This window comes from Anoplopoma fimbria, chromosome 15, assembly GCF_027596085.1.
Source record: "Anoplopoma fimbria isolate UVic2021 breed Golden Eagle Sablefish chromosome 15, Afim_UVic_2022, whole genome shotgun sequence".
Lineage (NCBI taxonomy): Eukaryota > Metazoa > Chordata > Actinopteri > Perciformes > Anoplopomatidae > Anoplopoma > Anoplopoma fimbria.
This window is the reverse complement of record NC_072463.1, coordinates 11,114,491-11,186,579: the sequence shown is the minus strand read 5'-3', so window position 1 is coordinate 11,186,579 and position 72,089 is coordinate 11,114,491. Positions and strand designations below refer to the sequence as shown.

Below are 72,089 nucleotides of genomic sequence, written 5' to 3'. Positions count from 1 at the left end.
GCAAGCTGGCACCAAAATTGACATACGTCCACTAAAAGTGCTTTTTTTTTTTTAGCCGTGACAGACTCTGGTTGTTTTTATTAGGTCAGATATAATGGAGAGAGTCTTGTCCTAGGAGCAAAGAGTTTTGTTTTGAAATCTCCAAAGGTGACGAGTTTGCCCAAGACAGCGGTGGAAGCGTGAGTACAGTTAGTGTTGGAGTACAGAAAGCGTAGCAGACACTACTGTACACAGCTAAAACAACAAAAACAACCACCATTCTTCATATAGGCTACAGACACATCACCAGATACTGTTTCATGGTCACCTTTAGGCGATCAGGCTATATACGTCTGGTCCTCCTTTCTGGCTCCTTTTGAAGACACTAGGAACAACACGTAACCCTGCATTCTGGGAGCACAGTGTTGTCGTGGGGTAAAGGGTAATTATGAATACATGAGCTCTTTAAGATAAGATGGCTCTGATAGACGGACAAACACACTGTTGGTTTCTTCTTGGATTTGTTGACAATAAAGAGAATGTCTCCAAAGGGGTCATTTTGAATTGCTGTTTTCTTTTTTATTGTCTTGAATGATCATTAAAATGTACCTTTTTCCCCCACAGGGTATACATTTTACATCCAATCCACTATGAGTGAACTTTACCTCACTATCCTTTTAGTATGAACAACTCTTTCCTCACCCACATCAGAATTCATCTTGGCGTGCACAGAGAATTGAACCCTTGCTGTCACAGTTTTGCTCCCCACAACCACATCACAATCACACTGTTCCTGCTCTTGGAACATTATTCGCATTTAATAAGACGTAATTTCATGAAATTTCATGAGACTGATTGGTTTCAACTTCATGGTAATTTTGTTTGTTGGATTAAATTACTTTCCAGGACATCACAACTTTAAAGGTCTCTGTACTCACAGATACACACCTTTACACAATTATTATCAGACAACATCCACAGTGAAATTACATTATTATTCATCATCAGCTGGAGCATGCTGGAAAATGCAGACAATTGCTCCTCTGCTCTGTTGTTGATTTTTATGTATTGGGGCTCATTTGCACATGCAATATATTATGTTCATTGGAGCAGTCGGGGGCCTCCCCAGTGAGATTAATAGGATGCTTTATTTCAAATGAAAATGCTTATTAGTGCTGATACTTCCCAGGGTGCCCGGCATTAGTAATTTTTCATCAGGTGAGTCCCAGCTAAACACAGGGCTGCTGGAACATCACCATCTTTAAGCGGAAGCCAAAGGAGGTATTTGTAGAAGTTCACATGCAGACACACTTTTTTAATTAAATGCTTTACTGAGGCTCAATGGGTCATTAAGAAATAATAAAGCATACCTGTCCTGGAAGTTTTCTATTCATTTTCAGTTGATGTCGTGGAGAGCTTAGCAAAGCGCATCAACACGATATCAGACTGAACCTTTGTTGACCTATGTCTTGGTGACGTTTTGAATGTGGTTGAGCCTTTTAAACGTGCTTGGTTGACACTTTGCAGACTCGTGACGATGCTTCACATTTAACCACAAAAAAATAGACCCAGGGGAAGGTGACAGATGTTAATGCTTTCTAGCAGCCGCCGTTTCCAAGTCACGGCTGTCAAAACACTTTCGTCTCTAACAAGCCATACAGACTCACACTTTATGTTTCAAACTAAGCAATAAGTGAATGAATATTCAGATAAATAAAGAAGAAAATGATGGTAAGGTGTTGGACAGAACAAACAATACACCGTTTTTATTTTTATTTTACTGGCTTCTGTATAGTACATTCCAAATAAATATCATGCTTCTTCAAGTATGATTTGAAAATGTAAATGACAATGATTCCTACTGTACTTTGGTGATCCCCTGACTAATCCTCCAGCTCCACCATGAGGTTTGCATTTATGGGCTGACATTTACTATTGGGTGGATTGTCATGAAATGTGGTCAAGACAAGGTTTCCCCCTCTGGATTAAATTACAAATCTATGGTGATCCTCTGTCTTTTCATCTAGGGCCATCATTGGGTCAAATATGTATTTTATTCAATTCTTTGGTTTGTGATCACATTACTGCTAAACTAACGACATTATCCTCAGCCTCAACCGTACTTTGTGTTAAGTGCTTAATATTAGCATGCTTAAACTTAACCTTACATGGAGAATATAGTATTCCTGCTTAGCCATTGTGAGCATGTCAGCACTCTGACATGCTCACAATGGCTCTGTGTGCCTAAGTGCAGCCTCACAGAGCTGCTGGCATGGCTGTAGAGTCGAAGTGTTGTTCAATGAACATTTATTCACATTGTACAACACAGGTTTGCACAACGATATGCAGTTATAGTCCCTTTATATAAGAAAAACAAAAGTGGAGTCCATCTTGTAATGGGATCACACTGGTCTATACGGCAAATGTGGTTAGGGGCGTATAGTCCAGCTTCCTACCTCACTTCTTCTGGCGCCCTCGCTCTGGCCGAACCCATCTTTAAACTCAGCCTCAGTCACTCCTCCCAGTGTTCAGATCACCTTCTGCTATGGAAGATTACAGAGCAAGATTCACAAGGTTTGTTCAAGTCTTGATTTACTGTTATTTGCATTCACAATTCATATTTCATTGAAGGAAATTGAATAGACACCTCAAGTGAGCCACAGTACCCATCTGGTCATGTGATGACACCACTTTGAGCTCCCAATTAAAATATCCAACCTCAAGTGATCAGCCAAAGAAACTTGCTCTTCTAAATCCATATGAAGAAAATATTGATTTCCAATGTTTTTTAGATTTAATAATTTATATACACTGTACATTTAAATTATACCCACCCACATAAATACATACAATACAGAATGATAATATAGAAAACAAACACCAACAAAAACTATAAGTCTATATAAATATATGGGTGTGTATAAAGGGACTTATACACACCCAGCAGAAGGAAAGGTAAGTGCATTCTTTCCTGCTCATTGGGCAGGTAATCATGCAGATGCATGCTGGGAGCTGTGGCTTCATACACAACACATTCAGGTGTTGTGCTGCAGGGAGACGCTGCTATGAAGGCTAACCAGTGAAGCATGGCCGCTGCTTTCAGAGTGTGCATGTATGTTTGCATGCTTGGCTGCGTGTTTACTTCAGCATGTCCTGTATACACATGACTACAGAGGGATGATTACCTACAGGCCTGGTTGGAAAATGTCTTTGTACGTATATGATCTGTGCTGAGAAAGAAAAGTATGTTTTCATATCATCTAAATAGCCTAATATCACTTGAATATTATATTTTATTGTAGTCAATAAAACCATCAATCCATGAATGTCAGCGTGCTCTGCAGAGCTTCTTAAACTACGCGGAAAAAACACATGAATATCAATTAAATTAGTTGATACAATTATCAGTTCATATTGGGCTACAAGTACTGTGCTGAAAGTGTTCTGACACTGAAGTGCAATAGTAAATACAACTGTCTGGTTAAGAGTTTTTGGGAGAAGTTGGTTGATAGGAATTAGCTTTTTGGTCTTTGAGAAACACAAGAAACTCATGCACATGCAGTTTGAGAGATGTTGGCATTTACCAGACAGGGGAATCTAATGAAACCCTAATTTTGGTTGCATTATGGGAAATGTAGGATTCTTGATGATGTATTTTTGGAGCTTAAACCATACAAGGGGCTTAAAGAGCTCACTCAGCCTCTGTAGCACAGAGTTTGACCTTTTTTCACTTGTTTTTATCTGTCTCTGGTGAGTCCTCCAGTATAATTGGATCATGCAGTACTAAATCCCTGAAGAACCCTTTAAATTCACTGGTGTGAAAAATGTTTTAGTTACACTACAATAGACCTGTATTCACAAAAGATCCAAAGGTATATAAGTTTATGGATCCATCACATGTCCATCCGTTTACAGAGAGAATACATGGGGTTTTGATCCATCACAGATGCTTGTGATATTATCCAGATATGATTTTTGTAATTTACTGGGAATACCAGATTCTAATATCACACAGATCTAAGATCTGGGAAAATGGTATTGACATATTTTCAGACAACTGAATATATCTGTTGGAATACAAGGTTAGGTATATTCCCCTATTGGATATTACAGACATTTACCCCCAAATCTTACTGGACAAATGAGCCTGTGGCCTATCTGGAAATCCAGTGGTAGGTTATACAATTTATTGATCTGTGACATATACATGGTGTGTAGAGAGCAACACATATGCTACTGGGTCACATATGCCAGTATGCATCTATACTGTAGGGTATTGTCTAGATACAAATCCAATATCCAAAGTGGATTATTTTAAAGTAAAATATGACCCTGTATACCAGGCCCCTCAAAGTTCACAAATACTATGGCGTGCAAAATATATATTTGTTCCTGTTTCCTGAGTTCAGAGATATACCTTTAGACATTCTTGCAAGCAAGAAAATTATTGTGAATGGTGACACATCATTTATTCAGAAGTGGTATCAGACTATGTACTGAAAAGCCAAGGTGCCTCCCCATTACCGGGTCCACTAACTGAACTGTGTCTCTTGGAAACCGTGAATCTACCAAAGTCAATGAAGACATTGAAGACTTCAGTAGCTGCATCATTTAGGTATCAGCTCATGCTGGTTAACAAATAAAATCAAGCTTATCTAGCTAGCATTACTGTGGTGGGTTAGACACAGTGTTGACCCTATGCCGGCCTAGGCATCAGTAAGTTATTTTAATGAAATTGAAGATGTTTTTTTAAACTATAGGTAAGTTACAGTGGCGAGGCTCGTCCACAAACGCCACAAAACAATCATTTTCTGGAGTTGCTGGTCTTCCACTGCCTCAATCGGTTAGTTTGTTTGTGTTATTGTGTGACTTTGGTGTTTTAACACGTTAGTTCGGATCACAAAAGTTGCACATTGACAATTTAAGTCAATGGAGTCTTGTGGCTTTGAAGAGAGCATAGATAACAGCTCATTTCCTTGCAGAAAGGCATGTCTGACAGCGAGGCAAAGCAATGAAAACATTCCGAAGTGTCTTAAAACGAAATAACTGATCTCGAGGCTTTAAAAGACATCAGTCCACAAACCAATGGGTGAAGTAACCACGAGTTCGTTCATTTCTTACAGACAGTCTTTGCATAAACTAGCAGAATGAGTGAATGGACAGCAGAGGAGAGCAGGTGCTTCATAAGGAGGACTGCAGGATTTTGAATGAGTGATGAGGAGACTGATGATGAGGACAGGCAAACGTGGAGAGTCAGCCAGCCTGAGTGGAGGGTCACTAAACTAAATTAAATTAAGTTAATGTTTCGCTAGGTAGAACTTGCATATTTTCACAGTTGCTGCTCTGCAGTAAAGGACAGCGACAGGGAGAGAAGCGATGGAGAGAACCTCAAACATACACCAGGATAGAGAGTTGGGAGTCTGGTTCCACCATCACATTTCATTTTGGACATATAAACAACACGTTTTGTTTCTTGTTTATTTCTTTATTGTTATTTTACAGCATTTAAATGTTTAAACAACATTCTAACATTTTTGAAGTATCAACCTTTCTCATTCATCAACCCACACCCATATTCAAACTTACCCATACATAGACACTGGACTGGTAAAGACATACCTAATCACAAGCAAACTTGTACGCTGTTATCACTTTAATTATTAAACATTTGGTAAATTCACAATATCATTATCTAAATCTTTTTAGTATTATTTTGTGTGCATCTTTTTGGAAGTAAAAGGTTTTATTACATGATTTTTGTATTGCACAGATTTTTTTGGTCATAAAAAAGCAGAACATGAGCACCAGTCTAGACTTTTCTGCTCAATAAAAGTACAATTACACTGTAGGTTCCCTGGAAAAAGAGCTTGGTTTACTAACAGCTGCCACAAATTGATTCCTCTTTGCCCTCTGTGGCCCGCAGGCACAAACACAAAGAATCCTTGGGTTACCTGTTGGTTGTTCAGCCGTTTCCCTCTGAGCACGCAGGCCTGCACATACTCCACCAAAGCCAATAACAAGCAGAACCTCGACACCACAGACTGCCCTAAGCCTTTTAGCCAACTTCAGTGAGAAGATGGCTAATGTGATCCAGAATGTCACAGATTCTGTCTGAGCATATTCCCTCTTTACGGCAGTGACAAAAAAGAAAACTTTGAGACGTTTCCTCCGAGCGATCAATGCGGCGCGAGGCTGCTGCGAGCACCGATCGATCCACACGCCAGTTTATGGAAAAAAAAGCCGTTGCGCTTCGACGCTGTCAGCATCAGTTTTACTTCTGTTTGTTTGACAAGACAAATTAAGGACCCCTCTCTCTGCATGTGGAGGCTTTTTAGCTTTTGAGCACACCATCAGCTCTCTGCTCGATCAATATTATAACAGTCATGCCGGCTAGGCCCCCCAAAAAAGATGTATTTGTTGGTTATCTGTTGCTCTCCCAAGCTTCCCTCCATCCCGCCCTCCAACAGCAAGGGAAGATTCAAAGATCCCCTCATGTTTAGTGGCAAAACAGAAAGTGCAGTTACTCTTCAGCCTTGGAAGAAAAGAGCAATGTTCTGCAGAGTAGGAGGACTGTGGGCACTGAGTTTCCTCTCCCAAACGCTGAAGTGCACTTTTTTGCTCATGCTGCAGCAGAGCAGTAGGGTGACTGAAGTCGACAGCCTCAGGCGGCGGTTGTCCTAAGTTCTTCCCCTTACAGCTGATCAGAGGACTACGAAGCAACTCCAACATAGCCAGGCTTCCTTTGTGTACGCTTGTTCAACGAAACCTAAAACTAACCGGGGACAGGGTATCAAAAATGTGTTTAGGAATTCTATTTGTTAACTCGGGTGTTCCTCATATGATTCTGTGTGCTCTTATAAAAGTGGGCATTTGGCATCATTTGACTCTTCTACCGCAAACTGGTTGTAAAAATTTTTAAGTGTAAATATGGTTAATGAGAACTATTACTAATTATGTTGTTTAAAGTCCTTTTTGTCATCCCTGAGACGCATTGGCACAGTCATTAAACACTAACTGTAACTATATCAAGATGCATGACGGTTAACAAAAAAAGACTAAATGTAGTTCAAAGAAGTAAAAACCAAAATTTAACTTACTGAAGTTAACAATGAAAACAACACAGAAAGATCTGGATCCTCCCCTAGAGGACTCTAGGGGCGTGCAGAGAACTTTGGTTAGATCTAGAGCAGGTACGGGTTTTGGGAAGGCCTCGAACATTTAATAATTGCTTAATCCTAATTATTATTAATAATATCAGAACTACTGAATAGGCTATAGGTCAGAGCTAACAGGACAGCAGAGCTCACCTGGAACTCCAGCTGCGAGTGGAACATCCCTAGATCCGTAGTCTCCGATAAAAGTGGCCGCCTCTTTTTCTTGGTACAGACATGACACCAGGAAAGGCTGCTGTCACTTTCAAGTTCCGATAAATCCACTGCATCAGAATCATCAGCGTCCAAGTTCTGAAGCATCTCCAAAGCCATGGCAGCAATCAAATGCCCTTCATTCGTTCATTCACTCCAAACATTTTCTAGAGGCCCCTTATAAACTCCAACGTAGGTAATTACAACATTTCTTAAATGATTGTACTGATTGAATTTAATCAATGCATTTATTGATTAAGTAAATGTATTGGGCAATGTTTGCTGCATATCTGTCTTTATTTGTTGTTTTTCTGTGGTTATCACTAGTGGCATAAAACGGAATACATTCATCAACTTCAGAAAAGGAAGCGTAGGGATTAAGTGCAGTGGACTTTGAGACGATCATCGCCCACGGCCGACCAACCAGCCAGACCTGCAGGATCAAACGCCACCGAACTGCCCCAGGGAGGAGAGGGAGGATGAAGGAAGCTAAGTTAACCCAGCTGGGACCTGAGGCTACTCCACTACCCAGCATGCTCCTGGCTGTCTGATGCCCAGACACAGAATAATAAGATAGATGAAAGCAGCGGGAAGTCGTTGATTGTTGAGCCCACATTTTCACAGAGACCTGGATCCATCGTTCATCCCGGATCAAGCTGCAGTTGATCGCCGGACAGCAGAACAGAGAGCAGAACTCCGGTGGGACCAGATGAGGTGGAGGTGGTTTACATCATGATGCTTGGTGCTCAAACACAGTTAAGGTTGATGGACAATATTTTCCTTTTATGTGAAGTTGCCGGCCATATTATCTGCCCAGAGAATTGTTTTCAATCAGTAGGTTTGTATTTTTGGATTCAACAGTTCAACTTTCTTATAAATTTAAAATGAATCAAAATGACCATCATCACCGTTCTACTGTTAAAAAGACACAGATACAGAATAACGTCACTCCAGTTCTCAAAAGTTAGGGCAGGCCTTTTGTGTTAACGTGTTACATATTTTTACCCTCAAAGAACAGCCTGCGTCGTATAACATCAACAGACTATAATGTAAATTCAGACATATCCTGCTGTAGCTGTCCTTCTGCTCTGTAAACAGTTGGACGGAGGTGCCCTCTCTGCCTGCAGTAATCCTGCAGAGGCAGAGTGACTTCTCAGGCTGTTCATCACCCAGCTGTACGTGTGCACTCAGACCTCTGTCAATAAATTCAAGAACAGCTCTCACAGAGCCGTTGCGCCTCATTTACATCTATCACCTCAGCTGCCCGCGAAGACATCCAATCTTTTTTATTTTTCTTTGGCCCGTCTCCTTCAGCCCCGTTCTGTTTCGGCGGCCGGGATGTTGCGTCCACAGTTCAGCAGTCACATTGTCATATTTACACCCACAGCGGGCAGGCAAGCGAGACAGCGGTCATAATGAGAAAGATCATTGGGATGATGTATGCTGGCCTTTTCCCCCAGCACTGGAACTACTGGCCTTTGACCTCCAAAGCAACTGAGAGCTCTAGATGGATCTAGGTTGTGAGGATAGGTTTACTGAGTGTAAATCTGCACTGTCGACGTTATTTTCCCTGCAAGATCCCGTCATAGCAACTTAAGCATGTTGGACAATTTCAATGTTATGTGTAATGGAGCTTAAACCTCTTGGTTTGGTAGAGATCCTCTTTCGACCTGGAATTTAAATGTCTCATATCCAGAATGAGGGTAACAGTACGAGACGTCGTTTAAGCTGGGTTCTGGCTACGTCCACAGTCTTTACATAGAAGGATGTGGAGACAAGATGAGTGCAGACAATCCAGTGACCACAGGGCACTCCTCAGGAAAAACCCCCACATAGTTGTTTTAAATGCAATAGCAGTTAAACTTGTAATCAATGTTGTCACACAAGTCCCTGACCACCTCAGGAGGTGGCTTGGACAACTGGATCACAATCCGTCCTCAAGGCATTTAGGGTGCATTTTCACCTGTTCTATCAAGTGGTCAAGTACTATCTGTTTGCAATCCGATCCCCCAAAACATATCGTAATGGAATGTGGAGAAGGGAGGATAGTCTTGTAAATACTGATAAGCCAGCGGACTTAAAGCATGTGACAGGACCTGTTGAGTCTGAAAACTTGAGTCTGTAACTGAGACTAACAGTGTTGTTGAAATGAATTTTTTGAGTTTGTGACAGGGGTGTGTTCAAAATAAAACAGATTTTTAAGTAGCCCTTCAAGTAGCCAAAACCAATCCATTTTAAGACCGTCTCACACAGATTTTTGGAAAGGAATGATTAACCTAGATAAAAATGTTTGCAACAATGCATTGATTGCATCCTCATCCGGCAAGGGGCTGCAGGATTCCAATCAAATATATGAGCAGTTCTTGACTCATAATAATATAAACCACATCTGACAAGCCATTAATAGGAGCCAACCAGGCTGGACTCATGAGGACGTTGGCCAGACTCTCTGGTATTCTACTTACTGCCACTAGGTAGTTCTTTGAGCTAACTTTCCTACAGCTAAGATACGTATCTAGCTAACGTTATAGTGTTTAAACGGTTTTGCTAATCAGCAGTGTTTAAGTGTGAGAGTGGATTTGTGAATACAAGCTGTTATGTCAGTACACCTTGGTTTGGCTTTGACACCCAGTATTTTTCGGGCTGCTCTTAGCCACTGGTCTCATTTCATAGTACCTACTTTCAAACGTTATGAAAGACTTTGATGTCAACAGGTTTTTGGATATGCACACACATCGCAATGCTGGCCTTTTCAAGAAGGTAGTTGAAGGAATGAAAACCAATTTTCCCCCCTATGAGAATTTCCTTCATAAAGTCTATTATCAGGCACAGGACCTCCCATCCACACAGCATACGGCGTGTTGACCACAGTGTGCTAACTCTGCTAGTTAAATTGGAACATATGCACACAACCTGTCATAACTTTGCCCTCTTCAACATCCGGTCTATCGCCAACAAAAACCCTCTGCTCAACAACTTCATCACAGCTAACAAACTGGACTATTTATGTCTTACAGAAACCTGGCAGACACGTCACGATTTCCTACAGCTAAGTGCAGCTGCTCCTCCTGGATGTCTATATATGTGCAAACCATGTTCAGGCAGGGGAGGTGGCCTCGCGCTGATCTATCGCAAGATATATCAGATAGATTAAAAATAACGCCACTCTCCTTACCTGATCAGTCTTCCTTTGAACTGCTGGCTGTTAAGCTCTGTGGACCTACACCCATCATTGCTATTCTGTACAGACCTCCTAAGTCATGAAATATTTTTATCACTGAACTCTCGACAGTTTTAACCACCCTTAGTGCAATGTCTCCCAACATCATCCTCACTAGGGATTTTAACATTTTGACAACATCCACCATATTTTACCAAAGATTTTAAAGCAATGTTAGATTGCTTTGATCTTATCCAATATGTTGATTTTATAACCCACACAAAGGGCCATATCCTGGACTTAGTTTGTTGTTCCTGTGTTACACCATATAACATCACCTCTGCTGAACTACCCATCTCAGACCATTAATATGTATTATTCAACACAACCTACCACTCAGTAAATCAAGGGCAACATCAGACGTGTTAACCCAGAGGATCTCATTAGTTAAATAACCTTGAAACCAGTTCCTGCTCCCACCTCACTCCCGGATCTAATGGACCACTACAATGACAGCATATCTTCTGCACTTCATACTCTAGCCCTTCTGAAAACACGTGTTGTCTCATTTGCCCATACTGCTCCATGGTACACACCTGAACTACGTCAGCTCAAGGCTTTAGGTCGGCGCCTGGAGAGACTGTACAGAAAGACTGGACATGCTGTTCATAAGAGACTGTATTTTGATCATCTACTCCACTACAAAATGCTCTTTCAACTGCTAAAACCTGCTATTACACAAATGTCATCAGCACAGGTAATACCAGAACCCTCTTCTCCACAGTGAAAAGGTTACTCAATCCACCTGAAAACAACATGAACAGGAACCCTTCAAATAAACAACGCTCTGCTTTTCTGTTTGGAGTTTTTCAAATTTGGCATGTGTGAGGATTCTAATGGATATAGGATCTAAACAAGGAAATACATCTACCGTTGCTGTGCTAGCAACAACATAGCCTCTGTACAGTCTCTCTTATCCAGCGCCAGCCTCTTGAGTCTAAACCGAATACAGAAGGTTTCTAGCTAACCTTGACCTACCAGCTGCCATAGCCAACTCGGCCTTATCAGGCACATAGAGTGAGACTGGCTAAGAGAGACAGACAGTTGACCTGACCTACAGACAGTTACCTTTAACCTACATGAGGTAAGTTTGACATACAATAAGGAAAATGCCTTCACAATGCAGACCAATCTACTGTCTGCAACCACCATGAAACTGTCCCCATCCACTGTTTTCTATGACTTCTGCCTCCCAACAGAAAAACACATTTTTGAATACCTCCACTTGTCACCTAGATCCAATCCCCACAACCCTAGTTAAGGCATGCTTGCCCTCCATCATCCCCCTGATAACCTCCATTATCAACTCCTCTCTATCCACTGGTACCGTCCCCCCTTCACTGAAAGTTGCCATAATCAGACAGACCCTAAAAAAACCTGGACTGGAATCCAATGACCATACCGGCCTATCTCCAATCTACCATACATCTCCAAGATTCTGGAGAGGGTAGTTGCATCTCAACTTCAGAGCTACCTTGATAACAATAATCTCCTTGAACAATTCCACTCTGGCTTCTGCCCTGAATACAGCATAGAAACAGCCCTGGTAAAGATCACCAATGACCTCCTCCCTGCAGCTGATTCCGGTCTACTCTCTCCTCCTCCTCCTGGACCTCATTGCAGCCTTTAACACTATATTCCATCAACTCCTCATGGATCGTCTGGCTAGCATTGGAGTTGGGGGCATTGTGCATCGGTGGTCTTCCTCCTACCTTGCAGACAGGACACATTTTGTACAGGTTCAGAAATAATGTTCAGAAAGCTGCACAACATCTCCCGTACTGCCTTTTTTCATCTGCGAAATATCTCCAGACTACCACCCGCTCTAACACAACACTCAACAGAGATTCTAGTCAATGCATTGGTCACATCAAGCATTGACTACTGCAAAGTATCCTGGCAGGCATTCCAAACAAACTTATTCAGCGACTACAACTCTTCCAGAACTCTGCAGCACGGATTATCACAGGCGCTAAGTCTACTGGCCACATCACTCCCATGCTGATTCAGCTACACTGGCTCCCTGTGCCACAAAATATTAACTTCGAAATCTTATTAACATTCAAAGCTCTTCACAATTTAGCCCCAGACCTCCTCCAGACTTTCTCCAGACCTACATCCCTACCCACGCCCTGCAGTCTTTACTGCAGGTATACTGATTCTTCCAGCCGTCCAGCTCAGCACAGTGGGTGCCAGGCCCTTCTCCCATGCTGCACCCAAACTCTGGAACTCCCTTCCCCCTCACATTACATTACATTACAGTCATTTAGCAGACGCTTTTATCCAAAGCGACTTATAATCAGTAGCTCAAAGCTTATATTACATATCATTCACCCATTCACACACTGATGACAGGGCTACCATGCAAGGTGCCAGCTGCCCATCTGTAACTAGCATTCAACATAGCATTCAACATCCAGTCCACATCCGTTTACTGCACTCCACTACAGAATTTAAAACTGCTCTTAAAACCCATCTTTTTAAACTAGCTTACTCACTCTCACTACTTCAACTGCAGCTTTCTGTTTTTAATTTCTACTATATTATTTTAACTTATTGCCCAGCTATTCTCTGGTGCTGAATGTACTGATGTACTACTGTTGTTTTATCATCGCTGTTTCTGATGTTATATTAATCTGTTTATTGTGTTTTACCACTGAGACGATGTAAGGTGACCTTGAGTGCCAACAAATAACATTTATTATTTTTATTATTATTATAACAACAGGACAATAGTTCTGTGGCATGATGGAATAATAACAACTAGTCATCAGGAAGAGATGCACAAATGTGGAAGCAGACGAAGGGTCAACTCTCTCTCACTCTTTCACTGTACAGAACTTTTTTCAACTATTTCAAGTTAAAATTAAAAATGTACAATGAACCAAATGTGAGATCATTACAACATGTCCACAACATATCAAGATGAAAAAGAACAATGTTGTGCAATGTAAGCACCCATAAAGAAGATGAGTTGATCACATACTTTCAAAATTGGGATTGAGAGAATTAACACATTTCTTAAGAAAAATCACCAACGAAAAATCTGTTGCATACAATCCTATACATGTCTTCTGCCATCTGGTGGATTTGCACTGCAGGCAGTAGCAGGCATTTAAATGCCATTTCCAAAATGGCAGCGGCCACGAAGTGACTCGTTGGTTTTCGGCAGGGAAATCGTTGCTAATTTTGAAAAAGTTACGGTAAGAATAACATTTATAGTGTAACTAATATTTCAATATGAATATTTACTGTATTGAAGCAACCTATAATTACCTAATGTTTCCTTCCTTATTTTATAGTAAAATCGTGTTGAAAATATAGGTATCAAATATGATACAGCAGGTATATAAAGTAATAATTCACCTGTAAATCCCACCATCACCATTGTATTGTATTTCATTATGCAATCTGGATTATGCCATATCACAATGCCAAATACACGGTTTTGATCATTTAATTAAAGTAATTAAAGGTAGAAATGTCATAGTAAGATATATATATATATATATATATATATATATATAAAAGACTGCAACATGATGGATGAAAAAGAGAAAAAGGGAAGAGGTTAATGGGATTTTAGAGTAAACCAGGAAAACAACATCATTGTAAGATGGTGTGACAACAAAGCTGTGAACCTACTTTCTGCTTTCGTTGGCATCGAACCACTGGGAAATGTGAAACGCTGGGATCGAAAATCCAAAACACACATAATGGTTCCCAGACTAGCCATTGTTGAAACGTACAACAAGTTCATGGGAGGTGTTGACCTCCTTGATATGCTGTCTGCACTTTACAAGTTCAGCTTCAGATCCCAAGATGGTATATGTACATTTGGTGGTTACCTCAGAAATGTGTGTGGTTCTTGTAGATGGAGAAGGTCTCAGAATGAAAGGTGAGGGAAGATGACGTCTCACAGCGAAGCTCAGTACAGTCAATAATTACTCTCACATTGGGACAATAATGTCATAATTTGTTTGGCATTTTTGGCCTGCACCGGCTCCCGAGGCATCGAGGTAGACTTTGAACCAAGGTGATGTCTTTGTCAATTAGAGGCAGCTTGCGGTTTGGGCTTGTTGTTCAAAATGCCATCCTCTGTGCATTTTGACCTGTAAACTAGCCTGGAAGCAGATGGAGAAATTGATTCCCAGAAATTCATGGAGACCTCCCCTGTTGGGAATCTTGTGTAGAAGCGTCTGAGGTACAAAAACATTCAGTTCAGTAATTCTCTCAGCTGCATCGTTTGATGTACCAGGGCAAAAAACTTAAAACTAAATCAGGTCATATCCATCAAATGCAGATTAACCTCTTAGCAAGACATCAGAGATCATTGGTGGTCAGTAACTATGTACATTTATTCAAGCACTGCACCTAACAATTTCGAGGTACTTTATCCTGCTACTTTATACTTCTACTTCATTACATCGCATAGAGATATATTTTACGTTTTACTCCACACAGACTCCTGTTAGTCCAGCAAATCAGAAAAGCAGGGCATTGCAATATTTTAGCAACAGTTGCATGATTTTAATGCTAATGTAGCACACACAGTCACGTTTTGTCTATTATAACAAGTTTCCATTTAGATTCTAGTATCATTGACTCACTTGAAGGCACTTAAGCCTACCAGTTGGAAGCAAGCGAGCAGAGTCACGGCAAGGGGCGGCAGCTGCACCGCCCGAGATATCATCCTCTTGACTACCGTCGGCCCTGACATCAACACCGCGTATAAATATTGGCGATTTTGGCTTCTTCCCCAGTCGTTCCAGAGAGGCCGCAGACCTAGGTGCTCCCACGAAGAATTGTGAAAGTAACCCAGCGAGCTCACAATCCATTATCTGCTGGAAAGTCGTGAAAACATAAAAGCGTTGGCGATCGTGTATTTTAGGGGGGAAGAGAACCAGAACTACTCCTCCGCTGCTTTGTCTTCTTCTGCTATCGGAATGCGCAGTGTGAAAGGGGCCTATGCCGTTAACAGAGAGAATCCAACATGGATTTTTATTATACATCGGTCACAATTTGAAAAATCAATGCAAGAAACATATTTGGAATCTTTGGAATTTTACAAAGTTTGATGTTTTTTTCCTGAGCAATATGGATCTCTGCATAATGTCACACCCACAATGTGTATGAGTATTCTATTTCATTTTTTCAATGATGTTTTCAATGGAATGTTCTCCCGGTTTTGTATGATGCAATGTTTATTCTCTGTACCCATCTCTGAATTGTAACATTAAATGCCATAACTCTTTTGAAGTTTTGCTTACAGGGACTGCGAGGGCCTTGCAGATATTCCACAGGGAACTACCACAGATCTGAAACAGCAAAAGGGAGGTGAACATGTCCCCAGTGGAAATCTCGGTCTTGAATGAATCCATTGTATAAAAAGAACCTGCAGCTTTTGGATTTTCAAGGATTAAATTTCAGCCTCTGAGGGACAAATGTGAATTCCATCATGTGAGGTTGCACATTAATAGTATTTGATATGATGGGGCAAAGTTGAATGGGCTTTTATTATCTATAATTTTTATTATCAGTCTTGATTAAAGAAAAAAACAAAACATTAATCTCAAAATAGGAAGAACTGATGTATGCAAGATTTAGCAAGTTTCCATCTGTAGTTCCTGGGCAGCTACACTCAAAACAATAAACAGAATACTTAAAACATTATTTTACATGCAATACCATTGTCTCCATCATACTAACAATTATACAGACAAATCTAGAAGCACACATCATTGATGGCAATTTCTATGCACACCCACTTGAAACACGCTGTTATACGGGCAATAAATATAATGACATTTTGATATAAAAATGTTATAATGAACATGGGCTTTTGTACACATTTCAAAGGTTATAAAACTGTATACTTACGTATGATAAATTACATTGAATAATTTAAATTTAATTTTCACAAATTATTTATTAAATTGGTGTGCATTATATTTGAAGTGGAAAACGTCATGTTTCTCTTTAGCTGTAACGTCAAAAATCATAAACCAACCAGGCAAATGCTGAGGAAGAATAATGACTTCATATATTATAATGCAACAAAAGAAAGCAACAAATGAATAAACCAATAACATGAGCAATATGGGTATGTACATAGAAATATAACATTACAATACTGAAGTAACATTTTTATTCAGAATAAAAATGTGGAACCATTTTGATAAAAATCTGTATTACATGAGGGAGGATGCATAACAATTTAAAATGGGATGAACAGGATAGGAGACGGACAGAAAAAAGCTATCAACATGACACAAAAGACATGAAAGAAGGCAGAAAATCAGCGCCGGGAGGAAAGGGATGACATGGCAGTGGAGGAAGGAAAAAGAAGGAATAGTAGAGAAACAGAAGAAGCTCAGCACATAGACGTAAGAACATACAAAGGAAGACAGGAATATCATGACATTTCTGAAGGTCTATTTCCAGACAGAGATTAGTGAACGTTAAAAAAATCTCTGGGGGAGGGGTGGAGATAATATGAAGGAAATGTATTGACGGCTAAAGACAGGAATAGAGTGCTGCAGAAATGAGTAGAGGTCTGTGGTTATAAAAAGCTTACGATATGCTAATGTTATGTCTACGACATATAATACGTCAGTAGCTAACCCTCTCCAAAATTTTCAAGCCTTTGAACCAAAAGCCATTGTTAATTTCCCTTTGAATTATGGCTTACTGCAGAAAATAAGCTCTGTGAAAAACACGTCAATGACACGTATACGTTTTGTTTTGTTCAGCAAAGTAATCCTCATTAATGAAAACAATTGAATCATTGTAGCTTTGTTCATTATATTCCTCACCAAATTATGTTTTTTGTCATTAATGCGCTTTTAATGCTTAACATTTTGAAGATATTTTTTGTCCCTGAGTCGACTGTCCCACGTTACTCTGATGCAAATCTCCCTGCACATGCCCCCTGGCATTTCTTCAACCCATCTGACTCAAGAAGTAGCGAACATTTTTGGCGGAAAAATAATCTATAAGAAGCACAGTAAGTATCACTCTGTAATGAACCTTTTTTTTCTTGTCTTATAATGCTTGAATGATGTTGCAAACCATAACCTGTCCACCCTGTAAAGCTTCTTCAGAGTAGAAACAAATGATATTTGGTCATTTTGAAAATGAGGTTAATAAATGTACTAAAAATCTTCCTTGGTTGATACTAAGTGCCAGCTTGTTTTTCATCTCATAAGTAGTAATGGCTAACTTCAGCATAAAATGTCCCCCATGTTACTATTATTCGTCATTAATTGATTGAATGTATTATTATATACTTTTAAAAATATTAGTTAAACTGGCATGCTTGTATTGGTCAGGGAATGGCGCCCGTCTGCTGCCGAAAAGCAGCGGTGCAACAGGGCACGTCGGGATGCAGACCCGGAAAGAAGGCAGCAATACCTCAAAAAAGAGAAGGATAGGTGGGGAAAGGACAGAGTAGAAGGAAGAAAAAAGAAAAGTGTCAGACCTCAGTGAAAGAGACTAGAGAGCACAGAGAAAGAACTGGCGAGAAAGGAAAATCAAGCTTAGGGAAATTGCCAGAGCCAGGACTACTAAGTCCAGACAAGTCATCCATAGCCAGAAAATGCCCCAACACAAGGGCCCTCAAGGTTAGAAGAGAGTTGATGGTTAGGTGTGTGAGTGTGTCAGTCGGTCCATGACTCACCTTCCTTTTAGGGTGAACACTTGGTAAGGTTAGGTTTAAAGAAAGACTGTCTACATCCTGAGTCTGCAGCTCCCTTGGTGTTAGTGTATAATTAGCTAACTCCAACACATCAGATGGGGGAGAAGGAGGCTGCAGAATGAAATTGAACAATTAAAGGCCTTTTTTTTTTTTTTTTTTTTTTTTAAATACAAGAAGAGGTACCAGAACTCTCTGCTATCATTCATGTGCCAAATCTGATGACCGTTGTCCCCTGACTGGGTTCCATGCGTCTTCTCACACACACCAGCCCCCAAGAAGAGGATAAGAGAGAATATTAAATCATCCATGTTTGCTCACTACATCTGATCCTTTCTTACCCATAAGCTACAGGTTATATCAACGTATTTTTAAAATACAAAAAAGTAAAATTATCGGTTATCTTACTGGTATTGGCCATGAGTAGCAGTAAATATTCAGTTACCATATCGGCTGAAAAATTACATAACGTGCACCCCTTAATAATATCAATCAGCAGGTTAAATACAAAATAATCTGTCTGATTTCTATCTGAAAACAATCCCGTTTCTAAGGCACTGCAAAAACATTGGATTTGTAAAGCAAAATAACTATATTACGTAAAAGTTAAACCTCACCATACACTGTGTGCAGTTTTTTTCTGTTACCACTCTTTTGTTTAGCTATCTCCCGCATACAGTCTCTGCATTTCCAGCTTGATATTTTTAAATGTGTGGTGTGAAGCTTTAAACATCTTTTGTGAATGAACTGTCTTTAACAGATTCCTGATTTACACCCAGGTCTGTCGTCATTATTCAGGACAGGCTCCCCACAGTAACATTCCTTGCCTTCAGATGATTTGATTTTATCATATGATGTTGCTAGAATAGGAATTTAACGCCTTTTGTACGCTTTCCAGGCGGCAGTGTAAGGTGAGGGATTGTCTTCTAGATGGATGTTAATATATAAGATTGAGTGCAGTTCTTGTCACACTGACATGTTAAATAATCAACATTAAGGCCATCATACAACCAATTTCATGCTACATCAAAAAGAAGCCCTCGGTTATTGAGGTGAAACAAACAGCCACCTTCCTCTAATACGAATCCAACGGTGTAATCACTATTATTAATGATTATGCAACTGCACAACAACTTTCCTTAATTTACACTGCTGTGGAACTTAGTCATACACATAGTGAGATGGGAGTTTGAAAAACACAGGTATGCTTATTCTGTCTGCTTTTGAATATTTTTGTCACAATCTTGAACTCACTGATAATGAGCTCTGCTGTGGAGGTTTGGACCGGCCGTGATAGCCATTTATTAACAACATCCACACAGCTAAAATAGGAACAAGTTGGTATGGACTTGTATCATTTGGTAAACAAGATACATTTATAATAGGAATATTATTATCTACATCTTGCTTTTAAATATAGGGGCCATGTAAACAGGTTAGAGCAGCCACACTCCTCTGCGTGAGCAGCACGGCTCGGTTGTGTGTCCGCTGCATCTCCTTAATATATTCAAGGTCTGGCCTATGTTTTCCACGTGCTGCGCAGATCACAGCAAAAATAGACTGAACATTTTCTTTTGATGGCTTATTGGCTCCTGAAACAGGCCCCACGTAGCTCGAAACTAGTACAATATGCTATTCTGTGTTGCAAGCCCGCTAATGGTGACCCAGTGTTTCCTTTGATCCCAGTTGCTGGTTGGACCCTGTGCTATATGATTAGAACAATACTAACATTACAATTTCTGTCCCAGTTCCTGATGTCCCTTTGAAAACTGATGTGACACTGATGTCATCCAGCGGCAGCCCATCATCCAATGGCCGCACATTAGCCAGTAGGATGCCCGATTAACCGCACATCAAGCGTTATTGTTTTTCTGCCTGAGGTTGCTGCCTGCTGAATTCTGTAGTAAAATGATATAATTTTGTTCAGCTGCTCTTTTGTTGTATTTCTGATAAAGTAGCTGCTCAATGAGTATTTGATGTAGTGTTTGTTTTAGCGTTAACCACGCATGCTGTTACCATGGTAACCATGGTTGTCGCCAAATCAACCAGGACTGAAATTTAAAAGATTACAAATTTAATAGGGGACCTCTTACTCTGAATTGTCACAATTCAATACTAAATACTGTATATCCATTTGGTCTCACTTCACCTAGACACCAGTGGCATGTCTACAACATTAATACAGCTGTAGATGTTTGTATATGGAGCTCATATTTTAAGATCATAATGCACAAATCTACGCTACATCCACAAAAAAAGCATATGTAAATGTCTCACACATTTCACACACTTACATTTTACATCAATTGTATGACTTCACACGTGAACATCAGTTTACCATAAATGTACATGACGTGGTGGTATATCACATGAAGAAACATTACATATACTCAACATGTAATGGAAATATGTAAAGGCACTTGCGTTTTTTGGAGATCTATAAAGTATCATCTATAATAAAGCCAAATGTACAGAACCCAGACTTTGTTGTTGTCAAGCATCTATAGTAGACATCAAGGAGCTCTTCTAATGACACTGAGGGGCAGACTCTCAGATCTTTATTGTAGCATTGCTGTCGAGTTTCTAACCAAAAAATATTGCAAGAACAACAATAGATTTTTTTCCTCCCATTCTCTAGTCTGTGTAGAGTGACATCAGCCTGATGGAGACCAAAGCTGTACTTTCTTGTTTCTGTCTGTAGTGGATGTTGGTGAACACGACCAGACTCAAACACATCACACAATTGACTTTTACTGGCTCTTTCGTTTGTGTCTGAAAGTGACAGAGCACTTAAACATGCAGTCAATGGACCTGAAAGCCTTTGAAATATCTGCCAATTACTGTAGATATAGGCACACGGCAACATTTAACTGCTGCAGAAAATGACTGGCCCTGTTTTATTTTTTGCTTGTGAAATTGCCCCTGCTGTGAAATGTGTCCCTCTATTTTTGTGTTGTCAAACTCTGAGCAAATCCCAGTAGTCACAACAGTTACATGTTATCCTCCCCATCTGCGCTGCATCTGCAGCCACTACAGTCTCTTTCACTCACACAGCAAAACAGCTCTTGTTTAGCTTGCATTTCAAATCAGGATAGTGTAAGAAATATAAGCAGTCTGTAAAAGAAAGTCCTAAAAGCCATTGTTTTCTCTTGTCCTCTGTCACAACACAAACCTAAAGAATAGGTGAATATTATGCAGCCCCAGGTCCAAACACCTGAGGATGGCAACCTCAATGGGCCACTCTCCTATTTTTCCATCAAACGCTTTGGTCCAGCAGCGGGTTTCATAAGCTATGCATAAGTTAAAATGACCAAGACAATCAGCAATGAGCTTGACACACAAGATGTCTTATAATCCACGAGGCAAACTGCCATGAAAGTTGCTGAGCACATTTACGCTGGCAAGGGAGTAAACTCTTTTGACTTCATTGCTATAATCTCACTTTGTTCACCTCTAGTACTGTCACGGCTCCAAGGAAAAACAGTTTGCTATTTGTTCTTATTCTTATTCTGATATTTGAATGCTACGTTACATAGCAGCTTAAACGCTGCAGGATCTTGGAAATACCAAGAGTATTATCATCTTCTCCAACCTGGAGTTATAAATGTCCTTTGACATTTGATTTGGGGGTGACAAAGTTATTTTTGATACCTGAGAAAATCAGATATGATAAAGGAACAATATTTCCTAGTTTTACACATGGTAACCAGTCACACAGTATTAAGATGAGAAAACGAGCACCAGGTTCTATGTTACATACTATGTTTACTAACGGCAACTGATTCATTTTCAGTGCTGCATCATTTGCAAGGATACAATGAAACAAGAAGAAGCAGCTACAATGAGCTGTTGATGAATAGCTGCAGCTAACAGGCCCAAACTGGACTTCATTTTGAGAGAACCAGCACCCCTCCAACATATCATTGAAGTCCTTTTTCTGCCATACTGCTTTGTGGAAAACACATCATGAGGTGCAATATTAATAACCAGACAAAAATGTTGGCATTGTACATTTCTGCGAACCACATATACGCTGAATATCTGCGTTTCCACATCAAAGGTTTCATATCAGCCTCATATCAAGTTTTCAGAAACGCACAATGGCACTGGGTTGACTTTTTGAAACTACTGTTTAGGTCAAGTCAACAAATCTACTGGTTAGAAAAGAGATCATTGTTTGTGTCAAATGATAATATAACAACATTACGTAACGTTACAAGTGTAATAAATAACTTCCCTGGGCAGACTATTATGTTTCTTTTCATAAAAATATCTGTCTCTTTACCTGCTACATGCTCCACTGTGTTGTATGTATGTACTGTGTCTGCCTGCTGTTTGCTGCTGAGCAGTTAGGATACAGCTGCTTTTTAGAGCTATTTTGGTTAAAAACAGCTGCTTGATGCCAGAAAGCAAGGCTACGAGAAAGTTGAAAGTGAGCCAACACAGTCCAGTAAACAGCAGACAGCTAAACAATAAGCTGAAAGTCACAGTGAAGCTCCTAACAGGCGAGAGGAGCTGCAGATCCAGGTGATAATTCTCCTGGGGGTCATCACTATGAGTAACCACTCTTACATTATCACATATTCATTTGATACATTTATAAAAATATAACTTCAGCTTACTTTAAATATTTGCTAAGCACAATCAGTATTTACCAACTCTATTAACCATCAGTGTTCAGTATAGCCATATCATACAGAAGCTCTCAAGTCAGATAAAGCATAGCGGTGTCACATGCTCTTCTTGTGATTAATTTCTACCTGCTCATAAGAAAATAAATTAAATGAGATCATATCAAATACTTAAACATACTGAGTTGGGGATGTTTGGCTTTCTTCCTGCACCTTCAAAACACTTAGTCACCTGCATGGAACACATTTTTAAGAGAAGGCCAGTAAATGCCCTTTTGAAATATGTTACTTCCTGGATGTTGTCAGTATCACTGTATATTGTCTATCATACCAATGTCACATTGATGTACTGCTCCACAGAGAATGGGATGGACGGTGGGAAAAAGTGATTTCCTGGTGATGAAGAAACCTTTTCCAACAGGAAATGAGAGCAGCGCTATAATAAAAAGCTCATTTGGATGTTCTGTAGTTCTAAAGCTCTTCGCTTCACTGTGTGGAGTGTGTTCCTTTGGATTGGGATCTCATCATAGAGCTAAAAAATCCTGTCACAGTGAATACTATTAATCACGGTAGTTTCTAAACATAGTTGAACAGCCAGTATTAAGTCCGTGGCAACACTTATAAATTAAATCTCTAATGATTGGATAACATCTGTCCTAATGAGATGCTAGCCATCATGGATATGAATATCTGCTGTATTTATAGCAGGGACAGTGGTACTGCTTCAATTCTTCTCACCATCCTCCAGCACTCAGACCAGGGCCCTGTACCAAGGAGCAGGATTTGGGGTTAGCGGGGTTACTTAAGGGTTAACTCTGGGTTTTCAGTTCCAGGACGAAGGTTCACTTCTTAACGGGATAGATCACCATGGTAACTTATGCTGAACACATAATCTGCTCCGGAACTGCAAAATAAATCACAGGCAAACATCCAAGCTTATAATAAAAGATGAATGTCACTTGTTCATGTTGGACCATACACTGAACAATGTAATTCTTATTTTATTTTTCTGCATTGGGCTGATTTTTGGTTCTGAAGCCTCACACACCTACAGAAATGGCTTCACTTGTTCACGTCAAAATCCGAAACCGCAAGTAAGTCTGCTTTTCTCTGTTGTTGTTTTTTCCCATAGAACCGGCCTGGTCGGAGTTCACTTTTAACTGACCTCATGCAGGTTTGTTAGAGGTCTGCTATACCGAGCGCTAACGTTAGCTACACGTATCTATGACAGCTTGGTGATTCGGTGTTTCTTGCTGAAATGCACCTGGGGAGTCACAGTTAAACATCTACCTACAAGGTTTTAAGTAGGCTTGTGGGAGAGTTTATTACCGATCCAAGCCGTTGAAGTGCTCCAACTGTGAGTCACGTAAGATAGAAAAAATGAAGGGGGCAAAAATTATTCCTCTCCACCGTGCGCTTGCCACAATATGATATGATAAAGGTTCAATATATGTCAGATTGTCCTGTGAAGGACATCTCCTCACGCTCAAAGTCGACATTCCAGAGGAACCTTTCCTGCAGCGTGTTCCCAAAGTGGTCGGATTGATAAACCATGAAGCCTGAGAGCGTTTTTCCCGCTGAGCTGTTAATCTGCTCCTCTGCCCCCTCCCAATGATTGGAAAAACTATTTTACTCAAAGGCCTTCTTGGTGCTCGTCGAGAACAAAAGCTGACAAATAAATAGTCATTTGTGGGGAAGCAAAATGGCAGGGAGGGGGCCAAGTAACATGTTTCGTTTGGTGGAGAAAAACAGAAAAGGTGTCGCCGCAATGTGACCGCTGAAAGAATACAACATCTCATGAATAAGAGTTTATTCAGCTGACCTGATGCAGAAAGGAATCAGTACAAATATAAACACTTCAACAGTGAGGTATTGAAAAACTACATGTTTCAGTACTTGTGTGCATACATTTGGGTATCTGGAGTGCCAACCAACCCACAAGCTGAAATAAGAAAGTCCTAAAACAGAAGCCTGTAGTGTTACAGGGCCAAGAATGACACGTAGCTCACTCTGGTGCAACACATTTCATTTCTGTTGAAATATGAAAGTACAGGTTAGGTCAGCAGTGCTGGTGTTCTTTCTGTCCCAACCCTATACACATGAACTCTCTAAAATCACCATAAAGACGGCTTTCTTCTACTCTACAAGCTGGTGTTCTTTATACTTACAACCCTATACATTTGCACCATAACATAAAATAACTCATATCAAATGCCATAAAGACACATTACTGTCCACACCAATCAGAATTCTCTTTTCACTGGTTTTCTCACTTAACTTGACTCTCAATTGACTCTTTCTTTACAGGGATTACAGGTAAGTAATGGACAAACTTTATTGAAATCACCAGGTTAGTGAAAGTTAAGTATTTAACATTGCTCTAGTATGTTTACTAGTATAAACTTGTCTTATTACTTTTAAAACTGTATGAATTATGCTAATGAACTAACATCATGTAAGGTAACAGCATTCATACCCACAGAATCGCTCAGTGTAATTCTGTTTCACAGTACTCACAGAAATGACAATAAAGAAACGTATATACTGATGTTATAACTGATACTTTGTAAATGTCATACCTTAAAACATTTTTATCTGACCCAGTGACTTCAGAGGGATAGCATATAGGTGAAATAACATAAGCTATAACGTTAGCATGCTTGCAGCATTCGTAATTATTAGCTCTCCAGCCTGTTTAACACTGGCTCTGTCCTAAACTACGTCGCTATAAAGATCCCCTCAATTCAGCCATACTTCAAACAGTTATTACCAAACATAAATATATAAAACATATAACTGACATTAGCGCACACAGAACCGGACTGTCTTTTTGCTTAGTCAGCAGAGTTATTTACATTACATTACAGTCATTTAGCAGACGCTTTTATCCAAAGCGACTTACAATCAGTAGTATATTACATATCATTCACCCATTCACACACTGATGACAGGCTACCATGCAAGGTGCCACCATCAGACTCTAACTAACATTCATGCAACATCCAGTCCACACCGATGGCAAGCCTTCAGGAGCAACTTGGGGTTAAGTGTCTTGCCCAAGGACACATCGACTGCCAAAGCCGGGTATCGAACCACCGACCCTCTGATTGGAGAACTACCTTGCTCTCCACTACGCCACAGCCGCCCCCACTATTTCCATCAGTGCTGCCGTTTTTTAAAGACAGGCGCTCGGCAAAACTAATTCCCGGCTACAATCAAATTCAATGTCTCTGCAGGTTACAGTTACTAAGGCTTTATTCAAGTGTACTCATGTGGTACCAGAGTTCTGTTTATAGTCAGTTTACCTGTTGAAGAAAATACAGGTTATGTAAGAAAATCGTATAGCAGCTGCCTGTAGTGTTAACAGGGCTAAGAGTGACACGTAGCTCACTCTGGTGCAACACATTTTCAAATGAGGAAAAGATAATCGTTTATTATTAACAGATGATATGGCGTGATAAAGTCTTGACAGATTATTTGGCGCTTGGACTCTACTGGGAGATTTGTAATCAAGGGGTGTCTGCCCCGAGCAGCAGCAATGATGAATCCCCCCGCGGAGTCCAGACACTGGTGGTGGTGGTGGCTGATGAGGCTGATAGAATGATGAGCTGATGAAGCCGATGAATCTGGAAAGATTGGGCGGAGATGGGGAGGTGGAGGGGCGCGTAGCAGCAGCATGAATGTACTGAAGGTAGAGAGACAGCAGCAAGATGATAGGCTAACGACGTAATCGCGTCGCTGTGCTATTGGATAGAAGAGACCTGCTGACCTAATCATGATTGGCACCCCCGAACAATGACAGCGAGGAAATCATGAGTGAGCATGCGTGAGGAGAGAATGGCAGATGTATGAGAAATAAACTACGAGACTAAGCATACCAGAGTATTGTGTTCCTGACTGAACTTACGCTAGAGCTTCATTTCATTTCAGTTGAAAAAATAAAATACAGGTTAGGTCATCAGCGCTCTCTGTCCCATTCATACTTGAACTCACTCGTCACGTACTGACGGCTTTCTTCGTTAGCTACTGACGCTCAGTATAATGCACAGACCGCCCTCTGCTGACAATGCTGGGCTTAGCAGGACAATAATCACCACACAAAAAGATACTGGTAAGTGATAAAGTAATCGTATTTAGTTTTTTTGAGACCTTAGCTTTCACTGAATTAAAAAAACATAGGGGGTGGCTAATACTTCCCTGTCTTCTTGAACATTCAGCAGCACAGTAGCAGCCTAAAAATGGTAGTGAAAAGAGCGGTGAGAGGGAACCAACATTGCAAAGTTGCAGCTGGACAGCTAACCAATAAGCTGAAAATCACTATAATGCAGATTCAGCTGATACTCCTCTGTAGGTTCATCATAACGAGTGACTTTTACATACCAAGGTAATACTTTAAAACCAATCTTTGATGTTTGCCTAACCATGACTAAATAGGTAGTTGTGTTAACCCAGACCAGAATCTTTCCTGAACCAAGTGAGTTTGTGCCTAAATCTAACAAGGCCTTAACACCATATTGGTGTAAAATAAGGAACTGTTTTATCGTCATTCTGGAGGGCATGGAGCAACAACTTCTTTTTTTGTTTGATTTGAAGGACTTGTGACAATCTGAAAACATTTCACCTCACACGAATAAGGGCAGTAAGAAGTTAGCAAACCAGCAGACTACAGCTGCAACAAGTGATCACGTACTCAGTCAATAGAAAATTAACTATTTTACATATATTTTTAGAGATCATTTAATGTGGTGGTAAATGCCTTGCAGAAATGTAAAAAAAAATGCTGATTTGATGTTTTTCTTTGTCATTTATAATGTCTTTGAATTTTGTAACGTTGATCGATCCAAGCATAATTTCTCTTATTTCTTCACAAAGGAGGTTTGCACACGGTTACATGTAGGCTTCAGATACAAACTTTATTTCTCTTATTCTCTTTTCAAGGCAACGTTTGGACACTAACAGTGTGCAGTGCCTGGAGTTTAGTATATTTTGAGTTGCAGCTGAGTGTCTTTGCCTGGATGTAAGAGAGAGCAGGAGTTTCTGTGTGTAGTTAAAACTGAAAGATGAGTTACTTGTATTACAGGTAAACAGAACGATGTACTTCTTTATTCTGTGCTTTCAGAGGACACAGATACGTTGGAAATGTTTTGAATGTATGGAATGGTTGGAACACAAGCAGAAATCTTGCTGAAACACACCTCTGAATTAAAATCCATCCATTCCATTCCATCCATTTTCCGTAACCTGCTTATCCAGTTAAGGGTTGCTGGAGCCAATCTCAGCTGTCATTGGGTGAAGGCAGGGTACACCCTGGACAGGTCGCCAGTCTGTCACAGGGCTGACATATAGAGACAAACAACCATTCACACTCACATTCACACCTACGGGCAATTTAGAGTCTTCAATGCACCTAAGCTGTATGTCTTTGGACTGTGGGAGGAAGCCGGAGAACCCGGAGAGAACCCACGCTGACACGGGGAGAACATGAAAACTCCTCACAGAAGGTTGTCCAGCCCGGGAATTGAACCCAGGCCCCTCTTGCTGTGAGGCGACAGTGCTAACCACTACACCGCCGTGCAGCCCTGAATTAAAATCCGGAGGTTAAAATGAATTCTGCATTTGTTTATGCAAATGAATAGGTTACTTATTATTTGAAGGTCACATGCCTGGATTATGTTCCGGTCCTAATGTACGAACACGCAGTCCCTCTTCTAAACTCCAAACCCCTCCTGTGGTAGTTGCTACACTCGGGGTTTCCAGCTCCCCGTTTTCTCATGATGGCCCAAACACAGACTCAGGAGGTGAAAACAATACCAGCGATGCTGTCGCAGCTGGTCAAAATAGTTCAACATGATCCAACACAGAGGAAAGTGCAACAGTAACAACTTCCTTTATAAATCACCCACAATTAGCCTTTGTTCAGTCTCTCTTTGCTTACCTCAGTTAGACTCACTCCAGAATGCATAGGATAAAATAAACCTGGAGCACATTAGGATTTAAAGACGAGGTTGTAAAGAATGGTGAGAGCCAAACAAGAGCTAGAGCCACACTGAGGACCGGACCATTTAAAGAGAGGGAAGACAGAAGTGCTGAGCAAATGGATTCCCAACAACTCACTTCATTTACGGCCCTTTTCTAGGTCTCAATCATCCGTCTATCTACTGCTTTATATATCTCTTCAGAAAGTGTATCATGTACTCTGCCTGTTTCACGTGTGTCTCACAAAGTCCTTGTCACACAAAGGTCAGAAACTGCTGCTACTATTCATGACTGTCTTCTGATTACTGATTGATCCAGAGAGTCCGAGCTATGTGGTTTTGTTATCGGTAGAAAGGGGTTGGTAGTTGGTAGTGGTAGAAGGGATCTTTTAATGGCCGGTGTAAACAGAAGGAGTGATAGCATCAAGCAGAACTTCTTTCAGTGTTCACTCCTAGTTGTTGTTTTTTTTGTCAGACCTAAAAACCGTGAACCTGACATATCCATATCCACAGCTGAAACCCTCCAAGTTATGATGATTAATGGGGGTGGACCAAAAAACTCTTCTCATACCCAATGCGTTTATGTATTTATATTTGATCATTTCACCTTTTGGGGCCTCACACAATTATTGAAATGAAACCATATGAGAAGTCCAGAAAGCAAATGTATTTTTGGTGGAACTGCAGACAACTCATATGACAATTGGCCCCACACACTGGGCACTGTGTGCAGGCTCATCCAGCATTCGTAGCTATACTTTGGAAAAAAGAATAGACTTTAGTGGACTTCACATGGACTCAAGCACATAATCCACCAGGTGTAAAGTCAGTGGGAACGGTTTGGTTATGGGAATCACTGGGATATAACACGGATGCTGCTAATGGTATATGTGACATGTACACTCGTCGGCTACTCTCTCTGAATGGCCTCGGCGACAAAAAGCCATTGGAGCTAATGGATAAAATGCTAGCTCTCCTGGGAAGACACAAGCCAGATTTTCTGTTTATTGAACTGTTTCTGCAGCAGCTGCCTTTGCAGGTGCGGGCTGCTGGGGCCAACACCATCATCACCCACTGTCGGGATAAGTTCTTTCTGGCAGCAGCAGGTAAACGACAGAAACCCGCCACTCTCCCCATGCAGTTTTCAGCGCAACGGGAAATGCCGGGGCCGCTGTTCATCCAAGACGAGATCTCAGGGAAGAGGAGCGTCATGCCTGCATCGCGGGTGGACATGCTGACAGCCCCATCCACACTTTTGGGACACGTTGCATAGAACTGTGTTTCATGGGGCAGCGTTTCAGCGGGGACTTTGTCACGGCTAAAGTTGCCATTCCCCTACTTGGCGCGGATTCCTGTGCGCTTATGGACTGTTGGTGGGCGTAAAGGGCCGCCGCCTGACAAATGCATTGACTTTTTGTTCTTATCCATGTACACTCAGTGGAGCTGACTCTACCAGGTTGGCTAGCATGTTCTCATCCGCTGATGAGTTTCTTTGTCTGCTTGCCGAGTTCCCAGACATCACGTGTGGCGGTTGTGTACTCTCTCTCTCTTGCGTTGTGTTATTGATTCAGGCACACTTGATCTCTTTTGGCTCCAACCAGTTTATTCTGGTAACAAAACAATCACAGGAGGGTTCTCACAGCCCGACTCGTGGTTATGTGAGCGGTTCCATTGCTCAATGAAGGCTGCTCTCTCCCGTGGGTCGTGTTGGGGCTCAGGACAGCCCCGAAAGAGGACCTTCAAGCTTCATCTGCCGAGTTGGTTTATGGGGTGTTCACACCAGTGCCTACGTCGCAGCACGCCCTCCCACCGTCTCGCGTCCCGTCCAGCCTCAAGTCAGCAAAGTATGTATTCATTCGCCAGGATGGCCACCGTGGACCCTTTCAACCTCCTTATGAGGGCCCGTTTCGTGTTCTGGAGACCGGGGACAAAACCTGCAAAGTGGACATTGGCGGTAAACTGGAGCATGTTTCGGTTGATCGCCTTAAACCAGCACACCTGGACCTGGACCAACCTGTGCGGTTGGCCAAATCCCCACGTCGGGGCGTCCTCCCACCACACCGCCACAAGGCGAGGAGGCTTCCTTCAATGGCAGTCCTTGTTCCTGCAACAGGGACACGGAGCCGGGCTGGTTGATTGATCCGGGCCCCAAGACATTGAATTCTTCTTAATTATTTGTTTCTTTTGGGGGATAATATGTAAAGATTTTTCACCGCCGCATTGAAAATGTCCCCTAAGGTGATGTGAGGTCAGAGTAAAGAGAGGTTTTTGTTGAGTGTGGATTAAACGGCCACAGAGGTGTGCAGCCAACAGACGTACGCTTGCTGACTTTGTTCGTCCTTGCGCTCCAACAACGCTGTAATATTAGGTATCCCACATAATCATGAAGGAGGAAATATAAAGACCGCTAAAGCCACCCTGGAGACCGCTGTTCGTTCCCCTTGTGAAATGAGAAGACAATGTTGATTTATTTATCACGTTACCTGCCAGCTTTAACTGTAACACTTCCGTAGTTTGTTTTATCAAAAAGACAATCTTTTCTTAAACCTAACTAAGTAGTTTTCTTGCCTAAACTGTTTCCTGTGTAGACTGAATTTTTTTTTAAAAGACAGTATACATGTAACGAGCAGAAATTGACACATTTTGCTGGACGGTAAAATAACCGTTGAATGAGGATACGTTGCAGTGGGCTACAGCTTCTCGGGTTTTTTCATGTCAAATTTAAATTTGAAAGTAACCAGCTGTCAGAAAAAACGTACTGCAGTAAAAAAGGTATAGTTATTCCCTCTGAGATGTAGTGGAGTAGAAAGTAACATGAACTGTGAATACTCAAGTAGAGTACAAGTACCTCAAAATGTACGGTTCTTTGATGTACCTTGTTTTTTTCCACTTCTGGGTTTATTCCTTCACAGACCTGCAATCAACCTTCACCTTTTTATTAGGTGTTCTTTTCCTAACCTTGGCCAGTGTAGCCAAGGTTAGCAGACATTGAAGAAAGTAAGACATTTTTTCCAGAATAGTGTGAAATCGATATTCCTGTATGACGATTGGGTTGCATCAGTATGATGAGTCTGTTTTGCCAGATAGAAACACAAATATATATATATATCATGTACCCAAAACTACCTCACTGTATCTGCAAAGATTTAGTGTTCATCCAATCTGACAAATCAATATTGCAAACTTACAATTACCAATGTAATCTACACTCTGAATGAATTGTGATTTAGCACTGAGCTACGATTATAATGTCGGCAACTTAAAGAATATGGTCAACATTGGTAATTATCTTACATTGGTAATTATCTTAGTGCTGAGGCACTCGGTCTCTTCAGGTTCCATACCTCAGACTTCACACCAGCAGCAGAGGAGGCCTTGAGTGTATGCCATTGTGTGCACAACACACTGCTGTGTAGTGAGAACACCAGCACTCCAAAGGGACTGTTCACTTTCCTCACATCCTCCCAGAGGGATCAGGAGACAGCAGACCTGCCCCTCCTCAGGGGGCCGTGGCCCTCCTCCGCCCCCCCGGCGATAGAGGAGCAGCTAATCCGTCATTCCTCTCTGCAGGACTTCTCTCTCATTATAGGTTAGACTATTTCCAGAACCCAGTCATCATCTATAGGACTCACCTTGCAGGTGAAGTGGCACATGCCCACACAGCAGTGTCAGTCACACGCTGGCCTCTCATTTATCACTGACATCAGGACACATTCCCTTCACACAGTAATAATCTGGAGCCCAACAGGTCTGATGATAACAGTACATGAGAAATATCTCAATGGTGTTTTAAGCTTTATATAAGGTTTGTATTAGGGTTAAAACGGTAATAATTTTAAGCCAAACTATAAAGTGTTTTACTTTTTTTCATTTTATTTTCATTTTATTTTGTATAGCCCAGAATCACAAATTACAAATTTGCCTCAGAGGGCTTTACAATCTGTACACATGCGACATCCTCTGTCCCGGAACCCTCACATCGGCACGGGAAAAACTCCCCTAAAATAAAAAAGGAAGAAACCTCTGGGAGAGCGACAGAGGAGGGATTTTACTGGACCTATCAAATAGTTTTGTCATATTTTATTTAGAGCAATTGCTTCCAAGAAAGCAAAATTTGTTTGTAGTTTCTAGTACAAAGGACACTTACTAAAATAGAGTCATGTCTCCTTTCTTTGATTCCTGTGAGAGAATCTTCTTTATTTTGATCTGGAAGAAAAAGGCCTTAAACAACTGCTTGAGTGAAATAGTACAAACGTGTGTTGCGTCAGTATTTCCAAAATCTTTCATTCAAGTTAATTCAAAGGTTAAATCCTTGTGAAAACTGAAAGAAAGGTAAGACATAACCAGAAACCAGGCCATTAGCCCCAGTTTGCTCTTTAGATAAAGACTCCAGCCACTTACCTCATCCAATCTTTGACGGGACTGAATAAGAACTGAAATGTCATAGATTTGACAAACTCATAACCTGCTGAAAAAGCCAGCTTTTACTGTGAAAAATGAATATGTGGAGACAAAGGCAACAGCCTGTGTGAATATCTAAAAATACAACCACTGTTAAACCAGATCACAGTGAAGGGGTGTCTTTAGTTTTAAATGCAGGGAGCTACAGACTTCTTGACAGGTTGCCATAAAGGCTGCTGCCTCCCTACACGGACTTCACCGGGTCTGAAATGTCACGGTATGCAAATGCTTCATAATTTAACTGACGGCTCTAACACCCTTCATCTGCTTTAACATTCAGCTGGGTCTCCTGTGTACCAAGAGGGGAAATTATTTATTATATGTTGTGCGGTTTGGAGGCCCTTCAAATTGAAATACTCAGCTCCTTAAAAAGTGACAGGTTATAGACCCGAGTGCTGTCTGTATTAAATTTGCTTCAAAAGGCTGCCGGTATTCGGCCTTGAACAGTGTGCACATCCGCAGAGTAAATAATTAAGCAATCAGTGGGTCTGAAAATTAATTTGGGATCCAGTGGGCCTGACTTGTTGAGACAGAGACCGGCTGGAGTCTCACTAAAAGACAATTACAAAATGTAAATGCTGGACACTCGACACTGAATGGGCACTGTGTGTGTTTGAGCATGTGTGTGTGGATGCTGGCGCCTTTTTTCTTAACCTCGGACAACACTGACATCAAGTGGCAGCTTGTAGGAATGTCACCATGTAATTAAAGTGCCTCGTGTAGTCAGATAACTGTGTCATTAGGAGCCCTTGTTATAGTCATTAGGGTGCCCGTTATCTTCAGCGTGTTATCAATGACAGGAGGTGGACTTGGGAACGACTATCTGCAGCTGTTGAGGTCAGCTCCCTGCACAGGCTGGAGAGCTTAACAAGTTGTTTCTGTCTTCATATCTCACATCGCTGTAGCAGTTTAACCGCTGCCAAACATTCAGCGCAAACATTTCAGGGAATGCAGAAAAGAAAGAACAAATGATTGATGCCTACTTCTGTTGAGTCATGATGACCCGTCTCTAAGTTGTCCGGACAAGTTATTCAAGTTTGTCAGCACACGTTTCCGTAAGCTTTTTGAGACAGAAACAGAAGCAGTACACACTAACCAAAACAAGGTTGAAGAGAGTCAGGTCAAGTCACAACAGTCACCAAGTCAGTCACCCAGTGACTATCGTTACAGGGACAGAGCAGCCAACCTCAACAGTAACAAACGAAACAGGTAACCAACAGACACTGCAGCATTAAACAACTTGAACCAACTCTGAGGGATGGACACCTCTGAGTGAGCTACGTTTCAATCAATAATCAAGGAGACAGATAAATATGACTTTACTGTCAGAGGCTCACCAGTTTAAAGGATGGCTTATTGCTGAAAATTCAGCACGGAATCCGTTTTGGATTTGAATTATTCTCATTAGTTTCACTTTGTAGGTTTCTAACACTACATTTCTAACTATTTGTGTAGACATACCCTTTTCCAGATCAGTATGTTGAAAATCAGATGAATAATCTCCAGCTGTTCCAGAGATCTTCATGAGTTTGTGCTACTTAATTTGTCTGTGCCACGCTGAGGATTCCAGTGCAGTGCAGAAACACTCTCTGACAGGTGGTGGAGAGACTCCATGGGCAGCTTGTCCAAACAACAATGGCGAACACCAAGATACGACACTAGCATTGGCAATAATTCAGAGTTAGATGGTGATTTAGATCTCTCCCATCGCTATGCTCCATTCGGGTCACAGACCAGAAAACGAACACTATTTATTTCAAACATTGTTACAGATTATATAAATCTCTCAAAATCATTGAAATAGTAATAATCATATGACAGAAGAGCCACATGCTATAAGTCAGATCAATGGAGAATGGAAAAGGACCACAGGGCTCAAACGTATCATTAGATGTGTCCCGTCTTCTTTCCGCACACAGAAGAAGTTTGCCTTCGGGGCTTTAGTTTAATTCGACCCAAAACATGATCTTATCCTGAACCCAACCAAGTGGGTTTGTTGTCGAATCTTAAAGAGCCCTGAAGGCAAACCTCGCTGTCCCTTCTCCCCCGAGCCCATCACTGTGGCTCTCTGGTGGTTTTTTAAATCCTCCAGACATGTAAGTTACTAAATGTTTCCACATGAGGTGTCGAAAAGTATGCAGAAAGGAACTCTGGGTGTTTATAATCCTGCTGTTAGATTAAACAGGAAGCAGACACATATAGGCCACTGGCAGGATTTGCGACGTTGTTGGACATTTCTTGGGAGACACCACAGAGTGCTACAACCAATACAAAATACCCGGTGGCCATCGGGGGGGTCCTATCCAACACCCCCATACCTATTGCATTTCTATCTGGCTGTGCTATTTTGCTATTGAGGCTTTAAGAGCGTCTAAAGTGTCAATCACGGAGTCACGGACCCCCAGAGAACAACAAAAAAATGCTAATAAAGGAATAGCTCAGAACTTTGGGACCTTTGCTTATTAACATTCTTACAGAGTTGGATGACAGCAGGAGTAGAAAAGATACTGAGCTCAACTCTAGTTTATTTTAGAGCAAGCAATGGCATTCGTGTGACAGCAGCTTCAGGTTTTCCTAAGTGGAAATGAGCTAATTTACACACAGGAAACATCTACATAAATAGCAAGTATTTAAATGGGACATTCCACAGGCTCTGTTACTACATTCAACAAGCATGCAGCACTTCCTCGTGCTTTGAAATTCCAGTCTAGCAGCAGGAAAGGGAACACCCGTGTGCAGGTAAGAATGATAAAGTATCAGAAAGAGAGATTCACTGCATGACAGCGGACTCTTTTTAGCTTCTCAACATGAGCGGGCCACACTATCAAGGTAAGAGTCATGTGTTTTTTCTGGGAATGTGACAGTTCAGTGGAATTATTATTTTTGTCCTTTGAGAATAATTGTTATTCCTATGCATAGTATACTTTATTGACATGTCCTTCTGGATATACTTCTAGATTAATTCATAGAGAAGCATTAAACTCTAAGCCCCTTGATAGAGAATTATGAAGTTGAAGATTAATTCATGTTTAAGTGATACATATTTTAAGAGTTAGAAGGGTAAACTATGACATGAACTTGTTTTTCTTCATCATTGTGTAATCTATAGTGTTGGGCAATGCCTGCCTAAGAACATGTGAGGTTACTTTTTTTCAGTAACAACTATTCTGAAGGATTACAATTGGAAATTCAGTAATTATATTACAGTTTCTCAGCCCATTAACAGTTACTTTGACATTTTGGGCTGACTGATCCAGGACATGTTAGTTTGTTGCTGAGGCCGTACTGGGGTTTTATCAGGCAGCAACATCAGGGGGCGACTCCTCTGGTTGTATAGAAGTCTATGAGAAAATGAAATAAGTTTCTTATTTTTAGTTTTATTAAAAATGAAAGTGTTGATTCCAGGGTATAGCAGCTGCCATTCCTTGCCATGCGCTATGCAAGATACATTTTACTTTGCGTTAGCAACTGGTTAAATAACTTGCCCACCACTGGTCTACGATTCCTCAGACCACAGTTCAATGAAAACAGTGGCGACAGTTTAGTAATAATAGAACAGTACTAGCAGCAGATCCTGATGTTTCCAACATTTTTACATTTAATAATGATTTGGTGGATACTTTCATTAGGACCCACAAATCTTAAACATAACACAAGGGCAAAGTTAAAAAAGAGGTCTAAATCAAAACTTTTTATCTTTACTCACAAATAGCAATTTTGAAGGAGGGGGTTTGCATCAGGAAGGGTAAAAAAAAATAAAATATGCTGTATAGAATAAAGGCCAAATGTTATAGCTTTACTAAAAGTGTCCATACTGACCCAAGGTTACCAACTAGATGGAATAAGATGATCCGTTGTAGAGACCCCTTACATGAACAGCTGAAGAAGAAGAAGGCACCAGAAAAAGCACAGGTGTTAGCCTACTAAAAGAAACATGGACTTTGTTCACTTCATGTGTCCTGGTAAACCATAGCAGTATGACAGTGAACATTAACAATAATTGGACCCTGAAACTGAAGCAGCCAAATGGAACTCAGCCATGAATACTTATTATTATTATCTGTGCTTTCCTGCTGACCCGTGTCAATTTGTTGTTTGTATTTTAAGTTGTTTAATGGCCACAGTTTGTGTGAATGGTATACATGTTTGAGAGTTTGCAGGTGAAATATATCAGATATGTTGGTTAAACAGTGGATTTACAATTCAAAATTAACATAACATAAGTACATCAATGTCTAGTTTCACTTCTGTTTCAAATTGAAGGTGGATTTAAAGAATTTTTGGATGACACCCATAAATATAACACAGTATTTCAAGTAATGGACAGAGATGCTATTAATAATATTGTACATTATAACATAATATTATATTGAAAATAATAATTCACCAGAAACCAGGACCAGGACATTTTACTCCTGTTATAACAAAAACAACATTATCATCATCTGCATTATTATCTTCATCTATTAAACAGGGATAATTATGGAAATAATTACTGACAGAAAAAGTCGTAAAAATGCCATTTTATATTACAGTTAATTTTACCTTTATGTCATTATCCCCATTTAGTAAATCATATATTTTTTAAGTAAAATCTTTGAGGCACTAATACGATTCATTGATGTATTATTTGATGTATTATTTAGTTTTTCTATGTAACGTAATAAATACATTTTTGGCTAATTATTATGCAGACTTTTTGCCCTGAAGGCCTAAGGTACATGCTTCTGCTGAAAAATCATTTTGCTTTATTTTCATTAGTATAAGTTTAAATTATCTATTATTATATGGATTTTGATTGATTATATGTATCTTAATAGGCTAAGTAATCATATGATAATAAGACACAATTTGTAATTGTTGTGACATACTTTTTATGAAAGAACAGAGTCAGTCAGACAATAGGCCAAAACCTAAGAAAAAAGTTTCTTGTAATTTAAAAACAAAACACTAAAGATTTTACAATATTTATGGCACATCAGAGGGTGACCATTGTCCCATACAAGCACTGAGTAAGTGTATTCAACAAATCAGTGATTGGATGTGCCAAAATCAAAACGGAAATATTGTCTTTGGGAACCAACGAAGAAGAATTAGAAGTAAATTCTCAGCTTCAATCGCTAACATTAGCTACCGCAAACAAGCCACAAATCTCGGTTTAGTCATGAACATGGACACACCTTGAGAATATATGAGGAAGTAAAGGACGAATGACTCAGCAGAAATGAGAAAAGTAGGACTTTTGTGATGTTGTCTTTACAGCTCTCTCTCATATGTTGATCAAACAGCAATAGCTGAGTAAGAATAAATCCCTTTGCTGTCTTTATATTTAATATTTTTATATCACCGTTCAGGTCCTATCTAAAGAACCTTGAATAGCCTGAAAGGTGCTATAAAAAAAACTTGCCTTGCTGCATTTACACTAACATGATGCTCTGAGTTGAGAATATTTTTGGTCTTGTTTGACTTGTTGGATAACATGCCTTTGTTTACTTTGATGACAACATATTTATGTTGTCATCAAAGTAAACAAATGCTGTTCTTTCCGCCTTGTAACCTGATTGCTGGCTCAAAGGACAAGTGCACTCTGGTATTGTCTTGTGAGAGGAGACAGAAATGGAGTGTGCACACAGCCTCTCTGTTTACCAAGGCAGCACTGTATGACGAACGGTGTATTTCTGTCCGGCAGGGTTCGAAGGTGCCGCAATTCCAAACGAAAGGAGGATTGTTCTAGTCGGGAAGACAGGAGTGGGGAAGAGCGCTGCAGGAAACACCATCCTGGGGAGGGAAGCGTTTGAGTCCGATCTGTCTCCGTCCTCCTTGACGTCTGAATGCCATAAAGCTAAAGGGGTTGTCGGAGGTCGAAGGGTCGCCGTCATCGACACTCCAGGGCTGTTCGACACTAATTTCACCCAAGAAGCGGTGGTGAAGAGGATCAAGATGTGCATCTCTCTGTCTGCTCCTGGTCCTCACGCCTTTCTGGTGGTTCTCCAGCTGGACAGGTTCACCCAGGAGGAGCAGGACACCGTCAAGATGATTCAGACCACTTTTGGTGAAGATGCAGCTAAATACACAATGGTGTTGTTCACACATGGAGACCAGCTGAGGAACCAAACCATTGAGAGCTTTATTTCAGAGAGTCCTGAACTGCTAGCCCTCATTCAGAAGTGCAACCATCGGTACCACGTCTTTAACAACGAAATCAAAAACCCTGAACAAACCGGTCAGCTCCTCGACAAAATTGACAAGATGACTCTGGCTAACGGAGGAAGCCACTACACCAACGAAATGTTCTTGAGAGCAGAGGTGGCCATAGATAAGGAGAAACAGCGACTCCTGAAGGAGCTGGAGGCCAAGAAGCAGAAAGAGCTGGAAGAACTAAGATCTCAATATGCAGAAAGGCCCTACCGCAGGGAGATGAAGCGGGTGAATAGAAGATATGAGCATGAGGCCAGAGCTCTAGCTGAAAAATCCAATGACTTCGTCGCTGCTCCGGTAATAGCTGTGGCAACGGCCTGTGGTGCTGCTGTCGGAGGTCTGATTGGAGTTGCAGGAGGTCCAATCGGTGTGGTAATAGGAGTCGCAGCTGGAGCGGCCATTGGAGCTACCATCGGTGTCATATCCTTAAAAGTTTCAGATCGCTGCCATGTGCAATAAGGAGCGTAGAGCATACAGATCAGTCTATATGTGAATATTTACCAGGAAAAGTCTCATCTTTTAGTTTGGAATTGCTTCTCAGTTAACTCTTTGCATATATAATTTATACTAAATATGATTCTCAATCACTATTTGTTGATTTATTTTGTACCTGTCTTTTATTATATTTATTATACTGCATCTTGAACAGTGTCTGAATTGTATAATGTGAAATATGAGTAAAATCATTCATGTAAATACCTTGATGGATTGTGGCTGGATGATCACATGTGTACCATCTAAATAAAAAAGGCTTGAACTGCATAATGGATCCTGTGCATTCATTCGATTCATCAATGTACAGATTTCTGATGGTGTCTGGACACAATCTGGACAATTTGTCGAACCTAGGTGTCCATCAGCAAGTTAGATAGCACAGATAGCGTGAGGGGAGGAGAACACAAGCTGAAATAGGCGACCACTAATAGACCTACACTAGCACACCTACACTACACTAAAAGACCTACACTAACAGACCTACACTAGCAGACCTACACTAGCAGACCTACACTAGCAGACCTACACTACACTAACAGACCTACACTAACAGACCTACACTAGCAGACCTACACTAGCAGACTAGCAGACCTACACTAGCACACCTACACTACACTAAAAGACCTACACTAACAGACCTACACTAACAGACCTACACTAACAGACCTACACTAACAGACCTACACTAGCAGACCTACACTACACTAACAGACCTACACTAACAGACCTACACTAACAGACCTACACTAGCAGACCTACACTACACTAACAGACCTACACTAACAGACCTACACTAGCAGACCTACACTACACTAACAGACCTACACTAGCAGACCTACACTAACAGACCTACACTAGCAGACCTAAACTAGCAGACCTACACTACACTAAAAGACCTACACTAACAGACCTACACTACACTAACAGACCTACACTAACAGACCTACACTACACTAAAAGACCTACACTAACAGACCTACACTACACTAAAAGACCTACACTAACAGACCTACACTAACAGACCTACACTAGCAGACCTACACTAGCAGACCTACATTACACTAATAGACCTAAACTAGCAGACCTACACTAACAGACCTACAGCTTGTTAACCAGACTAACGCTGATCTAAACAATAATCCATTAGTCACTTGGTGCTACTTTGTTACTGAGTTTCATTTTTCTTGCAAAAATGACTTAAAAATTACACATTAAAAACATTTTTCTGCTAAAAGGGAGGATTTGCTGATTTTTCTTTTCTTAAATGGCAGTAAACTGAATAATTATGGGGTTTGGAGATACTTTTACTTTTGTTACTTTAAGTACATTTGGCTAATAATACTTGTGTTCATTTAGCCAAATAATATTTTCATTTTACTTGTATTAGAGTTTACTAACTGGGTAGTATTTCTACATTTACCTAAGTAAAATGTATCTGAATACTTCAAATGTGGCACTGAGCAAAGTGGTAAGAATGGCTTCTCCAGATTAATATAACCACGGCTCAAGCCCGCTAAACATGTATCACTACCTTAAACTATTTTTTCAAAACTAAACTAAATGTGCATCTCTAAATGTTTATTTCAATGTGTTTTCTACTATTATATATGGAATTTGTTTCATAGTACAGATGTGGATGTATGTCAGATGTTTGATTCAGTGCCAGCAGCAAAAGAACAAAAAGCTAAGAACACAGATGTTGCTTTGCTTTATCTCCACAGGATCTCAGAAACAAAAGCATAGCCATGAACTCCGCATCGTTCTGGTGGGGAAGACTGGAGCAGGGAAGAGCGCAGCAGGAAACATCATCTTGGGGAGGGGAGCGTTCCATTCCGAACGCTCCTCTTCCTCCTGGACGTTGCGATGTGATAGGGCTGAGGGAGAGGTCGGAGGTCGAAAGGTCGCCGTCATCGACACTCCGGGGCTGTTTGACACCCAGCTATCCCAAGAAGAAGTGGTGAAGAGGATCGAAACCTGCGTCTCTATGTCTGCTCCTGGTCCTCACGCCTTCCTGGTGGTTCTGAAGCTGGGCAGGTTCACCCAGGAGGAGCGGGACACCGTCAAGATGATTCAGACCACTTTTGGTGAGGAGGCGGCTAAATACTCACTAGTGTTGTTCACACATGGAGACTATCTAAAGACGCAGACCATCGAAAGCTTTGTCTCAAAGAGTGAGGAGCTCAAAGAGCTCATTCAGCTGTGCTACGGGAGATACCACGTCTTCAGCAACCAAGTGGACGACCGGCAGCAGACCCATCAGCTGCTGGAGAAAATTGTCAGAATGACACAGGAGAACGGTGGAGGGCACTACACCACGGAGAACTTCAACCAAGCAAAAAGGGCCTCCATGCAAGAGCAACAAAGACTTTCTATGCAGCTGATGTTAGAAGAGCAGCAGAGGAGGGGGATCCTGGAGGCTGAGGTTGACAGAGAAATCCCAAGAAGGTCCAAGAAACGGAGAAAATGTCTTCTGCAGTAGGAGACCGAGGTATGCTGGTTTTCAGAAGCAGCTGAACTTGGTGAAAAGATCTTGCTGCATTTTTTTATCCACTGATTAAAGGTCACTTTCCACAAAACTGTATGCAGCAGGGTAAGCTTCAGTCTAACCAAGTCTGTACAGGAGGTCTTTGTAGTCTTTGTTTAGTGTTGCTGCATACGCAGTTATAAATTGTTTTATTATATACTGAGTCATGTCTGTATGATGTGTTCAAGGAATTGTGTGGGTTTGAGTTTTCACTAATTTAGTCCATATATAATACAGAATGTAATTTAAACAAATGTAAAAATAAGAATGACAATATTTATATTTTCAGTACAGCATTTTCAAGTAATGAAATCATTTAAGTAATTCTTAGTCTACACAATTAAAAATACTACCTTCTACATGAATTGCATATGTTTTCTTCTTGCTGTCTGTATCTTGACGAAACAACCATGAATACGCCATTTGTTGAGAATCAATTCCTGTTTACAGCAATATTTAATAATGAACATTGCAATACTGATTCATATGTAGTGATGAACATATACACTGCTGTGATGCTCTCATAGTTATGCAGTAAATGATATGATGCATCTTGTTTTGCCTTACTTGTGACAGATGTTGTTATTGTGTGTGATTTATAGCATTTTGTGTTAAGAGTTTTGCACATTGAGAAATTGGGCCAAGAACTGCAAATTACTGTTTGTTCTTTTTTTTTTATTTTTTAAATGACCTCCTCTGCTTCTGCTGCTTCTGGGAAGACTTCCCGCGAGATGTCGGATTCGGAATTCAGGGTTCTGTGCAGACCAGTCAAGTTCCTCCACAGCAAACTGGGAAAACCATTTATTTATGGAGCAGGCTCAATTATGCATTGTCATGTTGAAAAGGGAAAAGTGACAAACTATTGAACTATAATAGGAGTAGAACAGACATTCCCATTCAATGAATGTAACAGGATGGTCAGAGCAGAAGCCAAGTTAGCGTCTCACTGGTCCCTGGACTAAGAGCCAGTGGGATTATTGCAGACAATGAGATCTGTGGCTAACAAACTCTCCTTCAGTATGTTTATGTCATATTCCGGTCACTGTGTTGACAAAAACTTTGATGCAATGTTTATGTAAAAAAAGTGTACTCTGCGGCTTGCACAGTGCATGCTGGGATACATCCCCATCCCTTAAGGCCCTGAGCAGGATGGGCGGGTATATAGAGTCGGATGATTTGTGACCAGAGCATGGCCACATTGACAAAATGTATATGTGTTTATGTAAATGCAATTATTTTTGTATTTTATGTTTGACATGGTATTATTTTGTAGATCGTGCACTTCTATTTTCAACACACTCTTAAAATTCCCTTTCAAAAAATGATCTTGTATTTATGATATTAGATGTATGTAGCCTAATGATTACCAGCACCATCAGTTCATGTGCTGCTGATATCCCAAGATTGTAGATTTAGACAGTTCAGCTGTAGCTTCTGAAAAACCTCAGTTAAAAAAGCAAATTAGACAACAGGGAAAACTTCATATAAATCTTCTGATCAAGTATAATCAGTGTTCTGTCCTGCTCGTATTTTCTGACAGGTGAACAATGTATGAGGAGATGAACCTCTTCCAAACAAACAGAAGCTGAGTTGATTCGTTCCGCTGCTCCGTCTGCAGTCAGAAAACCAACAGAACAGTGACACCCGCTGGCTGTGTTCTTTATTGCACCTGATGTGAAAATGGTCACAGTGTAGACTCGGTCACAGCAACCAATAGAAAGTCTGGTCATGGTTACAAGTTTTATTTTAATTAAAGTTAATTATGAATATACATATTGCGTATTGTGCATTATACAAAATACTGATTGGACTTTGGTAACATCTAATGTAAAAGGCAGGCACAAACTTTTTACAGAAAGATAACTATGACAATTCACGTTAGATATAATTATATAAAGTTGTTTGCAACGACAAACTATAGAAAAAAATATTTTTATGTAGATGTGATTTATGGCACCTTCAAAGCAAAAACAATTAGTTTGGCATTATTCAAGGTTACAAGCTTGTTGTCGCCATGTTTTAAGCCTATATAGGCTATAAATATACATAGGCTATGTACATAATACTGTATACCATTATACTATGAATTGAAATACATTTTTACATTTGCCTCTTTCAATCTGAACTACACTACACATTTTAGCTTTGCTAATATAACCGTCTAATTCATAGATGATACAAAAGTTTGGGGAACATTCTACAGTGGTTCTGTTAAAGTTTTACAAAAAGGAACAATTAGGAATGTCTGAAAAAGGTTGCATGAATAACCACACAGGAACATTAAGGGAATGTTTCAGGAAAGTAACCTGTTTGTTAATGTGCATCATTTTATTTGACATTTTGTAGTGGGCTTGAACACATAAAGGGAAAGCTGTATTAATATAGTCTAATTGTCAGTTTTGGTGCATTCTACTGGTTCACCTGATCCTCTATACCACCAACATCAGTAAATGAGACCATCAGAGAGAAGATTGTCTCTTTCTATGAAGATATTCCTAATGCTTGTCTTCTGTGTCACCAGGTCGGGTTCTGGTGGAATCAGATGAAATCTTCAGCTCAGACTCCAGAGGGCCCTCTGGTCCATTGAGGACCCAGATCCGGCTTCACTGCCACCTCTGACCTGCAGTCGGAATCCCCTATCAGAAGGAGCAGAGCTTCATCATGCTGCTCGGGAGACAACACCCCCACTCCACGCTGCTGGAGACCCAAGACCTACCTCTGGGCCACTGGAGGGAAGGGAGGCACAGGAGCACCAGGACCAGGACTGCCTAGAGCAGAGTGTCAGAGCCTTCTGCATTACATGAGAGGTTTTTTAAACAGAATTTATTGTGTTCAGATACACGACCACTTTCAACCACAGGGACCTCCAAAATCAACATACAATGAAAGTTCCTTGTAGCGTTAAAGACTATGTTTTATAGACATCTTCAAAGAAACTTAATACTTTTTTATTTTTCTAAAGTGTGTCATTAATAATTGAAACAACATTTATAAAAAGAAAGACGAAGAAAAATAATTATCATGGGTAGCTGAAAAAATCTGAATTTGAGGTATATTTAGCTACATGTACAGTAGCAGTCTAAAGTTTGGACACACCTTCTCATTCAACTACTTGGAAGAATATAAAATATAAAACATATTCTGGTTTGTTGAGCATTTGTTTGTTTACCACATAATTCCATATGTGTTCCTTCATAGTTTGGATGTCTTCAATATTAATCTACAATGTAGAAAAAAAAAGAAAGAAAGAAAACCCATTGAATGAGAAGGTGTGTCCAAACTTTTGACTGGTACTGTAATCCAACAAGATATTTATTTGATATTTGAATATATATTTTTGAAATCTAAGAAAAAGCAAAGATACTACTTTATTTAGGAGAAATGTGAACTAGTAAAAAAAAAGAAAAGGAAGGAAGGAAGATGGCCTTGTAGATCACGTGAGCGCTCAGCAGCGCAGTCACGTGACGTACGGACGCTTACACACTAACACAGCCGTCTCTCGCAGCGTCACACACACACACACACACACGCAGCATGGAGCTCAGGGAGCCGGCGGTAGTGGTGGCCCTGGCTCTGGTTCTGGTTCTGGCTCTGTGTCCGCCTCTGTGCTCCTCTCAGACCTACGTCCTGACCGAGGCACACGGCCTGGGGAGGACTTTTGACGGAGTCGGCGGTTTGAGCGGCGGAGGGGTGAGTTCAGTGTGTGTGATCTACTTCCTGGTGACGGTACGACGTACCGCTGTCCACAGGGTCGTCACGTGTCGCTCACAGCGCGTCCTCTGCTTCCTTTAGGCGACGTCCCGGCTACTGGTCAACTATGCTGAGCCGTACCGCAGCCAGATACTAGACTACCTGTTTAAGGTAGGACACCAGACCCTCTCACTTCATCACTTCATCTGTTCACTTCATCACTTCATCTGTTCACTTCATCTGTTCACTTCATCACTTCATCTGTTCACTTCATCACTTCATCTGTTCACTTCATCTGTTCACTTCATCACTTCATCTGTTCACTTCATCTGTTCACTTCATCTGTTCACTTCATCACTTCATCTGTTCACTTCATCACTTCATCTGTTCACTTCATCTGTTCACTTCATCACTTCATCTGTTCACTTCATCTGTTCACTTCATCACTTCATCTGTTCACTTCATCTGTTCACTTCATCTGTTCACCTGTTCACTTCACCTGTTCACTTCATCTGTTCACTTCATCACTTCATCTGTTCACTTCATCACTTCACTTCATCTGTTCACTTCATCACTTCATCCGTTCACTTCATCCGTTCACTAACATGAAAACCGACTGTTTTTAACTGTTTCAGCCCAACTTCGGAGCTTCTCTGCAGATACTGAAGGTGGAGATTGGAGGAGACGCTCAGACTACTGGTGAGTGACGTCAGCAACACAACAAATTCATAAAAAAAAGAATTAAGTGAGTGATATTTCATCCTTTAATTAATTGCCAGAAAATAGTTGTAAATTCCCCCAAAACAAGTTCCAAAAGCCCAAGTTAACACCTCTTAGAATTACTGTCTGAAACACAAACAAAGGATCTCATTTAACCACACAGGAGTGTAAAAGTGAATAAAGTTGCAGAAACTCTCATTAAGAAGTTGGAAGCTGAAAATGTTCCATTTTTCTCCTGACATGACTTTCTTATTAAAGTGGTATTTTTGGTACATATGTTCCTTCCGGCTGCTGTCAGGCTGCACAACCAGCTCTGCTCCCAGTAGACCACATGACACTAAAAACCTCTGCAATACAAATACACTGTGCAATACAATAGTTATTCTGTCTGTATATATAATATTTCAGTTATTGTGGATTCTTTACTGTTTTTATTGCTTATTTGCTTATTTATAATACTTATTTTTGATCTTGTTTTTTTTTACTATGTCTCTTGTTTGCACTATCCTCTCTGCTGCTGTAAATCCTGTAAATTTCCCCGCTGTGGGACTAATAAAGGATTATCTTATCTTATCTACATGTTTTATATTACAAACTCAAAATAATACAATAACCATGGTAATATAATTTAAAGCAGCTAATATACCTTTTACTTTAAGATGTATAAAGTATAGTAATAAAGTGATGAAATGTAAACAACGTGGGGTTCTCTTACTGCATGCTGTATGTGTTGGAAAGACTTCTAGATCTTACAGATCATTTACTAGCACACTGCCTGTTCACAACATGTCTGTTCAGTCAGCTGGTAGTGAAACTACTTCCAGCTCATCCTGGCTATGTTCAGAACAACCGCCCTCTGACAGGAGACCAGGTGTCATAATGTATATCGTGATAAACCCTGGGTCATTTTGTGTTTTGTTATCTCATGATGTTGACATTACATTTGACTATTATCTTTTTCCAGATGGAACGGAGCCGTCACACATGCACTATGAGAACGATGAGAACTACTTCCGAGGGTACGAGTGGTGGCTGATGAAAGAGGCCAAGAAGAGAAACCCAAATATCACACTCATGAGTAAGAAAGAACAGTGTCGTGTCCTTGCTCTGAACTCCTGGAAGCTCAAACAAACAATCCATAATTGATCTAAATATGACTTCATTACCTCTGTGAATGATATCAAGAACACCTGGTTGGATGTATGATTTGACTTTAATGCCTTTTTACAACTTTGGCAATCCTAACTGTTAAAATACAAAGAGGGCTGATGGGAAATGTGGTCTTACTGGGCATTCAGACTTAAAAAGTGCTGCATTGCTGTTAGTTTTAACATTAATATTATACTGGTGGTACACAATACATCTTCACCTTGCGTGGGTCTGTTGGGTTCATCACGTAGGTTTGCCCTGGGCGTTTCCTGGGTGGGTGGGCCACGGTAAGAACTGGCCCTATGACTTCCCAGACATCACTGCAGCATACGTGGTGAACTGGATCCTCGGAGCCAAGCAGTACCATGACCTGGACATTCAGTATGTTGGGGTGAGTACTCATTTACTTATAATCTCATTCATGTTCTTGCTCCATGCCATGCAAAGTAGAAATGCCTTTCAGTTCATATTCATCTATAGTAACCCTTTTCTATGAGGTTACTGCAATTAAATGCAGTCAGAACCACAGGCAGCAACACCTTCTATATCATAGTAGAGGTCAGTAAACTGTGGTTAGACAGTTGTATCACTCTGTGTGGTTAGACAGTTGTACAACTGTCCATCCCAGTTTACAGACCAACTTCCTGGTTCTACTCTCTATAATCTGAGCTTTTTCAAGTTTTCCTTCTTCATCTTGAATTTTTACTAATTTAGTCTCAAAGAATATCCCAATTGTTTTCCTCGTACAATTACCACTTTAATATTGTTCACTACCTTTTTAATTTTCCTAATACGCTGTCGTGGTGTTCACTTTCAAATGTACCTGAATATAGAGTGGTTTATATAATCTGGATTTACTTCATCAGATCTTCTGACTGCTTGTGCTTGTGGCCCTGCCTGACTTCTTTTAGCGACGCTATCGATATAATTCAATGACATCCTAACCAATAGGAATAACACGACACAAGTAGACTGGAATAAACTGGAATAACTTTACAACTAACTTGTGCAACTAATGTTCCAGTAAGTGTATAAGCTATTACACCATGCAGCCCTAAAGTTACATGTAACCCTTGTGCATTGAAATGTTGAACGTGTAATGCTGCTTCACAGCTTTGAGGTTCGCTGTGTCATTTCCATTTCTTTTTATCTATTTAGATTTGGAATGAGCGAAACTACGACAGCAAGTACATCAAGGTAAACCTAACTTCTTATCTTTCAATGTCCTCTCAGTGATTTGACTGACAAATGTGCAGTATGGGTAAGTTAAGCCTCACTGTAAACTAATAGAGAAAAACAGCCACCAACATTGAGTCGTGTCCCACATGAGAGATAGGTTTTAAATCTCAGTGGTCCAGATGATGAAGTCTAGCTTTGACTTTGAGCTGGGTTCCTCTGAGAGCATGTCTTTGTTGCCAAGGTGCTTCGGAACACGCTGGATAAAGTCGGTCTAACCGGTGTTGGCATCGTCGCAGCAGACGGCGATTGGAGCATCGCTAATTCTATGCTCGTTGACCCCTACCTTAATGACTCTGTTGAGGCGATCGGGTGAGTACAGTTGGCTCCATGTCACACTCAGAAGGGGCACCGTATAAAGTTCTTGCTGCATAATAACTCATTTGACCCAATGCCAGTGCAAACACGATGTGGAGGTGTGGGGTTTCAACCATGTGCTCTGAGTTCTCCGAAGAACAATTTGTTTGAAGTCTGACAACTGATTGACTAACATGTGATGAACAGATGGAGGCATGTCCCCCGGCAGCATTCTTCTTCTCTATAAATCGATCTGCTGTGCTCCGTCAAAGAGGAATGTTTGTGGCTGTTTTTCCTGTTGGACTCGAAGAGTTAAAAGAGACAGTTCGATCATAGACTAACTTGTTAAGCTGCATATGTTCATGCTCCTATATGATACACCCATGTGCATTGGAAAGTGTTTTCCTAAAATGCATGGCATTTGTATCATTATGTATTAAACTGTACAGTATACTGTTGCATCATGTGAAACAAAACCAAATGGGATGGTTTATGTAAAAGATAAGGGGGGGGGGTAATCTTCTTAAAAAGATGTTTTGGTTTGATTACATCCTGACAGCAATCTGTGACAGATGTCTTCTAACTGAAGAACATTTTTACAAATTCTGTTCTCGTAAACTTAATTTCCCGTCGTGGCAGGCCGCCATGTTTAGCAAAAAGGTTTGATGAACCGGTTTTACACCACCTGCCCAAATGGCAAACACAGCAGGAGACTAGCTTGTGGACATAGTGGAGCATTCAGCAGATCAAGAGACTGATCATTAATTTCTCAGTAGATGGTGGAGACCAAACCAGGAGAGTGAATATTCTACTGGAAATGAATTAATTAATAATTACTGATCTGTGTCTGCTACATGTGCAGATAGTGCTTTTTGCAAACATGTTAACCATATTAACTTAACAAGAATGGAATATGACAGGTGCTGTGTTTCCAGCGTGGTTGGCTGGCCCCCAAGAGGCCGGGAAAAAATCAATTATAGCCGCTTTAAAATCAGTTCTCTTTATTTCCAAAGTTCCAGTTTCGCGTGATCGCAGCAGGTACTGTACAGTCTGACTGTTCCTCTGCTCTGTGTCTTCCTGTGTGACTGTCACCGGCTGTACCAGCTGCTGCGGTACACTCTGGATAAGAGTGGTCTGGAGACAGTCAGCATCGTAGCCAGTGACAACCTGTGGGAGCCCATTGTCCTGTCTCTGCTGCTAGACCCCGAGCTCAGCAGAGCCGTAGACGTGATAGGGTAGGACCGTCCTCTGTGCACGCCGGCTGCATGCACAGCCTCTGTTGCCAGCTTGTTGTAAGATTCTGCCTCTAACACTGAGCGACTAACAGGAGATGCACTCGTGTGCTGAATCTGTGCTCATCTTTAAAGACCTGCATGGTATGATTTACAGCACTAACAATATTAATATGCCTGTGATCACAACCTCTCTGCTTTGAGTGCATGAGCATCTTCTTCAATTTGTGTTTGTGTTTTTAAGCTACTAAAGAAACACCAATCATATTTTATGTTGCTGATTTTGATCACTTTTATATCAGGACAGAAATATCAAAGCTACGTCTAAGATCATTTTTTTAACATTGTCTTATACGGAGTTTGTCTTTTAGAGAGCAGTGACAAGTTAACTTTCCACTGTATAAAGGTCCTGCTCCCTACATATCTGGATCCAAATTCTAAAGTATCCAAACTGAAAGCATCCTTATCATAAATGCTTATCTGTCAAGAGACACATGTGAGCAGATTGTCAGATTGTTTTTGATTCATGTCTTCACTAAACAAAAATAAACACTTTGAAATGTGCTGTATTTAATTACAAACCTTAATAATCGAATCAAGAAACTTCTTTTCGAAAAAGACAAAAGCATCTTACGAAGCATTTAGTGGCAACTTCCACTAATTATTGATCCTTATGTTGGTCAAAGATGATGGGAATCCATTGGGCTCTAGTATTAGTCAGACAGTATATTAAAGCTTCAGTTCATTGCACAATGTTTTCCAGATTGTTCTTGAGGCTGTCGGACACAGCTGCACTTTTCTTCCCTACGGGTTTAATTTAAACCATCTGATTACATGTCAGTTTGTGCTGAGTCGCTGAGGCGTTAACTCTTACTGTATATTCCCTTCAGCAGTGCATGAAATGTTTTTTTCCACTTTATGTTAAATAGGCTCTACCTTCTGAGTGTAAACTGTGAAATGAAACACAGTGTGAACCCTGAACTGAGAGCAGGTGTTTTCTGGAACATGAATTTGACTCCTACTTCATATATAGTATGGCTCTTTGTCTTCTGTTCGTTGACTGATTTGGCTGTTGGCTAGTTGATTGGTTGAATTTGGTCATTTGGATGAACTGACATTTGCATATTTCAGTTAGATATTCTACATAACTAATGAGGCTTAAGTTGATCATGGTGGACGAAAGAGAACCTCACAGCTTATCTCCTGCTAAAGCTAACTAGCTTAGCAAAGTATGGTAACTGCAATGACAGTTTAGTGGAGTTTATGTGATTTGGTTAAATTAGGCCACCTTCCAATCACACATTTAATGTATAAGATTGTGAATGACATATTTATATTTGTAGTGTGTAAGTCTGGCTTTTGTGTGAGCTCAGATCGCCCGTTAGCAGAGTTTGTCACCCACATGCTTCTAGAACTCTGGTATTTTATTCTCGTATTGACCTTGACCTTGTGTGTTGTTGGTGTGACATTCAGGGACCTTGACCTTGTGTGTTGTTGGTGTGACATTCAGGGCCCACTACCCGGGCACCAACACGGTGAAGGACGCCCTGAAGACCCAGAAGAAGCTGTGGTCGTCGGAGGACTACAGCACTTTCAACGATGAGGTGGGGGGGGGCTGCTGGGCTCGCATCCTCAACCAGAACTACGTCAACGGACTCATGACTGCGTAAGTAAATACACAAGCAGGGCTTAGTGGTACATGGATGAGCATTTCTGACCAAATGTGTTGATTTCATTAGGATTGTAGTATTTCATCAAACGCTGAAATGTATGTCTGTAGAGGATTACTGCCCATCCATTCGTTTTTTATTTACCTATGGGAGATAATTTAAAAAAAGGAGTTAAACGTCCAGTTTTATATTGGTTTATTTTTAAGCAAAAAAAAGAGAATATATTTCATGTTTAACTTGTAAAAATCATCAAATCAAAGAACAGATTCAGACCCCATGGTGGGGTTAGGAGGGGCAGTGGCTTTGCACATAGAGCCTGGGTTAAGCCCCTGTGTGCAGCTGTCTGGTTGGTGACTGTGATTCCTCCTCCAGCACCATCTCCTGGAACCTGGTGGCCAGCTACTATAGCGACCTGCCATTCGGCAGAGACGGGCTGATGACGGCTGAGGAGCCCTGGAGCGGCAACTATGAAGTGGAGTCTCCAATCTGGATCACAGGTGAGGCATTCATTTAAAAAGTTACAATAACACATATATGTTGCTTATTCAGCTTATTTAGCTAATAAAATACAAATCATTAAGGTCAAACCCAGTATTGACACAAATTTTGGATTTTAGAGTGTTTTTTTTTTTCTTTCCTCAGCACAATTTCTTTGACAATGTCTTTGTTTGGTGTCTTCCTTTTGACTCCGTATGAGTTACAAGAAAAGGCCTTCCTGTATGTTCTATGTTTCACGTGTGTTTTTTGAAATGTGAACTGGGTCAAATGTTTTACATGACACGTAAATCAAACTTCAAGTGATCTGATTACGTTATCACATTAAGGAGTTTGATAGTGGACAGTTAAGGGATCTCTGACTGATTGTTGTGGCTCTTAAAAAATGAATTTGTGAAAATGGTGAGCAAGTGTTTAATAAATGAATGTTACAATTGTCCCTCATAGCCCACACCACACAGTTCACCCAGCCAGGATGGACCTACCTGCAGACTGTTGGGCATCTGGCACAAGGTGGAAGTTATGTAGCCCTGACTGATGGGAAAGGAAATCTCACTGTTGTCATAGAAACCATGGCAAGTTAGGCTTTCCTATATTGACTTTGAATTTTTATCTTACAAAGTTTTCCTCCTCTGGTTGTGTAATTTAGAAAGTACATCCACCGTTGTGCAATATTAACAATCATTCTGTCCGTTTTTTATATCATATTGTAGTTATTGCACTTGTAATGTTTTTTACTTATTTAATATTCTTTACTGTGTGATTATTTCTTTATTATACCCGTTGTGATCTTGTTTTTTTACTTCTGTCGCTCCTCTCTGCTGCTTTAATCCTATCTCATCTTATCTTATGAAGTTGTTAAGGGTGCAGCTGTACAGAATACTCAAAGAGAGCTACATTTTTAGGTTGCATGCCTATTGTGATATTTCTGTTAAATATATAATTGAACAATACGGTTACATAAAATCAACAAAATTCCTCTTGAATGTTTCTCCTCCAGACTCACGATCACTCAGTGTGCATAAGACCTCCGCTCCCTTCCTTCAATGTGACCTCCCAGAATGCAACTTTCCAGCTAAAGGGATCCTTTGTAAGTTCCATTGCAGTCTCCATCTCACTGTTTAAAATTAGTGAGTGATTCTTTTGTCTTATTCTAGGATATTTATTTCCCCTAGGCCTCCATTAAGGAGCTCCAGGTGTGGAAGTCACAGTTTAACTTCAAAACGAAAAAGTCCTCCTTCTTTGAGAAACTAGCTCCACTGAAGGTAAAAGATTCCTCCGACAAGAAACGCTGGCACCAAGTTACACCTTTAACAGTTTAATTGTTTACATGTTTACATGTTTATGACATGATTGCAGCTTTTGGATGGATCATTCACTTTAGAGCTGGCTGAAGATGAGGTTTACACATTTACCACAATTACAACCGGGCAGAAAGGCAGCTACCCCGACTCCCCTCCCTCGGCCCGCTTCCCTAAAGTCTACGAGGACCACTTTAATGTCCGTAAGTACGGCATATACAGAACCCAGATCATTTACAAGTTTGCTTATTGAATTCTTCAAATATCTCTCAATTCTGACAAGGAAATCATTTTTATAGGACCAAACTGCAACCTACAAGTTTTATTACACATTAATAGATTACGTTTTTTTCCTAATTGAAGTGCAACCAGAGAATTATATCCTTTTGGAAAAAATGGTATAAAGAGAGACAGAATAAAATGCAGGAACAAAAGGTTATTTCAGAAAAGGATTTATTTGTAAAAAGTAACTAAATGTTAAGACAGGGTCATGGTGGAAACTATGGGCTTTCTCAAAATCTGAATAGATATAATAACTGTTAGGAGTCAATCTTGTATTTCCCCATGTTCTCTGTCCTGATATCTTCTTAACAGTCTCTCTCCATGTTCTCCGTCTGTATCCGACCTCCTGTAGGAACCCCTCCCTTCTCGGAGGCTCCATACTTCGCTGACCAGACCGGGGTGTTCGAATACTACATCAACATGACCGACCCCGGACCTCACGTCTTCACCTTGCGACAGGTTGTGACTGAGAGACCCGTCACATGGGTTGCTGACGCCGACCAGACCATCAGTGTCATAGGAGACTACCAGTGGTGAGGTTATGGTACCTTAAAGTACCTCAGAGCATTTTCAGCACTGGTGTCCCAGTCAGAGTACATATGATAACTTAAAGTTACTACAAGGAACTTTTAACTTGTTATAAAACAGTCTCGATGTAATACTGGTGCCTCTATTTGACCTGAAGTAGACCTGAAGTAAAGACCATCAGCAAGACAATAGGCTTTTTCTATATTCTTAAAACGTGTCATCTGTGACACCGGGTCAGATTCTGCGCCAAATCAATCAAACTCCCTCAGTTCAGACTCCAGAGGGGCCTCTGCCACTATGGACAGACCCAGTTCTGGCTTCGCTGCTGCCTTTGACCTGCAATTGGAGTTCCTGCGGGAGATGGAGTGCTCGGCGCCCAGCAGCAGCAGCGGCTCCTCCTCCTCTGTAGGGACTCTGGTGCTCGGAAACACTACTGCTTTTGTCCACAAAACGAAAGTTGCTGGTAGAAACTTTAAACTGTGTGAATTCCAGGAGCGTGCCAGATTTCTATTCCAACATACCAACAGGCTGTGATGTTACAGGGAGAACCTGACGGTCACATGTGATGTCTTCATGGAGAGCGTGAGGACGGGCGGTGTCTTCATAGCAGCCAGGGTGGATAAAGGAGGCCAGTCAGTCCGCAGCGCTAAAGGAGTCTTCTTCTGGGTGTTTGCAGACGGAACATACAAAGTTACCAATGATCTCGGTCAGTAGTGTCACCCGCTGCTTCCATACACGTTTTATTATGGAGAGCAAAATATTTCAATGGAAAAAATGTTCTCAGATTTTTGGGTAGACATTTAAAGTTTATGCTAGGCAATATTCTATTAGTATTATTGTCAACAAATCCTATGAGAAGACCAAAGCTAACAATGTAGTAACCCTTCTCTCAATACTTTCTCACTTCCTGTCCGTGGCTCTCTGCCCAAAGCCAATTGTTACTCTAGACTGTGTATGTGTAATGCTTCAAAAAGCCTCAGTTACAAAAACTGGCCACCTAGCGTTTTTAGCAAACATTACTCAGACAGGAGAATATGGTGCATTTGTTTGGGACTATTTTCAGTAGCAGATGAATCCACATTGGGTTCTCCAGGGAGTATGTGGGATTGAGCCTAAATAACAGACTAATAAGAAAATATCAGGCAACAATTGTCCTTGTCTAGATCCCAATCTGTCAATCACTGTGAGAGCAGATTTACACTTGTGTGTTGTTGTATGGTTTTGGTATTTTCATAGAAGTTGTTGTTGACGTTAGGAACAGTACAGATTATCACCAGACTCGTTCTTTTAAAGAAAATGGAAGTCATCTCCAAACAGTTGTAAATGAACATTTTTTTGAAGATGTTCATGTCATTGATGCCCTGTTTTGTTCTCTTCTTTTGTCAACAGCTGGAGAGACTGTACTGGCGGAGGGGCAGTCTGGTACCCGAGCTTATGGTTGGCACACTTTATCACTCACTGTGAAAGTAAGTGAATAGCAGCTTGACTTGACTTATTTAGTGAGCTGATCACGTTGTTAAGTCCATAATAAAACATCTGTTTTTTGTCTTTGAATGTATTCAATGTGACATGAACTTTGTTTTTGAGCAGTCTTGCTTAAACCTCATGGACTGACTCAGGTTTTGCTGGTTGCTCAGCTCAGTAGGCATTGACTGGACCTGCAGTGATGTTGTTAATGTTAGTTACAATGTCATCCCATGGTAACTGAACTGTTTTTTTGGGTTTTTTTGTCAATCCCACGTGACAAAGCAGATAGATAGTCTTACTGTATCTAATGGATTGATAAGGGTTCGTAGTATTTCCTGTAACTTGTCTCTGTGATCCCTCCCTCCTGTAGGGTCAGTATGCGGTGGGGCTGCTGAATGGATACCCGCTGTGGAAGAATGCTGTGGTGCTGAGCCCAAAGAACGGCTGGGCGGCCATAGGAACGCACTCATTTGAACTGGCTCAGTTTGATAACTTTGCAGTGGTGGCAGAATATTGATTCAAACGTTTTTTTACGTTATGATGTGAATCTTGTGATCAATTTAATTTATTAACACCTCAGTGTAGGGCTGTACCAAATAGTTTGAAGCCTCATTCACATTGTTGACGTTCAAATTATTATTAATAATAACTTACAGAAACATTGTGGTCTCTCTCTAACACCACAAACAGCGAGCAGTCTTTGTCTCTTTAATTGCCTCTGTCCTGAAGTCAAAATAGATGTAATCATAGCCAAAATTCACAATATGTTTTAATCTGACACTGTTCTGCTTCCAATTTGTATTTGTTGGCATTTTCCCTTTCAAAATGCGTCAAAAACTGTTTGGGGAGCATAATAAAAGTAATTCATCATTTTTTCCCCCCATCTTTTAGGGCGCTGCCATCGTAAAATGTGCCTTCAGACATTCAAAGCTTAATTCAAAAACCTCAATAGAAGTTTTGAATGTTAAACAAAAAAATGTCATGCGGCACAGCCCTACTTCAGTCTGCTATATATGGATTTGATTTTGTTTTTTTCTCTGTAAAGGTGTGACAAAAGAATTAAGAGGGGGAAAAAAGGGCACATAATGTAATTTCAACACTGAAATGTAAATGTCTGATATAATTGTTTTTTAAGGAAAAAGGATTTATAAATATATTTTAATGTTTATGCTTTGTAATGATTTAAAAATGGCTGGAATAAAGAAAATTATCAAATTAGGAGTGGTCATTGTTATCATTGTTTCACCTGGAGGATAAATGATTGGCTTCAACATTCCCTTGTCTAGATACTCCTTCTGAAGAAATGATGAACATTGGTTGAAGTGCTGGATGGAAGTCAATTGTGTTCTTAAATTGGGGCCCAGGACAGAGAGATTCAAGGGGGTCCAAACAGTTTATTTGGGATTTGATTTGGTCCGCAAGTCTGCATCATATCAGGTCTATGTGTGTAGATCATAGACTGTATGTGAAGCCTATATGGTTAGGATCATCATAATGGTCCTGGGACCTGTGTGTAGGGTCCATGCTCCTATGTGAAGCCTTCAGCAGAACACTTCAGGATGTCATATGCATTGTTAAGATAAGATAAGGTAAAATATAACTTTATTAATCCTGAAGGGAATTCGTGTTTCATTGAAGATTACAAAAGAAGAATAGCAGAAAACAATAGAACACAAATACAATCAAATATGAACAATAGAATAACTCTTATTACGTGTAAAAGAAATAATATTGAACACTATACCAATAAGAGTTAGGTCAATAAAGTAAAAATTCGACTAAAAAAGAAAAAGTCAAATAAAACAAAAAAATAACTCATCTGACTTATTTTGTAATGAGAATTTATAATATTTTGAAAGGGGTGTCTCAAAAAATGAAATAAAAAACACAATGGTGACCCTTTTGTGAGGGGTGGTCCAGATATTGATCAACAAATGACACATGGGTGGTGTTGGCCAAAATGTGCTTGTCAAACCCCTGAAAGGAGTTTTAACCTTTACTGAAAAAATATTCAAGGTTAAATCAAACTCACCAATTAAATTTGTAGAAACAAAAATACAAGTTCTGGTTGTGGCAAGGGGATATTTCATAAATTATTGACAATGAAAGTAACACATAATATATTAACATATTAAAATATTTTACACAGATTCTTCTAGCTCGTCGGATCAATACATTGGGGTTTTTGTGTGTTTTAACAGGCTTTATTGATAGTAAAACTCTCCTGTGTTTCTGACATAAGTTCAGGTGAATTATTATTTGTTTACTATATGTTTACTATTGCCATAGTAAACATATAGTTAATGTGTACTAACGAAACTGAAACAGACATTAGATACTGAGCATGGTACTGAATAAGTGGTAGAAAGTTACATTGCAACACATAGATACATTTAGACTACAAATGTCATGGTTTCACGTGTCACGTGTTGTCTCTTAAGACGCTACACTTCCGCATTGAGCCGCGCGAACCCGCTCGGGTCGCTAGGGGCCAGCTCCATGGCAACGCTCCATCACAACGCTCTCCAGACAGGCCGGCATGGCGGACCCTCGCGTGAGAAGAGTCTTCATCAACAGCATAGACTCGTACGCGTCCAGGTGCATCGCTCAGGTAATGTACGTCTACGGGGGAGTGTTGGGCACCGTGGGCACGAGCGCTGATGCGTTAACGCGCAGGCCTGTCTCTGCAGTGTGTGTCTGAACGCGCGGTCGGACGGACGGAGGCCGAGGAGGCCGAGGAGGAGGAGGAGGGGCGGGCGAGAACGAGCCGCAGCGGAGCGCGAGCCTTTCACGTTGTTGGGACTGTTTCTGGTAAATGTGACGTAGGCATCCCACATGTCCTGGAGCAGTATTTAGTGAGTACCCCATGCTTCAGTACAGCCCTGTGCTGTGGCCCACTGCAAACCAACAGTATCGATGATAATAATAATAATGATAATAATAATATTATTATTAATAATAATAATATTAATAATAATATTAATAATAGTATTAATAATAATATTAATAATAATATTAATAATAATTATTAATAATATTAATAATAATATTATTAATAATAATATTATTATTAATAATAATTATTATTAATAATAGTAATAATAATAATTATTAATAATATTATTATTCATAATAATATTAATAATAATAATATTATTAAGAATAATAATATGAATAATAATATCATTAATAATAATAATACTATAAGAATAATAATATAATAATAATATTAATAAGAATAATAATGTATTGTCATTTGCTAAGAAAAACATGAAGAAAACAGTATTGCATTCCTCTAGTAAATGTTTTAAAATGTGCATCAGGAGGAACATTTTAAATCATTTAAAATGTGCGCTTTGTAAAAGTGTGCTTTAGAAATAAAATTGTCTTGACTTTAATATCTTGTCTGCATGAAAGCAACCGACCAGGGATGAGCTGCTGTCAAAGCTGATGGACTGTGACGTTGTCATCTACAACATTACCCAGCATGCCGAGCAGGTGGAGGAAGCCCTCTGGGCCGTCTCAGGTGAGCAGATCTCAGGCTCTGTTGGGTTGTTGGTTTGTTTACAGGCTGTTCATTGTGTACTTATCTTATCTTAAGACTGGTAACACTTTTTCTAGGTTTGGTGTTTAATATTATTGAGGTACCATTTATCTCCTGAGCGTAATGTTGCTTTGACTTTGACTTTTCTTGAAGTTTTTAGTTTATATTTTGATACTTACTAAACTGTCTGATGAAATCATAAATAGTTGACACTGGCAGTCATCACTCTTGTTTTTATTTGCCCTTAGTGCTACGTGAGTATTTTCTATAATATAAATATTGCTGCTCAACGTCTGAACTACTACTACAATCACTACCAATATCATAACTTCAGTCCCAGCATCAACATCTGTCTAATGTCACACCGTGATGGAGCCTGACTCTGTGCTTTCAATGTATGGCTATTATGTCATAGCTGATGCCTTTTAATATATTTTATATGTATGTTTGATAATAATCTCGGAAATAATTCATGTTTTTTTACCTTCAAGAAGTAACCGCTTCACCAATAATTACCCCAAAAAGAAAGGAAACTGTTTCAGTAAAATGTGCATATCTGCATGTCGTCGTGATATAATAATGCCATAATGCATTAATTAGGTCATGACTCCCATTGTGTTGTATTTGTAGCTCTCCATAATGAAATGGGCCGTTTTTGTGGACCAAAGATGTTCATCCTCGTCTCCACAGTGATGACCTGGGCCTGCAGCAAGCCGGTGGATCCTGTAAGTGGACACATACAGCACCTCTGGCTATCCCAACGTCTTCTCTGTCTGTGTATCCTGTTTTATTCCTCTTCACATATAGTAATAGAGGTATTTGTTAATTCATGCTTTTATTAGATTTTATTCCTCTTGATTGAAATTGTGCCCTTATCTCCAGTGTCATCATGTAACATGTCGTCTTGAAACATGTAAGAGACACCACAGAGTATTATCCTCTCATTTTTTCTGATCAACAGCGCAAAAATGTTTATCTTAAATAATTATAGCAGCAGATCTTATTCTTCACACTATAAGTAAGTAAGTAAGTAAGTAAGATTTTATTTATATAGCACCTTTTAAAACAAAGTTACAAAGTGCTGTACAGGATGCGGAGCCACAGAAAGGATACAGAAAAATGATAACAACTAGTGTTTGCTATTTATATTTGATAAATTGATATTTTTTTATGAGCCATACATAACTTCCAACTCTTCACGTGCTGTCAGTTGGTCAGGACTCTGGCGTCACTTTCTGACACACTGGGTAGCCCAGCTGACGGTCACAGTGAACACATGGTTCACGTTGTGAATTTAAACAATACACTTGCTTAGGTCGAGACAACAAAACCACTTAGTTAGGTTGAAGGAATAAGGTTGTGTTTTGGGTTAGAAATACTACGTCTGTAAAATGAAAGTGAAACTAAACTTTGTGAACACAAAGACAATCAACACTTATGGTTTCACCTGGGATACAAACAGTAAGTCCTGTGTTTGTTTGATCCTCCCACCCCGTGTGGGTTTTTTAGTCATTATACAACGTCATCACCCTCCCGGAGCATTTCCTCTCAGTGTCTAATATGACCTTGGATGAGTTTACATTGTAGTAACTTGATTGCCCGGTGAGTCTCATACAGGCACTAACGGGCTCCTGTGCGTTGGTATTTGACGTCCTGGGATTAAGAACGGGCTGTAACTTTATACATCTGAGTAACTTCAAACTGTCTTTTATAAATACATTTGTTTTCACAGTAAGACCAGTGAATTGCTGTTCCTTTTAACAACGTCCCAGCTCTGTTTACTTACCAGCGCTGGTCATATCAGATGTATGTTTGAGCGGGATACATTTGGTTTATAGCAGCATTCCTGTTGTGGTCTGCATTGTGTAACAGGATACCCCTTTAACTGATGAGATGTTCTGGAGAAGAAGAGCACATCCCAACTTCAAATCATACATTGATCTGGAGAAGAGGGTTGTCAAAATAGGCAAAACTGTGAGTATCAACTTCCTTCACATTTTGTACAGGAGACACATGTGATTGACAGGTATGGCTCTGACTGTCACATATATGGCTTTTGCTTTTAGAAGAGGACATTGTTCTCCACATACGTGGTGGCGTCAGGTCTTCAGTACGGCATGGGAGAGCAGGCCTTCCACTACTTTTTCAAGGTGAGACTTGAACACAACTGGCTGTAGATTGTTGCTTTAGCTATCAATAAGAACCATTTTCTCTTCTCTTTATACAGATGTGTCTCTTTATTTATCACTGAAACTAAAAGTCTGCATGTGAGCTCCTCTCGGTTGCTGGTATCTCAAACCCTATAAGCGAGCCGAGTCTGGCCAGATCCAAATTATACTTATTCTTATTTGGTCAAATACTGTGTTAACTGATTTTAATTTAGTTTCAGTTTTTTACTTTCCTCACATTTGAGTTGTTTATTTTTTGTTGGGTTTAGTCAACAAAGACATTTCCGTCTAGTTATTGTCAGTGACATTTTTCTAATGTCTTCTAAGCATTTTTGGTAGTGTAGTTATCTACTGCACGTGTGTGAAGCTTGTCCTCTAAGCTGACAGTGTAAACAGAACTACTGTGCGTCTGTGGTGTCCACAGCTGTCAGTGTCCGGTCCACAGTCTACATATCTTATAGCCACTAGTGATGGGAACTACAGCTCTATGAAGGGAACTGGATCCATTCTTTTTCATTATTTTTATTTTGTCATAGGAGGCAGAAGCGCTGCAAAGCGCAGCAATATTAAAATGTTCTCAATATAGACAAATTTAACTGGTAATAAAACTTACAATTTTGGTGAGCAGTTTGACATATATCACGTATGGCTTTATGGTGCGACAGACAGAATATTATTTACTGGTGGTTAGAAGAATCTTTGAATTACCTTCAGAATAGCAGTAAACAACTGGCTATTTATTTTTCATAGAAACAGGCTCAGCTGTGTGACACAAACTGGGGCCAATACCTGAATAGATCTGAGTGACCGATCACCCCGCACGTCGTAACTGAAGATTGTGTTTGTGAGCCAGGAAAATGTGTAGTGCTGCTCCTTCTTTCATGTTTGTGCCAGTGTTGGTGTCGTCTCCATCTATTCAGGTTTATTTTTTGATAGGGTCTCATTATGTGAGAGTCCCTTTCAGAATTGGTCTCTTAAATTGTTTCTCTTTGTTGATGTTGCAAATGGAGCTGCTGTGATGCAAAACAAATTTCAGACTTGATCTGACAATAAAGTATCACCATCATCATCATTTTTGAAAATGATGGCACAATTTCACCTAACTGGTTGCCCATAAATGTGACAGTTTTGACTCTATCGGTGGAGCTAACTTTGCACTCACCACCTCTTGTAGAAAGACGGACAGCCACTCATGCAGCACAACATACATGGGGACAGCATAAACCTTTTTTACATGATTCGTTTTACAAATCATTACGAACCTCTCCGAGTCTGACCGACAGTAAACACAAAAAGAAGCCACCTGAAATGCTCATTATGGCTAACTGTATAGGTAGATACATAAAGGGAAAGTTACCATTGTAATGTTGGATCAAAGTGGGTCCAGGAAAATGCACATTATGTTTATGTTTAAATGTTGTATTTGCTTTATCGTACGGCATGGAGGGCTGACCTAACCTCAGTCTTTTTGTTCAAAGTGTTTGACCAGTGAAGACCTAACAGCATCACCGTCCTCAGGCCCCATCACAGACAGTGTGAAGTGTGTGAATACGCTTCACACATGTAACTGATTGTAATAATCTGTGTTATTAGACTTCATGGCTGGGACAAGAACATGAAATACCTGTCTTTGGAGACGGCACAAACATCATCCCCACGATTCACATCAGTGACCTGGCAAGGTTGGACATACACGTGTTTTTTTTCTTGAAAGCTTCCTTGAAAAATGATGAGGTTATAGATTTCACAGAGCCCTGCTTTTCAAAAGGCTTTAAGAACTCTGATCCTTATTGGCAGACTCATCTCATGACATTTAAATCGTAATTTATAATAATTATATATAAAGTAAATATTTATACAATGCTTAAATCTGAGGTGTGGTAAGTTTATAATAATTATAATTATATAAAGATTTTCTTTCTGTTAAAGTGTGATCCAGAATGTGATTGAACATCAGCCCAAACCATATTACCTTCTGGCTGTGGACTTCTCCAACAATACCTTGGAGGACATTGTGAAGGTGTGTGTAGCAACACAGATTAGAAGCCAGTTATGTAAAAACTGATTTACTGATTATTTTATTACTTTGTTGCATTACACAAATAAAACAGTTTTTCAGATGTTAATACATTTGATGGAGTAAACTCAATAGTCTTTATGAAGATATAAAGATATGTAATGTCTTTCTCCACCAGGAAGTTGCCTCTATAATTGGACCAGGGAAGACCCAGAAAAGACCATTTGAGGAGGCTTTCCTCACACAGGACTTGAGTGTATGTCCTACCTGTTTAAAATACACTTTACACTTTTCTGCAATGCTCAGGAAATTTTGTTTTTATGTAATGGTTTAATTACTATTTACCTAGAATTGAGAGCTGTATTCTTCCTATCTTAAAAAGCAGCATTTTTATAGATTTACATATTTGCTTTCTTACCGAGAGTGAGATGACAAGATGGATATACATATATAGTTACCTGTATATTTTATATATATATATATATATATATATATATATATATCATGTTTGCTTGTTGCTGGAGCTGAGGTCAGTGTTTGGTTAGCTTAGCTTAGCATTAACAGTTAGTTAAAAAAGTTCAAGATGATCAAAAAAAAATACACCCACCAACAACTCCAAAGCTACTTATTACACATTATATCTGGTTTGTTTGAACCATACACAGAAGGACAAAAAGAAGATCGTGTTTGCACATCACTTGGATGTTTTTTTTTTTTTGTAATGAAACTTTTTCCTGACAAACAACAGCTGGGTGCACTGACTTGTATTGAGTCTTGTGGAGACGTGGAGATGGCCAGGTAAGGTGCCATCGCGTCTGTGTGGAGACCAAACCAAACACCTGTGTTCAATGACTGTCTGGCTAGCTCTACAAAAATTTCCCCACATTTTTGAGGGGACTCATTTTTTATTTAACCACCCAGTGAGAAACGCCTGTAGCAGGAGGTGCTGCTACAGGATTATTGGGCAGATGGATGTTTGTCATGAAATAGTTCCAACCTGTCTGCGTACATATTAAACAAAATAAATTAATTGAGTAAATTATTGAGCTTTAGAGGTATTTGTTGGTGTTACTTTTAACTTTGGACAGAGCCAAACTGCTTTTATTTTGTCTTGATGCTAAGCTAGGCTAACTTCTTCCTTGATATATACATCTTGTCATCTCACTCTCGGTAATAGATAGTGAACAAGCTCATTTTCCCCAAATTTCAAATGACTCCTTTAAGGTCTCATGACGTATTACTTCCCCTGACAGACCATGGAAATTGATTCCTTGCTTGTCAACCTACGCATGGAGGCTGTCCATATCAAGGAACTGTTCTCCATCAACTGGTTGTGTGAGACTGGTCTGGTGGACAACATAGAGCTGGTCGTAGAGGAATACCAGAAGGCCAGGGGACTACTGGTAAAGCCGACACATGTCCCTAGAATACAAGAATACACTAGTGTTAAAAATATGAATCGATATAGAGTTGCTACTTGTTCTAACCCATGTAAGTGTGTTCCCTCCAGCCCGTCCGCCTGTGTATACTGGGGCCTCCTGCAGTGGGGAAGAGCACAGTGTCCAGACAGATCAGTGAACACTATAAACTCCATCACATCACACTGAAGGAGACCATCTCTGAAACCATCGCACAACTGGTGAGCTTCTATAAGGCACACACACACACACACACACACACACACACACACACACACACACACACACACACACACACACACATGCACTATTCTCATTTTGGCAGCTATTTTGGATTTAGTCTTAGTTTTTCAAACAAAATGCTAATTTCTAGTGATTATGAATGCAGTCCTCCTGACTGTGCTCAGTTGTGATAGGCGGTTCATTCGCACCCACCTGACCATTATGAGAGCCAATCCAAACTGGCCCACATGCTAAAATATACCTTCATCAACAACCAAAACCTGATTCAACTTGCAGACTTTCTGCATTATAGTAGCATAATTGTCAGGACATACAATAGATCTTAGAGAGATCTAAAAATGATATTTTAGTCTTGTCTTTTTGTCGTCAACAGTATTGCATGTTGCAATGTCCTAACAATTCCATCTCTAGGAAGACGATGTGAGGAATGCTGATCCAGATGCAGAGAATGAGGACTCCTCGGAAGAGGCCAGGGAGCTTCTGAACAGCCTGAAGGACAGTATGGAGCAGTACGGAGGTACACACTTTGACAACCAGGGTTTACCCACCCGGTACTAACTGCATACAGAAACAATCCGGAGTCTGCTGTCCTCACTGACGAGTCCTTGGTTCACTACCCGTCCTTTATCTGCAGTGTCAGTTTGCAGAGAGCAGTGCAGAGACAACCTGAACTGAATTTAGTTGTAATGGGGTGGAGAAAGTTATATTATGATAGTTTAAGTTGCATTATGCTGTCTTTAACAAGTCTCCCAACTTTATGAAACTGCAATATTACATCATTGGAATGCCCCTTTAAGATAATTCTGCCACTTCTTTGTCCATTAGGTCTTTTAGATGACCAGCTGTTGGTGAAGGTGGTGAGGAACAAGCTGATGTCTAACCCATGCAGAAACCAGGGTTTTGTTCTCGACGGCTTCCCCAAGACATATGAACAAGCTAAAGAGCTCTTCTATGGTGAGACGCTGGCTCTCAGCTCCTACTGCACTACTCCATACACTCTATAACCCTGATAAATACGACATGAACATCTGTATGTTTTCTTTTTTAGCTGAAGAACATGATTCAGAAGACGGAGCATCCCAGATTTCCTCAAACAGCAAGAAGATAATGCCAGGTCTGGGTGCTTGTCGACCTCAAACACAAGGATAAGCTACAAATATGCCACTCTAAACAGAGACCAAGGTGCACTTTGGGACATTGATAGATAGTGTACAGACTTTTGATATTTGTAACGGTTTCCTTATGTGTACGTCAGAGTTTGTGTTGTGTCTGGATGCTTCGGACGACTTCCTGAAGGACCGGGTGATGAGGCTGCCTGAGAGGCTGGTGCAGGAGCACAACTACGAGCAGGAGAACTTCCTGCGACGACTGGCCAGATACAGAGCGAACAACATGGAGGATGAGACTGTTGTAAACTACTTTGATGAGCTGGACATCAGCCCTCTGTACCTGGGTAATCAGTGATGCATGACTTGGTCCTCAGTGTGGGTGCTATATAGTAGTTCAGTATTCCTTACTTATTGTGCATTTTATTATTCATGTACATTTTTTAATAACCCATGGGCGAAATATCAAATAACTCGATCTATGTGGGATAAAGTAAATGAGTGGGAACAGGGACAGAGGCTGGAGACAGTGTAAGAAGTGAAGGGCCAAAGACCTCAACAACTTGTTGAGGTCAAAACAGTGATGGAAGATGCCAATTCCACTTCCAAAAATACAAATTAGCCCCACATTGTTTTGCAGTATGTTGAGGCATAACGGTAAGAACGTGTAAGAACTGACTTGAATGTCAGGCAGTAAGTCATTGAGTGTGTCAGAAACAAATTAAATAAATGAAATGAAATACCTTTTTTAATTTTATTAATAAATAAATGAATGATGTTTACATATACCTACTGCCTGCAAACTGTATTTCAGAAAAATATATTTTGATTGTATAAACAATTAGTATAACTAAATCATATAGAATACATTTCCAAAGAACAATCGGACTTCACCACCTCAGAGTGTCACTTAAAAGATATAACACATTCTTATGACCTTACATACACATTAAAAGGTCAAATCAAGCTATTGTGTTATTTTACAGAAAGTATCAAGATATATATCATATTGCAGCATTTTGTCTAGCCATGCCCAGCCCTGAGTTGAATGCTGATGAGTGCCGAATAAAACAAGTATTAAAGTAAAACAAGTGTATCAGCCATAGATTCAGCCTGTCACTGACAGATATTTCATCATATCATCAATCCTCACTCTTTTCCTTGTCGTCCTCTCCAGAGATCACCAGCAGCGATGAACCTGACTGCCTGCTGCTGATGCAGAAGATCTTCGACACGGTGGGCCAGCCCAGGAACTACGGCCCCTCCAGCCAGGAGGTGGAGGAAGAGGAGAGGAGGAAGGCTGAGGAGAAGATGAGGAGAGAGGCCCAGGAGAGAGCTGAATACGAGAGGAAGGACAAAGAGGACGCCAAACACAGTGCCGCACTCTGGGAGGAGTGGGTATGTACTGGCTGTTGGGATGTTGTTTGAAGAAAGATATGTAATGGTTTAATAACATCAAACTGATAATACACAACTCAGGTCCAGATGTGCTGAGGCTCCTTTTCAGGCGCAGATGTGTGTGCGCCTCTCTCCTCATTGCATATCCATATAAAGGAGGATCTGGCTCATAATAGGGGGAGACATGTTAACAGAGGTGTATTATGTATTCTGCTGGAATGGTTGAGGTCATGCAACTGTTAGTTTAGCTGGGAAAATTCAGACCAGGCTTAAACATAGCAAAAAGCTGTAGTGGGTGATATTAACATGAATTAAGGCTAATATAGTAATTAATGAAGACAATATGTGTTCACTATAACACACACATAAGGTGGACAAGGATCAACTTGAATTTTTAACATGACCATCTGAGAGTAGAACTGAACTTTCTTTTTTTTTTTTTTTTTAAAGGAACAGTGTGTGGGAGATACTATTCATAACTATGTTTTCATTAGTGTATGTGTCTGAGATTAAGAAGGTAATATTTTTGCTAGCTTGGAAAAAGTAATTTATATCTACATAGGGAGCGCGTCCTCTTTACAGAGTCTGCCATGTTGCAGCTCTTAGTCTATACTCCTCCAGCTACACACACACAAACACACACAAACACACAAGCACATACACACAAAACAAGGTCAGCAGGCAGAGGGGCCGCCGTCGGAACAGTGAAGTGAACCAGGTGAACAGAATATTACCGCAACTACGCTCGTTACCCTACATGCAGTAAACGTTTTGTTTGTGAACTGTGGGTTTCTTATTAAACACTTATTGTGTCATAGGTTGAGAACTGAGCCACACGGTTCCCATGTCGGGTTGACTGGTACATAAATAACAACATTATCTCTGTCATAGAAATGGAACGAGTCAGCCCGCTACAACGCTCACAGTTCTTTGCAATGGTAACAGTGCTTATAAAAATGGCCGCTTATCTGATGATCCTGCTAGGTTGACTTGAATGGGAATGTCCTTTCTACTCATTCTATTTCCACGGTCAGACGTCTTGTCTTTATTTTAAACAGTACATATACACATACAGTAGGTAATAATCAGGCTAAACTGTCTGATCGTCTATCTGCTCACGAGCTCCAGATCTCGGCTGTTACTTTGGTGAGTACAACGTTGTTATTATTACCAAAGAAAACTTGAGACTCAAGCCGAGTAAACCAGTGCCATCATTCCCCTGTTTGATAGAGAACCATGTTTGACATATGTAAGTGAAGTATATTAATGATGCGATCATATGTGTGTCAGACTAAGAGTTTGGAGGAGGTGAGGCAGCAGGAGGAGGAGGTGCTGGAGGCTGAGTCAGCCCCCATGAGGAACTACCTGATGGAGCACGTCATGCCCACTCTGACCCAGGGCCTGATGGAGTGCTGCACGGCCCGACCACAGGACCCCGTGGACTTCCTGGTATTACCCTCAGAACTGCTCCATTCTATTCATCTACCGTCTTGTTTTTGATCATAATCATCTCTTTTGGTTCGTCTCCTTCCAGGCGGAGTTCTTGATGAAGAACAGTCCCTTCAACTACTGAAAGTGGAGGTTTTTTCTTCTCATTCCACCTGATGAAAACAAACTGAAAAAACTGAATAAAGAATGTTTTTTTATCCTAGATTTCCCAAGCTCTTTGGTATATTAGACACCAAAGTCAATTACATGCAGGATTCCTGTTAGAGGAAAACCTCCTGGAGTCTCGTCACTGTATTTGAGCCGGCGCATGCAAAGTGTCCCTCGGTTCATGCTGGGATTTTGATTAGATCTGATTTGTAAGTGGCCCATTCTCCTGCCCCTGTTGTATTTACACAAGGATTTGTTTGGGCTCTTGTGTGCCGGCCATTACTTAAAAGCCCCCTAAAAAAGCAGATGAAAGTGTGCATGAAGCCAAAAGCTAATTAGGAAGTTAATTTGCGTAATGAACTTGGTAAACTCCAAAGTAGACGCGCTCGGGTCATAATTGCTTTGATTTGGCTTCAGATATCCAGGAAGGATAAATGTTACAAATGGCTGCTAATTTGCGTCTCTCTCATGTTGCCACTCGCGACTCCAAAGTGTACATAATTGGTTACGACAGAACACCAAATTATTTCATTGGACATACTTAATCACCACATGGGGAAATTAGTTGAGTTTATTTGGGAAACGTTGTGACTCCAGCCGACGATTGCACTGCACCATCTGTGAGTCCCAGGTACAAACACGACATGGAGAGTTTCCTGAAAGTAAAATATGGTAATTCAATATTGTCATAGTCTCATGAGTCCTGAAACATGGAGTAAATATTTTATTTTTCTATCTCGGTGAACAGAAGATATGTGTCACAGCAGAAGCAGGTGCACCTCGATGTTCAGTGAGGAAGAAGAACTGAGATCTTTTTCTGAAGCAAAACCAACAAATTTCACCAGGATGAAGGTCTGGCCTCGTACCTAATTGCTATGTCAGTGTAATCATAACTAACTGGTTATAATAATAATAATCATTCTTATTATTAGTAATATTTAAATTATTATTATTACATGTTAACTATCTGGTTTGGTGTCATTGATAGAGCTGAACACTGATCAGTCACCCAAGTGTTTCACCACCAGTGCAGTGCCACTAGGTGGCAGTCTTAAATCATCTATTAGCTGTCAGGAGCCGGTCCCTCTCACTGAAAAGGAGATTATGGGATGTGTCTGTGTTCTTATTCCCTAGATGATTTGTGATGAGATGTTTTTATTAAATGTACAATTCCTGATGTGCACTTGACTTTCTGTTGGTTCTGCTTAAGCCATGAGTGGTGTCGGTGTTTCTGATGCTTTTTCCATACATGACTCCATGGAAACATAAATTGAAGGACCTCCTGCAGCTGAGTGCTTCTGACAGCTCTAAGTGCTTTAATCATCCCTTTAGTTTTAGTTTAGTTTTCCACATATTCATCACAAAGGGGTCTTACTCTTTGAAAACAGGTGTATTGTGTCTTCTCTGGCTCAAGTCTGAGAAATAACTGTATGTTATATCATTTCTGACTGGGGTCTCCTATGCAGTTACAAGTAAGTGGTGATTGTGAGCGCATACTTATATATATGTGTGTGTGTGTATATAATGTATATATATAGATATATATGTATATAATGTATATATGTAATGTATATACATATATATATATATCGATTATAGATGGTCAGTGGAGATGGGGGGTGATGGACAAATCTGAAAAAGGGGGAAAATAAATGAATGTAAAAACTTACATAAATATATACTGTACTCACACATACATCCAAACAATTACTTTTTGCATGTTTTATTACTGTTATCATAGCAGCTATTACAAAATCTCTTATTATTTTATTAACAGCTTTAATATTTACTTTTATATATTTATATTGGTTTATTTTTCCCTTTTACTGATAGTGGAAAAAGTGCGGTCTGTCAAAATATCTTATTATGTCATACTACTTTATTATATTTCATAATGTTTTCATTCGATTCTAATAATTAATTTATTTACATATATTTTTTACTTTAATGTTTTTTACTTTGCCTTTATTTTATATTCATCCAGTGGCTGGT

At 40.2% G+C, this 72,089-nt stretch overlaps 3 protein-coding genes and 1 pseudogene across 5 annotated transcripts; all 4 read left to right on the top strand.

Annotated features, from left to right (window-relative positions):
* Positions 1-36,130: 36,130 nt before the first annotated feature.
* LOC129103197 (GTPase IMAP family member 9-like) lies at positions 36,131-39,980 on the top strand. The gene is made up of 2 exons (XM_054613530.1): positions 36,131-36,152; positions 39,013-39,980. Exons 1-2 carry the CDS (start codon positions 36,131-36,133, stop codon positions 39,978-39,980), a joined length of 990 nt encoding a protein of 329 aa, XP_054469505.1.
* A 1,465-nt stretch (positions 39,981-41,445) lies between these two features.
* LOC129103742 (GTPase IMAP family member 9-like) lies at positions 41,446-42,495 on the top strand (annotated as a pseudogene).
* A 3,559-nt stretch (positions 42,496-46,054) lies between these two features.
* galcb (galactosylceramidase b) lies at positions 46,055-57,825 on the top strand. Of its 2 annotated transcripts, none has more exons than XM_054613528.1 (17): positions 46,055-46,230; positions 46,333-46,401; positions 46,866-46,929; positions 47,915-48,028; positions 48,351-48,490; positions 49,258-49,296; positions 50,737-50,867; positions 52,375-52,530; positions 52,907-53,031; positions 53,477-53,604; positions 54,030-54,119; positions 54,205-54,294; positions 54,389-54,533; positions 54,965-55,145; positions 55,683-55,846; positions 56,530-56,606; positions 56,978-57,825. In XM_054613528.1, the coding sequence occupies exons 1-17, from the start codon at positions 46,075-46,077 to the stop codon at positions 57,122-57,124; spliced, it is 2,016 nt and encodes a 671-aa protein (XP_054469503.1). In that variant the 5' UTR covers positions 46,055-46,074; the 3' UTR covers positions 57,125-57,825. The 2 variants fall into 2 exon arrangements, with proteins under 2 accessions (XP_054469503.1, XP_054469504.1); XM_054613529.1 differs by lacking the exon at positions 50,737-50,867 and adding an exon at positions 49,520-49,647.
* Positions 57,826-59,146: 1,321 nt separating this feature from the next.
* ak7b (adenylate kinase 7b) lies at positions 59,147-71,222 on the top strand. Of its 2 annotated transcripts, XM_054613735.1 has the most exons (18): positions 59,147-59,218; positions 59,298-59,462; positions 60,025-60,133; positions 60,782-60,876; positions 62,024-62,125; positions 62,218-62,301; positions 63,913-64,001; positions 64,249-64,339; positions 64,515-64,592; positions 65,590-65,739; positions 65,847-65,975; positions 66,409-66,514; positions 66,823-66,951; positions 67,046-67,111; positions 67,253-67,450; positions 68,281-68,501; positions 69,792-69,950; positions 70,036-71,222. In XM_054613735.1, exons 1-18 carry the CDS (start codon positions 59,147-59,149, stop codon positions 70,072-70,074), a joined length of 2,082 nt encoding a protein of 693 aa, XP_054469710.1. In that variant the 3' UTR covers positions 70,075-71,222. The 2 variants fall into 2 exon arrangements, with proteins under 2 accessions (XP_054469710.1, XP_054469711.1); XM_054613736.1 differs by lacking the exon at positions 70,036-71,222 and having other exon boundaries at positions 68,281-68,541; positions 68,611-69,883.
* Positions 71,223-72,089: the final 867 nt, after the last annotated feature.

Coding starts and splice junctions, on each gene's coding strand:
- LOC129103197 (XM_054613530.1), top strand. CDS start 36,131: ATGAGCGGGCCACACTATCAAG. Junction 36,153..39,012: donor GAGCGGGCCACACTATCAAG/GTAAGAGTCATG, acceptor TCTGTCCGGCAG/GGTTCGAAGGTGCCGCAATT.
- galcb (XM_054613528.1), top strand. CDS start 46,075: ATGGAGCTCAGGGAGCCGGCGGTAGTGGTGGCCCTGGCTCTGGTTCTG. Junction 54,120..54,204: donor TCCAGCTAAAGGGATCCTTT/GTAAGTTCCATT, acceptor TATTTCCCCTAG/GCCTCCATTAAGGAGCTCCA. Junction 56,607..56,977: donor CTTTATCACTCACTGTGAAA/GTAAGTGAATAG, acceptor TCCCTCCTGTAG/GGTCAGTATGCGGTGGGGCT.
- ak7b (XM_054613735.1), top strand. CDS start 59,147: ATGGCGGACCCTCGCGTGAGAAGAGTCTTCATCAACAGCATAGACTCG. Junction 60,134..60,781: donor AGCCCTCTGGGCCGTCTCAG/GTGAGCAGATCT, acceptor TTGTATTTGTAG/CTCTCCATAATGAAATGGGC. Junction 67,451..68,280: donor CATCAGCCCTCTGTACCTGG/GTAATCAGTGAT, acceptor CGTCCTCTCCAG/AGATCACCAGCAGCGATGAA.